The sequence below is a fragment of the Meriones unguiculatus genome, chromosome 2 (genome assembly GCF_030254825.1).
Source record: "Meriones unguiculatus strain TT.TT164.6M chromosome 2, Bangor_MerUng_6.1, whole genome shotgun sequence".
NCBI lineage: Eukaryota > Metazoa > Chordata > Mammalia > Rodentia > Muridae > Meriones > Meriones unguiculatus.
In genome coordinates, this window is record NC_083350.1 from 79024039 (window position 1) to 79096127 (window position 72089).

A 72089-nucleotide genomic window follows, 5' to 3' on the forward strand; every position below is an offset into this window, starting at 1 on the left:
CTTGGTTTGCTGCTTTTCAGCTTCTTTAGTTTTTTATATATACTTGATATGAGTCCTCTGTCAGATAAAGGGTTGGTGAAGATTCTTTCCCAATCTGTAGGCAGTCGCTTTGTTTTGATGAGGGTGTCCTTTGCTTTACAGAAGCTTTTCAGTTTCATGATTTCCCATTTATTGATTGTTGCTCTTAGAGCCTGTGCTGTTGGTGTTCTGTTCAGGAAGTTTTCCCCTGTACCAATGAGTTCTAGGATATTTCCCACTTTTTTTTCAAGCTGGTTTTATGTTGAGGTCTTTGATCCACTTGGACTTCAGTTTTGTGCAGGGTGACAAGTATGGATCTATTTTCATTTTTCTACATGTAGACATCCAGTTAGACCAGCACCATTTGTTGAAGATACTATCTTTTTTCCATTGTATGGTTTTGGCGTCTTTGTCAAAGATCAGGTGTCCATAAGTGTGTGGGTTTATTTCTGGGTCCTCTGTTCGGTTCCATTGATCCACCATTCTGTTTCTATGCCAGTACCATGCAGTTTTTAAAACTGTTGCTCTATAGTACAACTTAAGATCAGGGATGGAGATACCTCTGGAAGATCTTTTATTGTAGAGGATTGTTTTAGCAATTCTGGGATTCTTGCTATTCCTATGAAGTTGAGAATTTTTCTTTCCAGGTCTGTAAAGAATTGTGTTGGTAATTTGATGGGCATTGCATTGAATCTGTAGATTGCTTTTGGTAAGATGGCCATTTTTACTACGTTAATCTTTCCAAGCCATGAGCATGGGAGATCTTTCCATCTTCTCATATCTTCTTCTAATTCTTTCTTCAGAGATTTGAAATTTTTTTCATACAATCTTTGACTTCCTTGGTTAGGGTTACTCCGAGGTACCTTATGTCATTTGTGGCTATTGTGAAGGGTGTTGTTTCCCTAATTTCTTTCTCAGCCCTCTTGTCTTTTGTATACAGGAGGGCTACTGATTTTTTTGAGTTAATTTTGTATCTGGCCACTTTGCTGAAGGTGTTTATCAGCCGTAGGAGTTCCCTGGTAGAGTTTTTCGGGTCACTCACATATACTATCATATCATCTGCAAATAGTGATAATTTGCCTTCTTCCTTTCCAATCTGTATCCCCTTGATCTCCTTCAACTGTCTTATTGCTCTAGCAAGGACTTCCAGCACTATGTTGAAGAGATATGGGGAGAGTGGGCAGCCTTGTCTTGTCCCTGATTTCAGTGGGATTGCTTTAAGTTTTTCTCAGTTCAGTTTGATGTTGGCTATAGGCGTGCTGTATATCACCTTTACTATGTTTAGATATGTGCCTTGTATCCCTGATTTCTCCAAGACTTTAAACATGAATGGATGTTGGATTTTGTCAAATGCTTTTTCAGCATCTAGGGAGATTATCATCTGTTTTTTTTTTTTTTTTTTTTTTTCAGGTTGTTAATATGGTGGATCACATTGATGGATTTCTGTATATTGAACCACCACTACATACCTGGGATGAAGCCTACTTGGTCATAGTGGATATCTTTGATGTGTTCTTGTATTCGGTTTGTAAGTATTTTGTTGAGTATTTTTGCATCAATGTTCATAAGGGAGATTGGCCTGAAATTTGCTTTCTTTGTTGGGTCTTTGTGAGGTTTAGGTACCAACGTGACTGTGGCTTCATAGAATGAGTTTGGTAATGTTCCTTCCGTTTCTATTTTGTGGAATAGTTTGAAGGGAACTGGAGTTAGCTCTTCTTTGAAGGTCTGGTAGAATTCTGTGCTCAAGCCATCTGGTCCTGGGCTTTTTTGGATGGGAGACTTTCAATGACCACTTCTATTTCCTTGGGGGATATAGGACAATTTAATTGATCTACCTGGTCTTGATTCGGCTTTGGTAAGTTGAATCTATCAAGAAAATTGTCCATTTCATTTAGATTTTCAACTTTTCTGGCATATAGACTTTTGAAATAAGTCCTAATGATTGTTTGGATTTCCTCAGTGTCTGTAGTTATGTCCCCCTTTTCATTTTTGATTTTGTTGATTACGATGGTATCTCTCTGCCTTTTAGTTAGCTTGGCTAAGGGTTTGCTTATCTTGTTGATTTTTTCAAAGAACCAGCTCTTGGTTTCATTGATTCTTTGAATTATTTTATTTGTTTCTAGTTGATTTATTTTAGCCCTGAGTTTGATTATTTCCAGCCATATACTCCGTTTTGGTGTGTCTGCTTCTTTTTTCTAGGGTTTTTAAGTGAGCCAGTAAGTTGCTGGAATGAGTTGTCTCAAATTTCTTCTTGTAGGCCCTTAGTGCTATGAACTATCCTCTTAGCATTGCTTTCATTGTGTCTCACAAGTTTGGGTATGTTGTGTTTTCATTTTCATTGAGTTCTAGGAAGACTTTAATTTCTTTCTTTATTTCTTCCCTGACCCAGCTGTCATTTAGTGGCAAGTTGTTCAGTTTCCATGTTTGTGTAAGCTTTTTGCTATTTCTGTTGTTGTTGAGGTCCAGCTTTATTCCATGGTGATCAGACAGGATACAAGGGATTATTTCAATCTTCTTGTATCTGTTGAGGCTTGCTTTGTGACCAACTATATGGTCTATTTTGAAGAAGGTTCCATGAGGTGCTGAGAAGAAGGTAAATTCTTTTGTGTTTGGGTGTAAGGTTCTGTAAATGTCTGTTAGGTCCATTTGATTCATGACCTCTGTTAAAGACATTGTTTCTTTGTTTAATTTCTGTTTTGCTGACCCACCCTTTGTTGAGAGTGGGGTGTTGAAATCTCCCACTATTAATGTGTGGGGATCTATGTGTGATTTACATTTTATCAATGTTTCTTTTACAAATGTGGGTGCTCTTGTATTTGGGGCACAGATGTTCAGGATTGTGATGTCTTCCTGGTGGAATTTTCCCTTGATGAGTATGAAGTGTCCTTCCCCATCTCTTTTTATTAATTTTGATTGAAAGTCTATTTTATCAGATATTAGAATGGCTACTTCTGCTTGCTTCTTGGGTCCATTTGCTTGGAAAGCTGTCTTCCAACCCTTTACCCTCAGGTAATGCCTTTGTTTGTGACTTAGGTGTGTTTCTTGTATGCAACAGATTGTTGGGTTCTGTTTATGCATCCATTCTGTTAGTCTGTGTCTTTTTATTGGGGAATTGAGTCCATTGATGTTGAAAGGGAAAAGTGGAGACCTCATTTTTTATGCTATTAAATTCATTGCTCTCACACACATATACACATACACACAAACACACAGTGTGCTTAAACAATAGGTTAATTATTTAAAAATATTTATTATGTTGTATTCACTTTGTAGTACCCTCCCTTGTCCTTTCCCAGTCCCACTGTCCCTCTGTCTTCTCCTCCCATGCCCCTTCTCCAGTCCACTGATAGGCGAGGTACTCCTCCCCTTCCATCTGACCATAGCTTATCAGGTCTCATCAGGACTGTTGGCATTGTCTTTCTCTGTGTCCTGGTAAGGGTACCACTCACTCAGGGGGAGGTGATCAAAGAGCCAGTCACTGAGTTCATGTCAGAGACAGCCCTTGTTCCCCTTACTAGGGTACCTTCTTGGAGACTAAGTTATCATGGGCTACATCTGTGCAGGGATCCTAGGTTATCTCCATGCATGTTCCTTGGTTGGAGTATCTGTCTCAGAAAAGACTCCTGTGCCAAGATATTTTAGTTCTGATGCTCTCCTGGAGTTTTTGTCCCCTCCAGGTCTTTCTATGTTCCCCTTCTTTCATAAGATTCCTTGCATTCTGCCCAAAGTTTGGCTATGAGTCTCAGCATCTGCTTTAATAGTCTGCTGGTTGCTTTTACATAGAATGAAATAGGTTGAAAACTTATAGAATCTCCCTTAAAATCTCTTTTGGCAATCTACTGAGTGTGTATATTTTATAGGAATATTAAATGTAAAGTATCCTGAAACAAAAATTAAATTATGTAAAATTTAAACTCTGAAGTTATAATTTAAATTTAAATTTGTAGTATATGTAATCAAACAAATGTAAAATAAATGTAACAAATATGGGGAAAATGTTAAGAATTTCTGATTCATAGTGAGTAACTTATTCTTTTGATTTCAAATGTGAGAAAAAAATAGGGTAAAGTGCTTGGCAGAATTTAAGTTTTGACCTCACCATTCTCTGTCTTGTGAACTGAAATATAGTGCCGTCATTCACTTAATTGTGGTTGATAAGACACAGGAACAGTTCTAACTCCACAGTGAAGTCAGTAATTTGTTTAATGTGCTTTTCCTCTGGTTGACTGCGTGGATTTGAGGAATAAATGATGATGCATATTCAACATTGTTTTAAAAATATACATCATGACATTAAAAAGGAAAATAAATAGTGCTTGCTGACGTTTCAGAAATGCATAAAACAGCCAAGGAATAACTCGAACTATGATCTTCTTGATTAATGATTATAACACTTTTATTTCCCCAAACACTTTGAACTCAGCTGCAATTTTCAGTAGCAAAAATATTGGAGAGAGTGCAGTTTATTAATTATCATATGTAACTAATAGAAAACAATAATTTATGTATTTATTACAAAGAAGGATCAAATAACTTCATAGATTTCACACAACAAAAAGACAACTGAAATTGAAACTGAAATTAAATGCCAAATGACTTTTTGATAAATAAATTCACTTATAAGATATATGAATAACTTCACTTTTTCATTTCTTTGTGTCATAAAAATTAGGATAAATATTTATATTATGATAATCAGGCAGCCTTAATTTCATTTATGTTAAAACAAAAACATTGTATTTGGTATTAGATAGACATCATGTTCAGAAAATACACGTTCAAAATCAAAAGAATAACTTTACCTATTTAGGTAAATGATGCTGCTTATTTATTAATTTCTATTATAATACTGGTATATATAACAAGATAATATTTTAATTGACAAATTGTGCAAATATAGCATATATCACAAATTCGGCAAGGTACACTCATTGTCTAACGTAACCTAATTTTCTTCACTGGCATTATTCACACATTTAAAAGAAATATTTTGTGCTGAATATATTTAAAACATGCTCTGCTAACTTTAAAAGATTTTATTAAGCATAGTCTCTATGTTGTATGATTTCACCTTTGAACTCATTCTTATACTCTAATTTTGTTTGTGTCATTTCACTAACATCTCCCTATTTCCCACCTACCTACTGTAATCACTATTTTACTCTGAATTTCTCCCGTGTTCACTTTATTTATATCCCACAAGTGAAGTTATATGGTATGTGTGTTCTGTGTTTTATTTATGTCACTGAACTTGTTGTCCACATGTAACAATGATCTTTGTAAATGATAGGATTACCTTAAAAAGATAAAGAGTTATTTATGGATATGTGTACATTGATCATATTTTTTAACAATGTATCCATTACTAGGATTAGGTTGATTATCTTTTCTACTGTAATGATACTGTAGTGGACATGGGCATGTACTTTGATTTTCTGATTTTTTTTTATTTTGGAAACTTAATCCAAGTTGAGTCGTGTACTTACTCTGTTTTTAACTTTGTGGACTACGTTATTTCATAAAACAGCTGTGGTATTTTACATTCATTCCAGCAGCACTCACATGTTTTCTTTTCTTCCCATTCTCATTAGCCCTTATTCTAGCTTAACTCTTTGGCTATAGCCATTATAAAATATTTTTAGAAGATTTATTTTTATTTATGTGTACGGGAGTATTTATCTTCATGTATGCGTGAGGGTCACACACATTCAGTACCCATAGCAGAAAGTTGATACGAGAGACCATAGGGGTGCTGAAAACTGAAGAGAGCTATCTCTCCAGCCCTAGAAGATTTTTTTCTGATTGACTATGATCATCTATGTCACCACAAAAGACAAACTTTTATTTTTGTGGATAAGTAACATTATTGTGTTTAGTTAGTGTTTAATTGCCATTACCTGACAGGAATAAGAACTTTTAATTATATTTATCAAAAATGTATTTTATTGACATATATTCTAATGATATGTGAAAATACATGCTTCTAAATTAACTAAGTTTGAAAATGTTTCCAGTTTAATGCCATTAAGGGACATGAATTGTATACATATAAATTACTTACAACTCTCTTTAGTCTTACAAGAAAGATATCTAACCGAGCATATCACACTTAAAAATTTTATTTGGCATAATTTGTTTTCTGGAAGATGCTCATTGGGAAATGCTGAGGTAGAGCTATGTTTCTTAGAAATTTTGCATGAGATTTTAAACTATTCCTTATAACAGTAAGCAATCATAAGAGAACCACAAAGGCTATAGAAGATAAGCCTCTGAGATGACCAAATATTATAAAGCTTTTTTTTTCTCTTTCTGTTAGATTGTATTACTTACCTAATTAAGTAGTTTTCCTTCTTCTATTTTGTTCCTGTTTTTAAACATGCATGGTTTTACTACATATGGTGTGGTAACTAAAGAAAAAATGTTCACCATAATGGAAAAATTGTAAGGAAAAAGATCTTTGATTTTGTTTATGGATTCCCAAAATATTTCATCCCATTGCAGCTGGTGGCCTGGCCCATGGAACAACTCTGTATCAAAGCCTGAATGTGAGGAAACAATTTTTTTTTATCTGAATGACTTTCTTTTAATCTTTTAACTTTTATTAATTATACTTTATTCACTTTGTAACCCCCCATAAGCTCCTCCCTCCTCCCCTCATAATCCCACCTTTTCTCCCCCTTCTTCATGCATGCCCCTCCTCAAGTCCACTGATAGGGGAGGTCCCCCTCTCCTTCCTTCTGATCTTAGTCTATCAGATCCCATCAGGAGTAGCTACATTGTCATCTTCTGTAGCCTAGTAAGGCTGCTCCCCCCTCAGGGAGAGGTAATCAAAGAGCAGAACAATCAATTTTGAACACAGGGGTCTTTCCAGAGACTCATACTCCAACCTAGTACCATGCATGGAGATAACCTAGAACCCCTGCACAGATGTAGCCCATGGCAGTTCAGTGTCCAAGTGGATTCCATAGTAATGGGAAGAGGGACTGCCTTGAGGAAACAACTTTTTAAGTTCAAACAGAAGATAAAGAATTCAGGCCCACATAGCAAGCCCTTTTACCTGCTGAGTAATCTTCCTATCCTGTGATAATATTTTTAATGTTTAACGGATATTGTAAATCATCAATGGAATTTGTTTCATGTACTCAGATGAGTATATTTTTTTTCATTTTCTTAATTGCAAGTGATTTTCATATATAATTATTTTTACAGTCCAAAGGTAAATGTTGTTGATCATGGAACATGTTTTAACATACATTATTTTGCAACAATGCTGTTAATAAAACTTGCATTCTATCTTTTTGCATTGCTTCTCTCTGGCTTTATAATATGGGTTATATTAGATTATCAAATATATACTTGCAATAGCAACTCATATTTCTTTGAATTTGAGACCAATTACCAAAAATTATTTCAATGGATTTTTGAAATCCATTCACTTTGAATTTACTATGAAGCCATTAGCTCCTTAGTGTTTCTGTGTTAGACTAACTTTTTTAAATATTTATACTTATTTTATTTTATGTGTATTTATGTTTTACCTGAAGGTATGTATGTCCATAATGTGTATGCTTGGTGCCTCTGGAGGTAAGAAGAAGGTATCAGGCCTGGAATTAGAGTTAGGTATGGCCAAGGACCACTGGTGAGTGTAAGGGACAGACACTGGGTCCTATGTAAGAGTTGAAGCTATTCTTAACAATTGTTTTATCTCTCTAAGCCCTTAGAATACTTTAAAACATCAATTAAATATCTTCATTTGGCATTGTTCTGGAAAAAAAATGCCCCATTTTCTCCTGATCTGATTGTGGTTGTTAATATACTTCTAAGTATTTATATATTTCTTTGTGATTATTCAATGTGTGGCTTAATTGCTCATAGCAGTTCATTATGATGATACTTCTGATCTACTTTAGTTATATTATAAGGTATTTGCTTTCTTTTATTTTTCAATTTTACATTTGTTTGTTTGTTTGTTTATTATGTATTACAATTTATCTACTTCGTATCCTGGCTGTAGCCCCCTCCCTTATTTCGTACCAGTCCTGCCCACCCTCTCTAGTCTCTCATGATACTCTTTCCCTAGTCCACAGATAGGGGAGGTTCTCCCCTTACATCTGACCCTAGCCTATCAGGTCTCATCAGGACTGGTTGCATTTTCTTCCTCTGTGGACCTGTAAGGCTTCTCACCCCTCAGAGGGAGGTGATCAAAGAGCCAGCCACTGAGTTCATGTCAGAGACAGCTCCTGTACCCCTTACTAGAGAACCCACTTGGAAACTGAGAGGCCTATGAGCTTCATCTAAGCAGGGGATCTAGGTGCATGGTCCTTGGGTGGAGTATCAGTCTCTGCAAGGCCTCCTAGGCCTAGATATTTTGGTATTGTTTATCTCTTTGTGGAGCTCCTGTCTCTTCCAGGTCTTTATATCTCTCCCTTCTTCCATAAGATTCCCTGCACTCTGCCCAAAGTTTGGCTATGAGTCTCAGCATTTTCTTGGATACCCTGATGAGTAGAGTGTTTCAGAGACACATTGTAGAAGGCTCCTGTCCTGTCCTGTTCCCTGTTCTCATATTGTGGTGACCTCCAATCATAATATATTTGTTTCTACTTTTAACAATAATTGTGCTAATGTTATGAATCATAATGTAAATAACCATGTTTTCTAATGATTTTAGTCAATCTTTGTGAAAAGGTCATTTTACCTCCAAAGTGGTCATGACCCACAGGTTGAGAACACCAGGTTGAGATAATATGAAGCCTTCCTTGCTGTTGAAACACTTTACCATTCAGACTTATGTGGAACTTGGCTGGATTAGGTTGAAGTCTGATGTCTCCAGATAGCTATTAGTTTGTGCTTGGTCTATGATGGTTGTCTCCCTTTTCTCAGAGAGATTCAAAAAGCACCCCCGCTGATGTGGGTGACCCTGATTTTATAAGGAGTGTCACATAACCCTCAGGGCAGGTTACAGGCAGGTCTCTCCTGATAAGGAAACTGGTCCAACAAGCATCTGGCAATTCCTAGAAATGCTCAGCCCTGGTAAGGATCTTTGTCTTCAGCAGTGATCTTCAACTGTATTTGGAGATTTTTACCTCACCCCTATGATAATTAGGTACTGTGTTCTCCTTCTTGTGATAGGACCACACTACTGCATGGGAAATAAGGCATTATACTACTACATGCAAATCAAGTATCTCTTGACCCCCTGACCCCAATGAATCTAACATTTCACCCACGAAATCCCTCTCACTGCCCAAAGGTTTATAAATCCCTGATTTCAAATAAACATGCTGGGGTGCATGCATACTGCTGGCTCGTTTTGTGCTGTATGATACTGTAAGACCTGGGGGTCTCTCAGCTCAGGAGTTCAAGATCGCGCCCTTCCCAGAAACTCCCCCAGACCACGGACTCGTTGCAAAAGTAAGAGGTTTATTAACCATTGCACAATGGGGTCACCCCTGCCAGTCAGCAAAGAGTGGCACCAGGAGACAAAGGCCTTTAGATTTTTAAAAGAAAAAATTGTGGGAAATTTAAAGTTGCAGTTTTGGCAATTTAGGATTGGATGAGGAAGCTATAAAGTAAGATAATTGGTTAGTCTTAGGTGCTCAAGGTTGGCCAGTCCTGCCAAGTGTGGATGTAGCTGCAATTAAAGGTGGGGGCAGTTATCTCATCCTTGAAGCTTAGGGCTGCAGGCTCTTGGCTGGAGGTCAAAATCTACTCAGAAGAAGTCTGGGTTCTTTGCTAAGAAAAACTATCTTGAAGACAAGGGTCTTGTCGTTCTTTTTGCTGAGTGAAGGTCATTGCTTGCTTGCTTTTTTTCTGTCTGTCCTCATAGATAGGGTCACATTTCTCCATTCTCTGGAAAGGTACTAAGAGGCTTTAGCTTAACCTGAACCTAAAACTCAAAACTATAGGCTTTAGAAGACATATAGGTTACAAAGTTAGCCTAACCCTTTCATTGCCATCAGCGTTCCAACGTGACGATCTACTCCCCACTTGGCTGTGTCTCACAGGGCCTGCCCTCTGTCAAATGGGCCTGAGTCTCACCAGGCCTGGGCCTTACCAAGCCTAGGTCTGGGCTGCAAGCCCACCAGGCATGGGCTTTGGCCCACACCTCTTCCTGCTCAGCACAGCAGCTTACCAAGAGCTGTAACAGTTTGGTATCACCACAGGCTGTGGAATGCCTGAGTTTTCACTGCAGCCTGCCTTCTAATTCTGAAAGGGCTAAACTGAAACACTCTGTGAAAAACCTTTTCCACACCCCTGCCAGCATACTCATGCCTTGCCCTAAAGCACGATAGCCACGCCTGAGAGAAACAGAACCCCAGTTCTCAGTCCAGAAGCCAAGCTCAAGGCTTTTTTACCAAAATCTAGGCCCCCACAGAACAGAAAATGACAGACTTATTTCCAGTTTTTAAAGATTAAAAGGACAAAAAATTCTTTTGTCTAACTTTGATCACTGTTAATTTTGAGTTAATGCTATTTCTTGACGTATTGTTAACAGACTTTCAACCTCAGTTTTTTTTTGTTGAGGTCAAAAGTGAATCTTTCATAGAACTTCACTTGCTCTTTTTATTTATTTATTCCATATAAATTCACATATCTGGAATCAGCATGCAGATTAAGTTACAGTTAAAACGATGGTTGATAACTGAGGTCTGATTAGTGTCTTTTTATGCTCTATTATTATTTTTAAGGTTTATTTATGTTTATTTTATGGATATGATTGTTTGCCTTCACATATATATATATGTGTGTGTGTGTGTGTGTGTGTGTGTGTGTGTGTGTGCGCGCTTGATGCTCTCAGAATTCATAATTCAGATTCCCTGGGACTGAGGTTATAGTTTACTGTGAGCTGGCATTTTAATACTTGAAACTGAATATTAGTTTTTTTAATGTTTTTTAATTTTAATTTTTATTAATTACACTTTATTCACTTTGTATCCCCCCATAAACCCCACCCTCTTGCCCTCCCAATCTCACCTTCCCTCCCCCTTTTCCATGCATGCCCCTCCCCAAGTCCACTGATGGGGGAGGTCTTCCTCTCCTTCCATCTGATCCTGGTCTGTTAGGTCTCATCAGGACTGGCTGAATTGTCTTCCTCTGTGGCCTGGTTAGGCTGCTCCCCCATTAGGGGGAGGTGATCAAAGAGCAGGCCAATCAGTTCATGTCAGAGACAGTCCCTGTTCCCATTACTATGGAACCGAATTGGATACTGAACTGCCATGGGCTACGTCTATGCAGGAATTCTAAGTTATCTCCATGCATGGTACTTGGTTGGCATATGAGTCTCAGGAAAGACCCCTGTGTCTAGGTATTTTGGTTCTTTTGCTCTCCTTGTGGAGCTCCTGTCCTCTCCAGATCTTATTATTTCCCACTTCTTTCATAAGATTCCATGCACTCCGCCCAACAGTTGGCCATACGTATTTTTAATGCAGTAAAAATGTAATTATAAGATTTAAGAAAATTCATAAATCTAGTAAATGTTAGTATTTATGAAATAATGAAAATTGTAATGTATTATATATGTAATTACTTGTTTTTCAAATAACAGGGACTTTTCTAAAGCACTAAAAGAACTCAAAAATTCTGAAAGCCATGAAGACATACTAATCCTGAGTTTTTTGAAATATTTCAAATATGTTTTATAATTAAAGTGGAAAGAATATGATATAATATTTAAAATATTATAAAAATTATATTCCTATTCCTAAAGACCCATTTAAGTTTATCAAGCCTCTCGAATGAATTCAAGTAGATGATTTGGTGAATGGTCATTCAAAATAATGCAGCAAAATTTTAATGGTCTAATGAATCACTTAGATGAGGAAGGTATGAAAATAAACAGATATATTGTTTATCTAAGTCTTTTTAGATTTCTGTCCCCACATAGTCTGCTGTCTCTCCAGTCCCTTACTCTTGTATATGCAAACATAGAAACTCATCCTGTTATCTGTGTTGATTTGAGCAGTAATATGGAATTCCAGGAATGTAATGGTTTTGCATGCTGTCCATGCCATTTAGAATGCATTTCACATTCTATGCACACATTTTAAAAGCAAACTTCAAGTTCTAGAAATAATGAAAACTGAATAGAAAACTTTTGTTTGGCTTACTTTGTCCTTGTAAGATATTACAAGGCTAATACATTTTATTTTCTTTCAAAGAAACATAGTCTGGGAATAATTAAATTCAGAATTTATCATCTTTCCTTTTCTGAATATAAAATCAGAACTAGTCTTGGTAAGTAATACAAGTAGTAGAGTTAATTTTTATAGTACAGAAAATTTTCTTATTACATTTTAGTGATATTGTTTATAAAATATTAAATAATAATAATTTAACTCTTCCTCACATCTAGTGATGACATAAATTGAACATAGATTTTATAAGTTATAGAAATTAATTTTTCATGATATAGGACTTTATTTTTACTTTAGATTGGTTTACAAATTAACTTAGATATGTCTTACTCTCTTGTATATTACCTGATTTTTTTTTAGTTGACTGAATTTACAATTCAATTAGAACATTTTTCCTTCCCTTTCCTTCCTTCAAACACTACTGAATGTCCCTCTCTAATCTCCTTCAAAGTCATGGAATCTTTTTTCTTCCCCTAAGTGTTATTCCATGCATGGGTATATATGCATATACATAGATATTCCTAAATATAACATGTTGAGTTTATATGATAGCATCAGTACTTATTTTTTTCAGAAATGACAGTTTGGTGCTGCTCAACCAATTGATGTGCTCTTACCTAAGGGAGATCCCTCCACCAATTCCTGAATTCCCTCAGTTGCCTATTGTTCTTTGTGTAGAGTTGAGGCCTCCTGGACTTTTCTCCACCCAGTTCAGCAAGCTCATTGGTGTGATCGTTACTCAGCTCACAATGGGCATGCATGCTGGTGAGACTTCATGGGTATACCTTCTGATGCTCCTGGGAGACATAATCTCAAAGCAAACAATTGTAAGCAAATTAAAAATTAAGGCCATATATGTTAGTGCACTTCTTTAATCCAAGAGCCTTGGAAATAGAGACAACATGTCCAGTTCAAGGCAATATTTGTGTATATCTGAGTTTGAGGAGAGACTCCTCTACACCAGCACATGCACACACACACACACACACGACAAGGAAGGGCATATTTTTGACACTGGGTTTTGGCCTTTGAAATATTTATTTCTTGGAGTGTATATACGTATTAAACAATTGGCTCTGCCACTTGTCTAATGTTCATCTTTTCCTAATCCACCTTTACTCACTACTCTTGGCGGCATCAAGGTCTACAAGTCAATTAACTGTTCTAATTAAGCGCCTAGGTGATGATCTAGTGAAGTCAAGCAACTATAAACACTGGTTCATACTAGTCATTAAAAGACGAGACAAAGTCTTAGTTAAAATTTTTATAGCAAAAGGTCTGGTAAAAAAAAAATAAAAATAAAGACAGCAGAATAAACTTATGGGAATCAAATCCCACACACTATCCTTCCAGCCACACATATTGAAAAACTGATAAGTATCAGTTGCTGTTTTGCTGGTATATTTAAGTGACTATGTCACCTTCAGATATTTGGATTCATGTGTTGAAATCTCACTACTCAGGAAGTAGGGATTTGGCAGATAATTACAATTATAGGATGAAAGAAACCCTTAATGGTATTTAGGTCCTTCCTAAAGAGACCCAGCTAATGTAACTATTCCTTCACTGGATGAGGATATATTCCTTAGGAACCTGGAATTCATTCTAAACAACCAGAACTGTGAAATATAATTTATGATGGTTTTAATCCACCAAAATTGCAATAATTTGTTATATTGATGCTAAGATACTAACCTATTTGAGTTATACTTACACATTGAATACAAGAATGCTAAGAAGTTTTGAATACAGGAACATAAAGGAAAATATGTGACCCACTCAATTAATTAACTTCCTGTCTTCAGTGTTCAGAGTATAACAAGATAAAACTTGAGTTAAAAAGCACTGCTTACTTCTTTTGCCATATAAGGACATCTTGATGCCTTCCTTGTTCTCAAAGAGCTAGGCTTGGAAAGGAAGAGGAATTTCTTGACATATGAATGCAGAAAACATAATTTCTGGGGTGCAAACTTTATTTTAGATTCATATTTAACTTATTTTAGAATTTCAGAGCACAACAAAATATCAGCTTGATCTTATAATATTTTTATGCAATATTCAAATAAGTACCAATTTCACTGGAAGAACATCCTGGTTTCTTAATATAGTTACATGGCATTTTGCATAGGTATCTTGCCATATGCTTATGAGTTTACATTTTAATTAATGACTATTATTAACAAACAAACTTACAAATTTGAAAGTTATCAAAGATTTGTATGAGATGCTGTAAGTCTGAAATCCGTTTTGTAATGTTCTGTATTTCATGCTGAGGGCATTTATGGATGATATATTTCTCTAATAAGTTTATTTCCCTAGTATATGGGGTATTGTCATTTTTATTCTAATAACTAAATTTTTATGTATACTCATGTAAAGCAATGATAAGGAGAGATTCCAATATAAAGCATTCAGTTTCAAGAGAAAGGGATACCCCAGGCTATGTGTAGATGAGCCTTTAAATGTGGCTTATCTCTTCTAGTAAGGGTCTCTAGAGAATGCTTCAGATAAAGAATGATAGATACCCAAGTGTCTAATTATGCACAAGGCAATGAAAATGACTCTACAGGCTAGGGTAGTTATTTTCTGTCTTGCCTTATTAAAATAGATTGTTTTTTTTATCTATTCGATTCATAAAGCAACGCTTTGCACATACTAGCTGTGTGCTTTATAAGGATAAAACAAGATATTGTGAACAGTTTATACATAGTTATATAAGAAGTTCATAAGAATACTAATTAGTAATTTAAAATATATAATTTTAAATTTAACATTAACTATATTATAGAAATTTAAAAGTATTTTATGTTTTGTTCAGACTGAAAGAAATTGAATGAAATCTATTCATCATTCAATTTTGGCACTGGTAAGTAAGATTCTACATAATTTTACCATGTAATCTGATTTTAAATGGTGATTTTATTGTTATGTTGTTCAAAATAAATATACAGTTATAACTGGAATGTTATTAGTGATACAAAGAAACAATTAGTGTTTACAAGAAAGTTAAACTGAAACAAGCCTGATTTGATATTTGTCACTATTAATATTAAACTGACTGAAAAGTTTTTATTTAATAGTGTTTCATTAAAAAACATTTATTCAATAGGAAAGCCAATAACTGACATTTAAGAAAAGAAAACTGTTGTTTTCTCAGTCACTGTTTCCTGCTCTTGAGGTGATAGAACCTGGGAGAATTGAGCCCACAATGAGGTGGATTAAAATCTCATTCAACAGGCAGCTTCTTTCAGCTCCTCAAAGATGTATTCTCTGAAGCCACGGTTCTCCACCCTCCTAATGCTGTGGCCCTTTCACACAGTTCCCCGTGTTGTGCTGACCCCCCAACCATAAAATCATTTTTGTGGCTATGTCATGACTGTAATTTTGCTACTGTAATGAATCATAATGCAAACGTCTGATATTCGGATATTAGGCAATATCTGTGAAAGGATCAGTGGGTGTCACCCACAAGTTGAGAACCACTACTCTTGTGTTTACTCAAGAGTAAAGAACAGACTTCCCTCAACAAGGCTTCCTTCTTAATTCTTATAATCTTTTCAATTAGTGTCATATCCTGATATCTAAACATTCAAATACATAAATCTATTGGAAACATTTTTATTTAAAATACCACAGTTGAATACTTAAATAAATATATCTGTATAATATCTTGATCCAAGCAAAATATTGTCCCTACTGATGACTATACTGAATTAAAGACGGCCTTATTGAACAAGAGTACTTTATTGAACTTTTTAATCCCTCTCTCTGATCTTTTTTCCCTTTCCTTTTGCTTTTTTGAAAATATATCATGCAAACAAACTTACAAAAAGAAGACAAACTTTTTATTTTTCTTTTCCTAATTTTTTAAATCATTTGTCAATTTTCAATTATTTACAAATACTGCATACACTAAATTTAAAAATGACACGTAAAAATTTTTAAAACCCCTATATTTCTATATGGAAATATATTCTGAGAATAATCTTCATCAATTGAAGTCTAAATATTTCCCCAAACTATTATTATTTTCTTGCTATTTTTTATAATTCATTTTTAATTAATTTATTCTTTATTTACATGGATATTTTGCTTGCATGTGTGTCTATGTGCGAGTGTCATATCTTGAAGTGACAGGCAGCTGTATCTGCCATGTGGGTGCTGGGAATTGAACCCCAGGTGCCTCAGGAAGAGTGTCAGTGCTCTTAACCGCTGAGCCATCTCTCCAGCCCCATTTTCTTACTATTTTACTCATCAATTATTCCATGTTCTCATTGTTTTCTCTACTTCCTACATGTCATCTATTATCTAACATATTTTGTACCCTTCCTTTTTCCTTCATTCTGCACAGTTGCAGTCCATATGAAGTTGTCAGCTCTAAATATCTTAAATGAGTTCTAACTGCTCCCAACCCCCAACCCTTTCTTACCTCGCATTGTTCCTGTAAAATTTCATCTCCCATACACGATGCTTTCATAAGTTCCCGCTTTTCATTTTGTTTTCTGAGCCAACGTTGAAACAGGACCACCCATATAACTTTGGGTATGGAAATATCCCATTGGAGCCTGGTGGGCTCATTAGTAGATACCCAACTGAAGACAGAACTCCACTTCTGCTAAAACCCATCAATAATTAATAGTTCTTCAAGAGAGACAGGGCCTATGAGCTCCTCTATTCATAACAGCGTATGGAAAGGCTCTGTGACATCAACTGAAACTTTTGTGAGCTCAGTGTCGCATATGCCATCATTAGGGGAAAGCATTTCACAGTCCATATCCTATCATTTCTCTCATATTCTTTTTACTACCTTTTTTCCTCAGGGTTGTCTGAGCCTTCAAATGGAGGTATTACTGGCCTCCTTAGAACTGAATATTGAACACTTTTTCGATGCATCCTAAGCAACCCTGAATACTTAAAAAAGAGGTATTCCACTGATCAAGGTTGACAGTAAAAATGGTTTTCAGACATAAGAAAAAAATTAGAAAGAAGTTTAATGTCATGTCAATTTATCAAAACAAAACAAATTAACAATGTTAACAATCTCCTTAATGATGGGATTTTGGACAGATTTATTGTACCAAGCAAGGAAATACTTTTGTGGAAGAAGCCTCTAATAGCATTAGAGAACTACTGCCCAGGCAAGCCATGATTACTCTCAAAAACATATCTTGTCTGGCAGATTTCTACTGTAGCTTGTATGGTTTGTAGTTCACCAGACTGTAGATGACTTTTTCTGCCCCAACAACCTACAAAGCACCTTTTTCACTATATATGCTGACCAGCAGGGATGGGGCTTCCATTTCAGTTCCAGCTTGATTTCTTTATCCTGAAACCAGGATATGTATTGTCTTCATCATAGAATCCTATAAATTATTTTATGCGCATGTGTGCTTTTCAGACTTTATATATGTGTACCATGTGTTTTCTGGTATCTGAGTAAGCCATGATTTTAAATCATGGAGCTACATTTACAGGTAGTTGTGGAGAATCCTGCTGTATGTATGGTAATTAAATTTGGGTCCACTGCTGGAGTATCCTGTTGTCTTAATTGGTGAGACATCTCTTCAGATAAATTATACCAGTGTGGTCACTCTGTGTGGGTATGCATGCCCTTTATGCTCACAAAGGGCAGAAGAGAGTGTTACATCTCTTAGGGATCAAGTAACTGGCAGTTGTTAAATCAGGGGCTGGGAACAGAGTTTGAATCTTTTGCAAGAACTGTATGAGCCATCTCTTTAGATTTATTAGTAGGCTCTTATCATCTCCTTCTGGAAAACGAGAGAAGTGGTGATAGCTTATGTTGTCTCAGAGTATTTGCAGCCCTGGTGAGCAACAGCTTAGAGGAGGTATTTCACATCTAGCATTAGGACTTTCATTGGATCACCCCTGACTTCTGCTATTGATACATCCTGCTCATGTAAGGAATCTCCATGGAAACTCTCTTTTAAACACATATGCACACTCACACACACACAAATTAGCATACAGAGTAGTAAATTACCATTTTTTTTCTTTTTCTGTTCTTCGTTTTGGGTAAATGTGTTAGGGATACACACTCTTGTCTTTTATTATTGCATTGTTTGGTAAGTACCGGAACTGTTGAGTAAGCTTCAGTAATGGAATATATGATTAAAATTTTTTTCTCATTGCCTGATGGGTATAAGTTCTGAGTATCATGCATGGTAGAAGACAGACACACTTTGATCCATTTGGTCACAGTAGTTCAGGTTTACATACATCAAAGCATGTTTTTTTCTTGTGTATTCACCACCTGAGACATAAACCTTTCCATTTGATTCTGTATTATGCCCTTTCTTCTCAATATTTGTTCCAGCTTTCAGTTAGTGTGCTTTTTTTCCCTATTGCCTTTCACAGTCATGACAAATTAGTCAATTTAAATGTAATTTGAATCTATCTCAGCTAATTGTCTAGTTCTTTCATTTTACTGGATCATTTACGTGTGTAGATTGCATGCTTTATCTATCATTCTCTTTTGCTTATACCTTCTTACTCTTCTTTAGCCATATTATTCAAATATTAATCCATTTGTTTACAAAACCAATTTACTAACAGTACTAAGTTTTTACTTGTTCAAGTGGTAGAGTATATTTGTTTAGATTCTTTGTGCAATCAATGAATTGCACAAATCTCCTTAAAACATTTTTATTAATTTTTTATGAGTGTTTGTTGAGAATATTGTATCATTCAACCAAAGTTTTATGTAATATACATATATAATCCAGTAATATACAAAATTACAAATATATTTTATTATAGGTCCAGAAATATTGTAATACAAATTAAGCACATATAATAATAATTTTCAATAAAATAACTTAAAGAGTTTGTAATGAAGCATAATGCAGAAAAAATACCCTGCTCTGCGTTTAGGAGATATCTTTGGCTGAAGGAAGCATAGGTAAACACTATGGGAGTGAAAAAAAAATGAAAATACAGAAGGCCAAAACTTCCTGATAAAAAGGCTTTAGTGCTTCTGATAAAAAGAGCTCTGCTTGGCTAGGGCTTGGATTTCAGTAAGGGCCTGGAAACAGGGGTCTGGATGGAAAACGGGGATTCCATTTCTCTAAGGCACAGCTAGAGTGCTTTAGGGAGAGGCCAGGGTCCTAGGCTGGGGTATGGAAAAGTTTTCCTCAGAGTGTTACAGCTTAGCACTTTTAGAATGAGATTGGCAGTGGAAACTCCGATGTTCCAAAGCCTATGGTAGTGAGCATGGTAGCGGTGCAGTTGAAAGCCCATGCCTGGTAGGCTTGCAGCTGAAATACAGGTGTTGAGGCCCTGGCCTGGCAAGGCTCAGGTTCAGTGGACCAGAGGCCAGGCCGAGTGAGACAAGGCCCCGGGGATAAATGAGGAATCTCAGGCAGCCGTGGTAAAAGGATGATGGTATTGCGTAGCAGGAAACTAGCCAGGTAGCAAGGTTATTTGAAATCAGGGGTTTATAAACCTTGGGCAGTGGGAGGGATATAGAAGGTGAATGTTTGATTTGATGGGGTGAGAGGGTCAGGCATACCTGATTTTCATGTAGTGGTACAGTGCCTCATCTTCCATGCAGTAACATGGTTCTACCATTAAAAAAGAGCATATAGTACTGAATTATCCCTTGGGTGCGATATCTCCAAGTACAATTGAAGGTTGCTGTTGAAAACTAAGATCCTTAGCAGGATGGGGCACTTCTAGGAATTCCCAGAAGCTTGCCAGTTTTCTTATCAGAAAAGGGTCCGGCCAGTAATCTGCCCTAGGGCTATGTGATAATCCTTACAAAATCTGGGCTCACCCAGATTGGGAGCGGGGACATGGGGTCGGGGGGGACTTTTAAAACTCTACCGAGAAATGGTAGTCCACCAAAACAGACTAAGAGCGAACAAACAGCTATTTTTGAGATGTCAGACTTCAACCGAATCCAGCAAAGCTCTACACTTCAGTGCTGTTTTTTGTTTTTGTTTTGTATTAAAAATGTAGTGATATTATATCATAAAACATACCATCATAACCACTTTTAAGTGTAAAGTTTGTGGTGTTAATTTTATTTGCATACAATCCTGAAAATTTTTACTTTACAAAACTGAAGTTTGCTACTCATTGCACCATTCCCTATAGGGCATACATTCCTCCAGTATGAAAAGTTTAATGAAAAATACTTAATAAAATATGAAAAAAACTTTAAAATTCTCTACACCCTCCATGTGTACTGACTACTACTTTTGTGATTATTTCCCAATAAAATGTAATCATTATTTCCTGAGAATTTACTTTGTATTAGAGAGTATAAGTAGCTTCAAACTATTTCCCAGTAGATGAGATTGTATATACATGGTCAGTAACACTGTCTATATTACAGGGTCTGAAGAGACTGACAAGAAAAACTTCTGTACACATCTCTAAAGCATCATCTAGACGAAATGAACAGAACTGAATGTGTGCTATGGTTTAGGAGTACATACGAATTAAAAACAAGCTAAACGCATGCATCCATTAACTCCCCATTGTGTCCTGGCTATAGATGTGTTGTGACCAAATGCATCAAGATCCTTTCACTGGGTGAGTTCCTCACCTCGGTGACCTGAACCCCCAAGCATTAGCAAAGATGTTTTGAAGTGACTTTTGTCAAACCAATGAAATAATTCATACAATTAATTATTAAAAAAAGAAAAAGAAGTTAAGAATCATAAATATGGGTATCTATGGAAGAGTTTAAACAAAAATATAAAATGACTCCATACATATTTATTTATTAATTAAGGAATGGTATTTTCTTAGTCAGTAGTCTATTGCTGTCATGACCCACCATGAGCACAACTCTTATACAAGAAATGAGTCTTGCTAACAGTGTAACAGGTTGTGTTCATTATCAGAATGACATAAAGCTGGTAGCATGTTGGCAGACGTGGTGCTAAACCAGGAGCCAAAAATTTCTACATCTGAATCCACAGGCTGCAAGCAGAGAGAGAGAGAGAGAAACTGGGCCTGGTTTAGGATTTTACCAATGACACACTTCTTCCAATAAGCTCGCCTACTCCAGCAAGTCCACACTTCCTAATCATTCTCAAGTGAAGCCCCTCCCAATAACCAAGTAGTCAAAGTATGAGCCTATGAGGACCATTCTTATTCAAATGACCACATTCCAATCCCTGCCCCCCCCACAAGCTGCAGCCGTATTGTAATTCAAAAATGCATTCAGTCTAACTCTAAAAGTCCCAAGTCCATAAAAGTCTCAATGAGGTTTAAAAGTCCAAAGTTCAAAAACTTTGATATTCATAACAATACTTTAAATGTAACCATCTATAAAATAAAAATCAAGCAGCAGATAACATTTTCTCAGCACACATTACCATTTCAAAAAGAAATAAAAGAATCATAGTAAGGAAATACTGGACCAAACCATAACCAAACATCAGCAGGGCAAATGTCAACTTCTGCATCACCATATATGATGTCAAATTGCTCTTTATAGCTCAAACTTCTTTTAACTTTGTTGACTGTAACCCCTGTTAATCCCACCAGGCAAGAATAAAACCACTATTTTAAAACAAGCTTAATTATGTGTTGACCAGGATGATGAACATTGGCCAGGTTCATTCCAGGGTTTCCGTGCAATAATAAGGAGTCACATTTGTACAGGTTTATAAAGGCATAGCCATTGGGGCAACATATTCCCCATCTATTCCAATCAGGAGTAAGTATATATTGTGCCAAACTTCTTGCCTATATATTTCCTACCTGTTAGCATATAGGCAGCCTGCCTCTAGGTTGCTTAGCAACCTGGGACAGCTGTCCCCTGTCAGGGGCCCTGGATAAAAGACCCTCACCTCTTCTTCTTTGTCTCCTCTCTTTCACTTTCTGTTTTGGTTTTCTCTCCCCATTTCTGAGGTGCCACACCCCATCTTCCCTTTTTATTCTATGTTCTCCTACTGACTCTTTCTATCTCCTTGTCTCTCTGTTTCTTTCTCTATCTACCCTCATGGCCCACTCAGGCCCTAATTCCTCTCACCATTCCTCCCCCTCCACAAAAAACAAAACAAAACAAAACAAAACACAAAACTCTTTTCATATCCAGATCAGTTTATTGCCTGGAATCTTTTTTAAAAATATATATATCCTAACATTGGTTCATTGGAAGGGAGTAGGTCCTTGCAGCATCCACAAGGTACCTCCTGCTTCTGGTGCCACACTGCCTATGCTGCTGGAATTCTATTCCATGGATACACCTGCCAAGATAGATTTCCTTTCAACCCTCTGGCACCTTGGCTGCTTGGCCAAGAATGTAGCCTACCATCCCTGCAGCTGATCACTGCTCCTTTTGAATAGTTTTGGGCCACACCAGTGGTATCACCATGATTGCACACAACACTTGGCAGTCCAAGGTGCTTGTTGAGCCAAAAAAGTACAGGCCAAGTTTATACAGGCACCTCTCTGCTCCAACACTGGCTGGAAGGTATAGCCTGCTTTGGAACTCACACTGAAACCCAACCAACACCTCTTTGTTGTTCTGAGGTATGCTGAGACTACCTGTCTGTTAATTCCCTTCCATATCTCTGTTAATTTGGTTCCACTTGTCACATCTCTGATTATATTGATGGCTAATACCAGGCCCTAATCCTCACTCCTGGAGATGTTACCGTCATATATAGACACAGTATACTTTGTTACCAAACTCAAAAACAAACAAACAAACAAACAAAAAACAGGGCTCAGATGTCATCTTTTACCATTCCTTTAGATAAAGGACAATGAATGCTCACAGAAGTCTCACCTGTGTCACATGGTACATAATTAGATACGAAGATCTAAGGATACAAAAGTTTAAATTATGAAGATCTAAAAAAGTATTTGAGTGTTTCTTTCTGTTGCTCTGTTTCTAGTGTATTAACTGTCCAAAGCCTTGATATTTATCACTATAGTTCTGACTATTTATCTAATTCTGATAAAAACATTACCGTATATGAACCACTATCATCATACCAAGCATAAGATTTTAAATCTCCTTTGGTTTGTCTTTTAAGTATAGACTAAAGGTTGTTTCTCACTGTGCTAGATTTATATACATCCAGTCTTCTGGGTAGAGAGAAGAAGCCTGTCTTCCATGATACTAAAAGCCAAGATTAAGTAAGCTTTTGCCCCTTTTACTTCACAGAAGGCTTCTGCCTCTCCAGAGTTCATCTTAAAGAGTGTTTATGCTGTTTAAAAAAGGTGGATGTCTACTGTCCTTTTCTATAATATATATTTCATTGCACATTACAATGCTGATGCTAACATCTTGAAAGTGTATCTCCTTTGTAAACTTTAAAAGGATTCTTATAAGCTACAGGAAATCCACCCAGATCCACCTTTCAGGTCAATTGGGTGCTAAGTAAGTACTGCACCTACTGCCTATTTCAGAGGGTGGGATTCATTCCCCCTTTCCCTGGGTTTGGGACTCTTGTTTTCTGGCTACCTGATCACTTCATTCCTGCACCCAACAATGGCTGATTGGTGACTCTTCTGTTCTGGTTGGAGTAAATGCTTCCTACTGTTCTCATCAACCTACATCCAACCCTTTCATCTAGAACCTTCTCCTTTGGGTGAGATTTTCTCCCTACCAGCATAATTTCTCTCCCTCTCACATATCTATGAAATTCTAGCCCTAGGTGAACTGTGTCTACTGTGGGCAACTGTGTCCTTGGTCTCTGACCACTGCTGATAAGCTGTTGGAAGAAAATGCACCAATCTACTGAGTCAAACCTTGTGCTTGGGATGCCTTGACAGGTCACTGAATCCTACCTGCCCAATAGGAACAGTCCATTCTTCAGTTCTTCCCAGCTCCCCACTGGGTTGTCTTCTGGAGAATTTTAGAACACCTTCATTAAGAGCTACATGCCTCTGCAAACAAACTTGGCCTCAATATCCCTTAGATGACAAATCCAAAACAAAACCCTTTAATTACTGCCAGCAATCCAGTAAATGGAGGTTCCCTATGTTCTAGTTTTTTCTCTTTGCTCCAAACCTTTTGTCTCTGTTAGCTCTCCCAAAAGTTTCAAATGCACACCTAAAAGAAATTAGCCTTCTGCCCATAGATATAGATTCTAGTATCCTACCAGGCGTTTCCTACATCTAGGACAGTGCCGAAGCAGTTACAACAGGTTCTCCAGTTTAACATTGCAGACATTGTCAAACCAGACCAGCACCCTCCCTCCCAGCCAAAGATGTTCTCAGATCTTGAAGCAAATATAACAGTTTGCTTTTTCTTAGACTTGGCCAGCATTTCAGCCTTTTGGCCTTTTGATTGTCCCAGTGTCAGCAAGAAGTAACCAAAGATGATTTTTTTTTTTGCTTGTTATCCATTTATAACCAACAAAATATGGGAATGATGTGCTTCAGGCTGGGACAAAGAGCTCCAGGTTCTCCCACATTCCTCTGTCCCCATGTGCTGCTGGACATGGTTGGCAAACCCACTCTCTACCTTGAACTTTGCAGCGCAGGGGTTTCCCCTCCTCTTCACCATGTAATCTGGGCATTTTGGTGTTTTACTTTTTTTTCTCTCTCCTACCTCTTTGCGTGGTGACCCAGAGCCACTTTCAATGAATGTACGTTTATATACATTCACTTGCTTTGCATAAGAAGCAGTCCCATGTTCCCATTCCCACCTCACCCTTCCACCCTTGTGTCTCATTTTTTCAATTATAGAAGAGGGAGGAATGTTTGCATATAGGCAGCTTGCTTCTGGGTTGCTTAGCAACCTGTGACACCATCAGCTATCCCCTACTAGGGGCCAAGGATAAAAGACCCTCATCTCTTCTTCTCTCCCTCCTCTCTTGCATTCTCTGATTTGGTTTTCTCTCCTCTTCTCTGAGGTACCTCACCCCATTCCCTTTTCTCTTTTCTCCTATGCTCTTCCATTCCCTCTGTCTGTCTCTGTCATTTCTCTTTCTACCTTCATGGCCCACTCCAGTCTTAACTCCTCTCCCATTTCCTTCCCCTAAAATAAATCTCTTCATATTCAGATACATTCAGTGCAGGGCATCTTTTTAAAATATATCCTAACACTACCACACCCAATCAGGGGCAAGCATACATCTGAAATATTTCCTGACTACTTACCTCCTACCTACATGTGATTGAGAGACCAAAGAATTAAATATTAGGATGTGGGGAGTATTGGTTTAAAGTTTAAAGCATAAACCTGAACAAAGGCCAGCCAAATGGAGACATGTCCAGCCACCTGGGGAAAGGAACTGGTTTTACTGCATTCTTTTCCTGCCCACTAGAGATACAGTTACTAGGAAAATGACCCAGATGGCCAGGCCAGAACCATTTATGGTCTTGACGCCTATAGCAAACCAATCATTTCAAAAGTCAGTAACGCTAAGGCATGTAACTCCCTGCTTGCTGTTTTTTACCTTTTGAAAACCTTGTTCCCCTAGACTATGGGCCACATTCCTTTCCTGAGTCTATAGGAAGTTTTGTGACCCAGGCTTCAGCATTTATCCAGTAAACCCTCATGTATTTGCAGTGGAATTGATTCCTGGTGGTCTTTGGGGGTTCTCACGACCTGGGCATAATAAGATCAAAAACATCTGGTGTTGTTGGTTCAAACTTCTTTAGGAGAATAAAAACGTGTTGCTTCTTATCTTCTATAAACAATAGCCTCCAGTATTTTAGGGAGTGTCTGTCCTTGAGCAAGGGGTTAGAGGTTAGAGGCATTTTTCTTCCAAGGATCACTTAAAATGGGTACCAGTTTATATTGAGATCTAATAGCAATCAGTTTAATTGTACCCTGACAAGAATTTTATTATCTAGTTAAGGCATTAACAATTCAAGGTCAACAGTAATTAGCAGAAACAGAAGGGTCAAAGGTTACTCTCTAGGAAGAGACTGGAAATAAGAATGCCAACTAGTCATTTATTTCATCTCAGTCCCATGCCCCCACCTCCTTTGTTTTGCAATGTTGTTTTTTTGTTTTTGTTTTTTTTTTTTTTTTTTTTTTTTTTTTTAATACAGCCAGATTACTTCTAATGATTCCTGACTGGTTTGTATAGAAACAATAATTTTCTCATGGAGCCACACATTAACTCTTTGTTCTGCGTAAAACAGGTCAAATGCCCGATCATATTGTAGAACTATTTCAGGTAATGAGTTGACCTGTTCATAGATCTGGGCCTATTTTTAACTGGTATCTTTCCTGGTATGCCAATAAGCACTATTTTTTCCCTATGCAAGGAAGTTTTCTTTTAATTTAACTTTCCAGCCTGTTGGGGACAAGGGACAATGAACTTTCCTTTGTAATTACTTCCTACTGAAACTAAGACAACTTTATCAGGGCCTAAAAAGTCTGGAAGGCCGGGTGGGGTGGGGTTAGCACAAGTGGTTCAGAAACGTATAGTTCACAGATCCAGGCCTGAGAGATTTTCCTGTACAGGAGGAATATGGGGACTGACCTCACTCTGTTTAGGAAAGTGGGTTAATCAATAATTCAGGGGCCTGCTTGCCCACCGTTTGTGCAAGATCCTGGTAGCAGGCAAGACATTTGGGAAAGTATGACCAGTTGTTAGTTCTACTACAATATAGGCTGAGTTGCTGCCCTGCATCATCTTCTTTGGAGAGCTTAACATCAGTGATATGTGCTGGGGTCTGTCATAGTAAGTTTTTATCCATTAAACTTTTTCTTTCTATTTAATTCAGTATATCTGGTTTTATGTTGAGGTCTTTGATTCACTTGTACTTGAGTTTTGTTCAGGGTGATAACTGTGGATCTATTTGCATTTCTACATGTAGACATCTTTGAAAAACCAGCACTATTTGTTTAAAATTTTTTTTTTCTATTGTATGATTTTGGCTTCTTTGTCAAAAATCAAGTGTCCATACATACGTGGGTTTATTTCTTGTTCTTTGATTCAATTTGATTGGTCAACCTGTCTGTTTCTTAGTCAGTACTATGCACTTTTTATTACTATTGCTTTGTAGTTTAGCTTGAAATCAGGGATGGTGATACTTCTAGAAGTTCTTTTATTCTACAGGATTATTTAAGCTATGCTGGTTTTTTGTTTTCCCGTATGAAGTTGAGAATTGTATTGGTATTTTGATGAAAACTGAATCTGTAGATTGCTTTTGGTAAGAAGGCCATTTTTTACTTTTTTAATCCTATTGAGCTATATACGAGCATGGGAGATCTTTCCATCATCTGATATCTTTGTCAGCTTCTTTCTTCAGAGACTTGAAGCCATAGAAGTCTTTCACTTGCTTGGTTGAGTTACACCAATATGTTTATATTTATATTATTTGTGGCTATTGTGAAAGTTGTTGTTTTTCTCATTTCTCTCTCAGCCCATTTATCTATCTATCTATCTATCTATCTATCTATCTATCTATCTATCTATCTATCTATCTATCTATCTATACAGAAGGGATACTAATTTTTTTGAGTTAATTTTGTATTCAGCCACTTTTCTGAAGGTGTTTATTACCTGTAGGGGCTCTCTGGTAGAATTTGGGGGTCACTTATATATACTATGATAACATGGGCTAATAGTGATACTTTGTATTCTTTCATACTGGTTTGTATCCCCCTGATTTCTTTTAGTGTCTTTTTGCTCTTGCTAGAACTTCAAGTACTATATTCAAGAGATATGGAGAGAATGTAAAGCTTTGTTTTGCCCCTGATTTTATTGGAACTGCTTTAAGTTTTCATCCATTTAATTTAATGTTGACTATAGGTTTGCTATATATTCCCTTTAGTATTTTTAGGTATGCTCCTTATATCCCTGATCTCTCCAAGATTCTTAACATGAAGGGGTGTTGGATCTTGTCAAAAGCATTTTCAGCATCTATTGAGATGATCATGTGTTTTTTTTTTCTTCCTTTAGTTTGTTTATATAATAGATTACAAGGATGGATTTTTATATATTGAACCACACTTGCATTCCTTGGATGAAGTTTACTCTATCATTGTGGATGATGTTTTGATTTTTCTTGGATTCAGTTTGTGAGTATTTTACTGAGTGTTATTGCATCAATGTTCATAAGTAAAAATTGGTCTGAAGTTCTTTTTCTTTGTTGAGCCCTTGTATGGGTAGGTGTAGGGTGACTGTGGACTCAGAGTGATTTGGTAATATTTCTTCTGTTTGTATTTTGTAGAGTACATTCTTTTGAAATAGGACATGATGATTCTTTGAATTTCCTTAGTATATGTTATAATGTTCCCTGTTTCACTTCTGATTTTACATGTCATTCATCAGATATGTGACAATTTGAGGATCATTATCTATTATGTATATCTGAGTTAAGCAAAGTTTGTTTGTTTTTAGTTATTTACTTTAGGCTTATTCTTGAAAACATATACAGGAGGCTGAATAAAGCTTTTTCCTTTAATTAATTACATTAGCACTTAGCATGAGTACAAGTATAGTTCTGAACACATTAAAGAATTTGATCCTCGATGAGGTGAGTAGCTATTAGCTTGCTTGTCTTAATAGTCTTTAACAGTTTACAATAGGTTGATAACTTTTATAAGGTTAGGATTTTTATAACTTTATCCCTGTTAAGTTTAACCTTAAATAATAACAATTTATAAATTAAAACTTTTTTAGTATCAAAGTAAAACTTGTATAAATAGAGTCCATAGAGAGACTAGAAGCTTAACTTTCTTAGGCCTTTCATAGTTCAACAATACAGAATATAACAGTTTCTTGTATGACTCAGTTTATCAAAAATAGCTAAAGTTTAACCATGTTAGCAAAAACAAGGAGGCTAAGGAACAATCTTAAGCCTGAAAAGAATTTAGGTAAGGAGAGACCTTCTGTAAGTCAGTAGTTCTCAACCTTCCTCAACATAGTTGCAATATGACCCTTCAGTACAGTTGCCATGTTGTGGTGACCCTCAGTCATAAAATCATTCTTGTTGCTATTTCACAACTGCAATTTTGCCAATGTCATTAATCACAGTGACAACATCCAACAAGCAGGTGGTACTAGGCTACCCCTTTGAAAAAGGCTTTTCGCCCCCTAAATGGTTGTAGCCCAGAGATTGAGAAAAAATGTTCTTAGGTCTTTGCCATACTGCTTAGGTTATTGTCTTGTTGCATCATAAGATAGGGATAACCATCTCTAGTATTTAGTGTTTGTTGCTCATAATGGTGACTCTAATTGTTGGGACATTTATTCTTTAACTTCTTTCTTCAGACTTGAAGTTATTTTTTTTTTATTCATATGGTCTTTCACTTGCTTGGTTAGAGTCACAACAATACTTTATGTTATTTGTGGCTATTGGGGAGGGTGTTGTTTCCCTCATTTTTTTCTCAGCCCTTTTAATTTTTGTATACAAAAAGGCTACTGACTTTTTTAGTTAATATATCCAGCCACTTTGCTGAAGGCATTTATCTGCTGTAGGAGTTCTCTGGTAGAATTTTTGGGGTCATTCATGTATACCATTATATCATCTGTGAATAGTGATACTTTGACTTCTTCCTTTCCAGTTTGTATTCCCTTGAGCTCCTGTACATGTCTTATTGATCTAGCTAAGACCTCAAGTACTATGTTGAAGAGATATGGAGAGAGTGGACACCTTGTTTTGTCCCTGATTTCAGTGGGACTGATTTAAGTTTCCCTCCCATTAGTTTGATGTTGGCTATAGGCTTGCTGTAGATTGTCTTTACTATGTTTAGGTATGTGCCTTGTATCCCTGATCTCTCTAAAATTTTAAAGATGAATGGGTATTGGATTTTGTCAAATGCTTTTTCGGCATCTAAGGAGATGATCATGTTTTGTTTTGTTTTCTTTTAGCTTGTTTATATAGTGGATTGCATTGATAGATTTTTTGTATGTTGAACCACCCTTGCATGCCTGGGATGACACTTACTTAGTCATGGTGGATGATATCTTTTATGTGTTCTTCGATTCAGTTTGTGAGTAGTTTATTGAGTATTTTTTGTGTCAAAGTTCATAAGCAAGATTGGTCTTAAGTTCTCTTTCTTTGTAGAGACTTTGTGTGGTTTAGGTATCAAGGTGACTGTGGCCTCATAGACTGAGTTTGGTTATGTTTCTTCTGTTTCTATTTTGTGGAATAGTTTAGAGAGTATTTGTGTCAGCTCTTCTTTTGAAGGTCTGGTCGAATCCTGTGCCTGTGGCCCTGGGCTTTTTTTTTTTTTTTGGATGGGAGACTTTTGATGACAGCTTCTATTTCCTTAAGGGATATAAGACTATTTAATTTATTTACCTGGTCTTGATTTAGCTTTGCTAAATTGAATCTGTCAAGAAAATTGTCCCTTTCACTTAGATTTCCAAATTTTGTTGCACATAGGCTTTTGAAGTAGGACCTAATGATTGTTTGGATTTCCTCAGTGTCTGTTGTTATGTCCCCTTTTTCATTTTGATTTTGTTGATTGGACAGTGTTCCTCTGCCTTTTAGTTAATTTGGTTAAGGATGTGTCTATTTTGTTGATTTTCTCTAAGAACCAGCTCCTGGTTTCCTTGATTCTTGGAGTGGTTCTCTTTGTTTCTAATATATTTCAGCCCTGAGTTTGATTATTTCCAGCCATCTACTTCTCTTGTGTGTGTGTATGTGTTTCTTTTTATTCCAGGGTTTTCTGATATGCCATTAAGTTACTTGTATGAGATACCTCAAATTTCTCTATGAAGGCACTTAGTGATATAAACTTTCCTCTTAGCGCTTCTTTAATTGTATCTCATAAGTTAGGGTAAGTTGTACCTTCATTTTCATTAAGTTCTAGGAAGTCTTTAATTTATTTCTTTTTTTCCTTACTGACCCAGTTGTCATTGAGTAGAGAGTTGATCCATTTCCATGTATATGTAGGCTTTTTGTTATTTCTGTTATTGTTGAGGTCTAGTTTCAGACCATGGTGGTCTGATATGATACAAGGGATTATTTCAATCTTCTTGTAGCTTGCTTTGTGCCTGACTATATGGTCAGTTTTGGAGAAGGTTACATGAGGTGCTGAGAAAAAGGTGTGTTCTTTTGTGTTTGGGTGAAAAGTTCTGTTGACATCTATTAGGTCCATTTGTTTTAAGACCTCTGTGTCATTATTTCTCTGTTAAGCTTCTATTGCAACAATCTGTCCTTTGGCAAGAATGGGGGTTGAAGTCTCCCACTTTTTTAAGGATTATTAGGATCAGTGTGTTATTTTAGCTTTAATAATGTTTCTTTGACAAATGCAGATGCCCTTGTGTTTGTCGCATAGATGTTCAGGATTCTGATGTCATTCTGGTGAATTTTTTCCTTTGATGAGAATGAAGTGTCCCTCTCCATCTCATGTGACTCATTTTGGTTAAAAGTCTATTTTATTTGATATTAGGATGGGTACTCCAGCTTGCTTTTGGGATCTGTTTGCTCAGAAAACCTTTTTCCAGCCCTTTACTCTGAGGTAGTTTTTATCTTCGTTGCAGAGGTGCTTTCTTGGATATAGCAGAATGTTGGATCCTGTTTCTGCAACCAATCTGTGTCTTTATTGGAGAGTTGAGATCATTGATATTAATAGCTATTAGTGACCAATGACTGTTAGTTCCTTTTATTTTAAACTTGGTGGTGATTGTGTTTGTTTTATTTTGCCTTTTTGATGTGATAGCATTTTTATCCTGCGTTTTCTTGGGTGTAGTTGATCTCGTTGGGTGGAAGTTTTTCTTCTAGTGTCTTCTGTAGGGCTGGATTGGTGTGTATATACTGTTTAAATTTAGTTATGTCATGGAATATTTTCTTTTCTCCATCTAGGTTGATTGAAATTGTTGCTGGATATAGTATTTTTTGTTGACATCTGTGATCTCTAAGAGCCTGCATGATATCCATGCAGGACCTTCTGGCTATAATAGTCTTTGTTGAGAAGTCTGGTGTGATTCTAATAGGTCTGCCTTTGTATGTCACTTGGCCCTTTTACCTTGCCATTTTTAATAATTTTTCTTTGTTCTTTAGCTTTAGTGTTTTGATTATTATATGGCGGGAGAAGTTTGTTTTTTGGTCTAGTCTATTTGGTGTTCTGGATGCCTCTTGTATGTTGATGGACATCTCCTCCTTAAGGTTGGGGAAATACTATTCTATGGTTTTCTTGAAAATGTTTTTGGACCTTGGAGCCTGGGATCTTCTTTTTCATCTATTCCTTTTATTCTTAGTTTTCATCTTTTCATGATGTTCTTGATTTCTTGAATGTTTCCTGTTTGTAACTTTTCCAATTTTAAATTTTCTTTGAAAGATGTATCAATTTCTGCAATTCTATCTTCAGTGCCTGAGATTCTCTCTTCCATCTCTTGTATTCTGTTGGTGATGCTTTTTTTGTGTGGTTACTGATCTCCTCTATAAATTCTCCATTTCCAGGATTTTCTTTGTTTGTGTTTTCTTTATTGATTCTAATTCTGTTTTCATAGCTTGAATGATTTTATTCATTTCCTTCATCTGTTTGAATGTGGATTCCTGTCTTTCCATGATGGCCTCTATTTTTTGTTCATTTTCTCTTTATGTTCCCAGAATAATTGCATAATTATAGATTTACGATCATTTTCCTGTGTTTCAGCTGCAATAGAATATCCACTGATTTTTGTGGATTCTGCGTGTGGACTAGGTTGCTGGCAAAAAGAAAGATCTCTGAGTCTAGAGCTGGTCCAGCGCCCCTTTCCTCCTTGAATAAGAGGACAATGGAACTTGGGTCAGGTGCCTAACTCAGCTCCACTGGGTTCTCTGTCCATGCTGGGCTCGCTGTTTCTGGCCTATATGAGTCAGGCTATTGGGGCAATGGTGGATAGATCTCTTTGCCTAGAGCTGCTCCAGTGTCCCACAGATTTCCCTTAGATGGTAGGGAATCAAACCTGGGTCCCAAGCCAAGCTCAGCTCTGCTGTGTTCACTGTTTGTATTGTGCTGGCTGATTCTGACATGGTTGAGCTGGGCAGGTGGGGAGTAGACAGAATGGAGCCTTGCCTCCCCCACAGTACCAGAATATATCCCCTCCACTGAGTGGTGAGAGTGAGCACCACTAGCCCCTGCAACCAGGAAGGTGTCCACATGTTGTTGAGTTTGGTCTCCTGGGTTTGGTGACAGGATCCTCTAGTGCCCAAATGGTGGGTACCCATGAGTGTGGGCACGTAGGTTTGGATTCTCACCCTCAGTACAGGAGGATATTCACTCCACAGGCAGTGAGAGTGAGCACCCAAGGTCAGAGATGCCAGGCTCTGGTCCCAGGAAGATAGCCACTGAAAGTGGGCTTTGGCAGTGGGTAGCCTAAGGTGTGGGGTCATAACTGCTCATGCCCTGCAGCTGCCTTTCCTGGAAGGTATCCACAGTTGGTTGGTTTGGGAGGGTGGGTGGCCTAAGGCCCTGTGTGTGCTCTGCCAGGCCCGGGAAGATTTCCACAGATGGTGACTTTTTCTGGTGGCCTAGGGCTGCAGCAGTGCTGGATGGGAGCCCAGGAATTTTTCCCAGTGTTATCAGGGAGGGCTGAAGATGGACCTTTGAGTATCCCTGTGTTCTCCTCTCACCTGAGAAATACAGATTTTGGAGTTTTAGGGTCCACAATATAGTCTACTGGTCACTGCTTAGGTGCTGTCCAGATACTCTGTATGGTCTGCGCCTCCATCTTGGCTCTTTGGAATAAAATGTAATAAATAATAATATTAAATTAATTAAAAAAGAAGGAACCTTGAAAAAATAAAACACCTTTTCTTTAAATAAAATAGTAGCTGGGTTTGATGTTGTGCATGGTGGCACACACCTCTACTCCTATACAGGAAGGCAGAGGAGAGTGATCTCTGGGACTTAAGTTCAGCCCGGTCCACATAGTGAGGTCAGAACAGACAAGACTACATAGAGATATCCTGACTTTAACAAACAAACAAAACAACAGATTGATATTTATAGTTTTTGAGTTGAAGCTCCATCATTAAGAAAGCTGTTTGCTTTTGATTTGATATGAAACATGGAAACAACACATATTAGCAGGTATTATTATCAAATTTCTACAAATAAAACTAATATGTTTTAGTATATATTTATCATATACTAAAGTAGCTAAGGTTAATAAATAAAATATTTTTTCAAATCACCACCACATTTACCTAGGAGAAAGAGCTTTTTGGGTGAATCGCTTGCTGCACAGTCACGAGATCCTTAGCTCAGACATAAGACACCCTAATAAATTTGGGCATATCTGTGTATGCTTATATTTCCAGCACTCTAGTTGGAGACAAGCTGATAGCAGGGATTCTCTAGGTACATAGTCTAGATGAATCAGTGAACTTCATACTCAGTAAGAGACTCTTGACTTTCAAAATAAGATGTATATCATTGCAGAAGATACCAGTATTTACATGTGGCATCTACATGTTTGTGTATGGAAAAATAAACTTGGATATACATGTCTGTACATGTATATCCAATTATTATGGATAAATAATTTACCAATTTAAAATTGTCAGTTTTAAACATTGCATCACTAAAGAACATATGATTTTAGAGGATTGTCAACAAATACCTACATTGTTGAGAACACTGATATTGAAAATGAATTTCACGTATGTATTAATTTTAACTGTTTTTACAAAGTATTTTTTTCAGTTGTAAGGTTCAATTTCCTAAGATATAGTGAGACAAAGAGGATATGTGTAATTTTCTCTTATAGAAAAATGTCAATGAAGAGATTTTCTTACCTAATATACGGACATTTATTTCTGAGTTAATTAGCAAACAGAAATAACAGCAGTTTGAGGGTTTTTTTTAATAATAAACTGAATCAGAACGGTTTTGATTATGATACTGAAAATGAGGATATTGAAGAACATTGATAATAGTAAATAGTAAACAGTCTTTAATAACAAGTATCAAATACCTGTCTTTTAAAATAGGTTGTTTGAAAGATATGTGATAATCTATAGCAAAAATAGAGATGGGAATTTTTATCTGAGAAGTTAATTTTTTTCAGTTTAAAAAGGAAAAAAATAAAACATGTTTTCTTATGAAAATGATAAAAAGTAAAATCTTCATCTTCCCACATATACATCAAGGAGCCCTTTTTGAATGTAGCCAGGATTTGATATCATGTACTATTTCCAATTTTCCAATTTTGCTAAAAATTAAAAATTGAAGTAAACTAGCTTTTTATGAAGATATTTTTTTAAATTTTTGTATCTGAATGCCCAAATGAATATACATGCATCACACACACACACACACACACACACACACACACACATATATATATATATATATATATGCCTGGTCTTAAGAAGGCAGAAAAGAGAATCAGTTTCCCTTCAACTGAGTTAAAATATGGCTGTGAGCTGTTGTGAAAATGTTAAATGACACTGGGTCCTTTTCAAAAGCAGTAAGTCCCTTTAACCACTGAACAGCTCAAGACCCCAAACTTGCTTTACTACTCAATATACTATGACAGATATTTTCCCTCACTTTCTTTGTGGAGAACCGAATGGTATTTTAATGACTATATATTTACATAGTTCTTTCTGCCACAAATTACATTCAATCATTAACTGCTATAATTCAATTCAATGAAAAGTTAACACACACATCTGATTTTGTGTGTATGTAGTGGATTGCCTCTTGACTATGGCATTTTTAAAAAAATATATAGTCTTTTTTCCAATGGTATTTGTAACTTACCTTCCAAAATATAAGAGCTGTTTTTATGCCCATGAGAGTATAAGGGAAATTTTTCTGATGTGATGGTTGTGTTTCTTTCATCACTTGGGACCACAGAGCAACTTGAGGTTGCACATCAATGATTCTAAGCCATAAGTTAGAATGACCTTGGGTGAAACAACCAGGTCATGAAAATATATTGTAAAAGAAGCATCAGTTGATATGGAAACAACCCAAAAATATAGATCCATAGAAAAACGTCTAACAAAAATGGGAATTTTTGAACATCAAACATCATTAACCCTCCAAGATGAACATGATGCCTTTTTTTTTTGCTTTGTTTTGTTTTTCTTTTTTTCTTTTCTTTCTTTTTTTGTGCATTTCCTCTATGAAATTGCTAATCAACTTGGGAGAGCATTAGTTACAGAAGTGAAGTTATGATGAATTCTACCTAGAATTATTTTCTCTGCAACCATTTTAAATTTCCTACATGTGAACTCTGCTTTGAGTTTTGGAGAAATAAAAAAATAATAATAACTTAAGTTACTAAGAAAAGAATGTGAAATTTTATTTTGCTGACATTTTTGTGTTTGTATTCTCAATGTAAATGGCGAGTTTTGTGTTCTATACTTTGGGTGATTATTTAACAATCTTGAAGTCTAGAAACTAATGGATTATATAGTTACATGCATGTATATGAATGTAATATTTTAGAATCTGATTTTTATCTAATATTTTAGAATCTAATTTTCAGAACTCTGTATCTGTTTATGATACAGATAATTTGGGAAACACCAAATTGAAATATTATAGGTTCTTCTTACTCACTATGTCTTCGGTCATTCCTACTAGATGCTCTTCATTCTTTGTGACTCTTAGGGGACCTGCAAAACCTCTCTCTCCAAGAGAATCTGCAGCCTCAACTCTTGGCTATAATACAGTAGGCCTTTTCTTGGTTTGTATCCTCCATTATGGTTCCTCCAGAGTACACTTACACCTCTTGCTTCCTGGCCACTGCAGTAATTCATCCTAGACTACTTCTATTCACTTCAGATGTGCTAGAATTTGTGGACACAGACAGTGTATGTCTAATTCTTCCTCTTTTATCTGGAGCAGACTCCAGTTCCTGGTTAAGAGAAATCTACATCAGTGTTCATATCATTTCTGCTAGTGAAAGATATGCATAATAAAAGTTTTAAGACATTAAAGAAATAAATTGAAAAACATCAGAAAATGAAAATATTTCTCATGCTCATGGACCAGTAGCATTAATATTGTAACAATGATCATACAACCAAAATGAATATACAGATTTAATGCAAGCCCCATCAAAATTCCAAAGCAATTCTTAAGAGAATTTGACACTCATCCTGTTTCCTCTCTTCTACTGCTTCTGTTGTCTATCTTGCTTGAAATTGTGAATGAGATTTAAGCATCCTCCCTAGAGTCCTTCTTAGTGTTTAGCTTCTTTAGGTCTGTAGATGGCTATCCTATATTGTACAGCTAATATCTGCTTATAAATGATTGTATACCATGTCTGTCTTTCTGCTTCTGGGATACCTCACTCAGGGTAATCTTTTCTAGCTCCCACTATTTGCTTGCAAATTTCCTGATTTTCTTGTTTTTAATAGCTGAGTAGTATTCCCTTGTCTAGATGTGCCACAATTTATGTATTTATTCCTTTGTTGCGGGCCATCTAGGTGGTTTCCAGATTTTGGCTATTACAAATAAAGCTGTTATGAACATAATTGAGCAAATGTTTTTGAGCATCTTTTGAGTCTATGCCAAGGAGTTGTACAGCTGGATCTTGAGGTAGTGCTATTCCCAATTTTCTGAGAAAGCACCAGATTCATTTCCAAAGTGGTTGTACAAGTTTACACTCACACCAGCAATGGAAGAGGGTTCCCCTTTCTCCACAACCTCTCCAGCATGTATTGCCACTTGAGTTTTTGATCTTTGCTATTCTGAAAGGTGCAGGGGATTGAAGCAGATGCTGAGACTCACTGACTAACTTTGGACAGGGCACAGGGAGTCTTATGGAAGAAGAGAAGGGTGGGCGTGGAGGGACATGATGGGGATAGGATCCCCACAAAAAGACCAACAAATCCAAAAGGTCTGAGGCCAGGGGGTCCTGCAGAGACTGATGCACCAATGAAGGACCATGCATGGAGAGGACCTAGACCCCCTGCTCAGATGTAGCCTATTGGCAGCTCAGAATCCATGTGGATCTGTGAGTGAGGGAAGCAGGGCCTGCCTCTATCATGAACTCAGGTGACTGTTTTTGATCACTTGTCCCTGATGATGTGATCTTAGCAGGCCAGGGAGGAAGAGAATCCCAGCAGTCCTGATTAGATTTAACAAGCTATGGGCAGATGGCAATAGTAGAGAATTCCCCATTTCAGTGGGCTAGTGGAAGGGGATGGGGCAAAGAGGGAGAGAAGGTGAGACTGGGGGTGTTGAGGATGGCCCTTCAATTGGAATATATAATGAATAAATTGTGAAGAAAAAAGAAAAATTAAAAAAAGAGAATTTAAAGAATATGTCATATGGAAACAGTCACCCACAGAAACCTTAGAGAGCCAAAATGATCCAGAATAACAAGAGGACTTCTAAATATCACCATTAGATTTCAAGTTGTATTAAGAGATATAGTAACATCATATTTTTAGCATAGAAACAGACATTTTGATCAGTAGAATAAATCTCCATATCTGGCATTTATAAAAGAAACCAAAAGTATACCCCAGAGAATAGACACCAGATTTAGAAAGGGTGTTGGTCAAACCAGGTGGCTACTTGTAGAGTAATAAAAATAAATTGATCATTGTGTACAAAAATCAGCTCCAAGTGAGTGAAAAATCACAACAGAAGACCAGATAACTATATCTACCTAATACCTGTGTCTCATAGAAGAAAAAGTGAGGCTTCAACTCATTGGCACAGAAAAGTACTTTGTAATTGAAACCCAATAGCTAGAGCATTAAGAAAAAACACTCAGTTACTGGGATCTCATGAAGCTAAAAAGCTTCTTTACAAAAAGTGTTTTATCATTAGAACAAAGAGACAGCCTACCAATTGGAATTTTGTTAAACCAGTTGGCTAGTATCTCTACAAACACAAAACAAAACACCATCAACAAAATGACATCAAGAAAACATATTATCAAATTTAAAAATGTGGTACACAACTAAACAGAGAGTTCTCTCAAATACAAATAGCTGAGAAACACTTAAAATATGCAACATCCTTAAAAACTGTGAAACTCAAAATAAAAATCACTTTGAGATTTAATTTTATTCTAGTCAGAATGGACAACAGTCATAAAAAAAAGAGAGAAACAAAAACAACATATACTGGTAATGCATGGGAAAAGGAACACTTATTTATTTGTTATGAATACAGATTGATACAGCACTATGGAACTCTGTGTGGGTGTCCCATATAAAGCTGAAAATACATCTATCATAAGATTAATATACTATTCTTGAAAATATACTCAGTCTTCATCTTATCATCTTATCATGCTCCTTGCTGCTTTGTTATGCTGAAAATGGAAATAGCAAATATGCCCATTAGTAGATAACTTGATAACAAAAAGGCAGTATATTTATACAATGGAATATTATTAAGTTCTTAAGAAAATTAAAGAAAAAAATACGGAGGAAATCATAGAGAGGAAGAATTTAGGGAAGAAAACAGGAACTACAGAGGTAAGCATAACCAATGGACTACAAGAGATGGAAGAAAGAATCTCAGGTGTGGAAGATACAATTGAAGAAAAAGATGTATCTGTCAAAGAAAATGTTAAATCCAAAATCTCCTAACACAGATCATCCAAGAAATCCAAGACAATATGAAAAGACAAAACCTAAGAATAATAGGAATAGAGGAAAAAGAAGATTCCCTGCTCCAAGGCCCAGAAAATATCAACAAAATCATAGAAGAAAATTTCCCCAACTTAAAGGAGAGGCTTATAAAATTACAAGAGGCCTACAGAACACCTAATAAATTAGACCAGAAAAGAAAATTCTCCTACCACATAATAATCAAAACAGTAAGTATACATAACAAAGAAAAAATACTAAAAGATGCAAGGGAAAAAGGCCAACTAACATATAATGGCAAACCCATCAGAATCACACCTGACTTTTCAACAGAGACTCCTGAAAACCAGAAGGGCGTGGACGGATATAATGCAGACCCTAAGAGAACACAAATGTCAGCCCAGGCTAATATATCCAGCAAAACTCTCAGTCATCATAGATGGAGAAACAAGATATTTAATGACAAAAACAAATTCAAACAATTATCTACCCACAAATCCAGCATTACAGAAGATACTAGAAGGAAAAATAAAACCCAGGAAAACTAACTACATTCAAGAAAACACAGGAAACAAATAACCTCTCTACAGCAAAACCAAAAATAGCCAAGCACACAAACACACTACCATAGCCAACAGCAAAATCAAAGCATGTAATGGCCACTGGTCATTAATCTCCCTTAACATCAAAATTCTCAACTCTCCAATAAAAAAAAGACACAGACTAACAGAATGGATGCATAAACAAGACCCAACAGTCTGTTGCATAAAGGAAACATACCTAACTCACAAAGATAGACATTACCTGAGAATCAAGGACTAGAAGACATTTTTCTAAGCAAATGGACCCAAGAAGCAAGCAAGATTAGCCATTTTAATATCTAATAAAATAGACTGTCAAACAAAATTAATCAAAAAAGAAATGGAAGTTCATTTCATACTCATCAAAGGAAAACTCCACCAAGAAGACGTCACAATTCTGAAGATCTATGCCTCAAATACAAGAGCAACCCATTTGTAAAAGAAACATGAATAAAACTGAAAAAACACATAGATCCCCACACATTACTAGTGGGAGACTTCAACACCCTACACTCAATGAAGGACAAAACAGAAATTAAACAAAGAAACAATGACTCTCACAGAGGTCATGAATCAGATGGACCTAACAGACATCTACAGAACCTTTTGCCCAAACAAAAGAGACTTTACCTTCTCAGCACCTTATGGAACGTTCTCCAAAATAGACCATATAGTTGATCACAAAGCAAGCCTCAACAGATACAAGAAGATTGAATTAATCCTTTGTATCCAGTCTGACCACCATGGACTTAAGCTGGACTTCAACAACAACAGAAAAAACAAAAAGCCTACAAACACATGGAAACTGAACAACTCCCTAATCAATGACCACATGGCTCAGGGATGAAATAAAGAAAGAAATTAAAGTTTTCCTGGAATTCAATGAAAATGAAAGCACAACGTACCCAAACTTATGGGACACAATGAAAGCAGTGCTAAGAGCAAAGTTCATAGCACTAAATGAATTAGAAAAGACATTCAAAACATCTAATTCAAGTAACTTAATGGATCACCTAAAAGCCATAGGTGGGGTTGTGGGGGGGAAGAAGCAGACACACCCAAGAGTAGTAGATGGCTGGAAATAATCAAGCTCAGAGCTGAAATCAATAAATTAGAAACAAATAAAACAATTCAAAGAATCAAGGAAACCAAGAGCTGGTTCTTTGAGAAAATCAACAAGATAGACAAACCCTTAGCCAAACTAAATAAAAGGCAGAGAGACACTATCCAAATCAACAAAATCAGAAATGAAAAGGGGGACATAACTACAGACACTGAGGAAATCCAAACAATCATTAGGTCTTATTTTAAAAGTCTATATGCCACAAAATTTGGAAATCTAAATGAAATGGACAATTCTCTTGATGGATTCAACTTACCAAAGCTGAATCAAGACTAGGTAGATCAATTAAATAGTCCTATATTCCCTAAGGAAATAGATGTGGTCACCAAGTCTCCCATGCAAAAAAAAAAAAAAAAAAAAAAAAAAAAAAAAAAAAAAAAACCCAGAGCCAGATGGTTTCAGCTCAGAATTCTAGAAGAATTTCAAAGAAGAGCCAACACCAATATTCTTCAAATTATTCTACAAAATAGAAACAGAAGGAACACTACCAAACTCATTCTTTGAAGCCTTGGTACCTAAACTTCAAAAAGACCCAACAAAGAAAGAGAATTTCAGGCCAGTCTCCCTTATGAACACTGATGCAAAAATACTCAACTAAATGCTTGCAAAGCAAATCCAAGAACACATCAAAGATGTCATCCACTATAACCAAGTAGGCTTCATAGCAGGTATGTAGGGGTGGTTCAATATATGGAAATCCATCAATGTGATCCACCATATAAACAAACTGAAACAACAACAACAAAAAACCCACATGATCATCTCCTTAGATCCTGAAAAAGCACTTGACAAAATCCAACATCCATTTATGTTTAAAGTCTTGGAGAGATCAGGGAAAGAAGGCACATACCTGAAAATAATAAAGGCAATATATAGCAAGCCTGTAGCCAACATCAAACTAAACGGAGAGAAGCTTAAGCAATCCCACTGAAATCAGGGACAAGGCAAGGCTGGCCACCCCCTTCATATCTCTTTAACATACTTCTTGAATTCCTAGCTAGAGCAATAAGACAACTAAAGGAGATCAAGGGAATACACATTGGAAAGGAAGAATTCAAAGTATCACTATTTGCAGATGATATGATAGTATACTGAGTGACCCCAAAAATTCTACCAGAGAGCTCCTACAGCTGATAAACACCTTCAGCAAAGTGGCTGGATACAAAATTAACTCAAAAAAATCAGTAGCCTTCCTGTAAACAAAAGACAAAAGGGCTGAGAAAGAAATTAGAGAAACAACACCTTCACAATAGCCACAAAGGACATAAAGTACCTTGGTGTGACCCTAACTAAGAACGTCAAAGACTTTTATGATAAAAAATTTTAAGTCTCTGAAGAAAGAATTAGAAGAAGATATCAGAATATGAAAAGATCTCCTGTGCTCATGGATTGGTAGGATTAACATAGTAAAAATGGCCATCTTACCAAAAGCAATCTATAGATTCAATGCAATTCCCATCAAATTATTAACACTATTCTCTACAGAGCTTGAAAGAAAAATTCTCAACCTCATATGGAATAAGAAGAAACCCACAATTGCTAAAATAATCCTCTACAATAAAAGATCTTTTGGAGGTATCTCCATCCCTAATCTCCAGCTGTACTATAGACCAACAATAATATAAACTGCATGATACTGTCATAGAAACCTACTGGTGGATCAATGGAATCGAATAGAAGACCATGAAATAAACCCACAGCTTTATGGACACCTGATTTTTGACAAAGATGCCAAATCTATTCAATGGAAAAAAAGATAGCATCTTCAACAAATGGTGCTTGTCTAACTGGACGTCTACATGTAGAAAAATGCAAACAGATCCATACTTATCACCCTGCACAAAACTAAAGTCCAAGTGGATCAAAGATCTCAATATAAAACCAAACCCATTAAACCTGTTAGATGAAGGAGTGGGGAAAAGCCTTGAACTCATTGGCAGAGGTGATAACTTCCTGAACAGAACACCAACAGCACAGTCTTTAAGATCAACAATCACTAAATGGGACCTCATGAAACTGAAAAGCTTCTGTAATGCAAAGGACACTGTTGTCAGAACAAAATGACTGCCTATAGATTGGGAGTCTATATCACCAACCCTATATCTGACAGAGGGTAATATCCAGAATATATGAAGAACTCAAGAAGTTAAACAGCAACAAATAAAGTAATTCAATTTAAAAATGGGGAACAGAGCTAAACAGAGAATTCTCAATAGAGGAATATGGAATGGCTTAAGAACAATTAAAGAAATGTTCAACGTCCTTAATCCTCAGGTACATGCCAATCAAAACGATCCTGAGATTTCACCTTATACCCATGAGAATGGCTAAGATCAAAAACTCAAGTGACAACACATGTTAGAGAGGATGTGGAGAAAGGAGAACCCTCCTCCACTGCTGGTGAGAATGTAAATTTGTACAACCATTCTGGAAATCAATCTGGCACTTTCTCAGATAATTAGGAATAGTACTAGCTCAAGATCCAGCTATAGCACTCCTAGGCATGTATTCAAAAGATGTTGAAGTACACAACAAGGACCTTTGCTTAACCATATTTGTAGTAGCTTTATTTGTAATAGCTAGAAGCTGGAAACAACACAGATGTCCTCAAGGGAGGAATGGATACAGAAATTGTGGTACATCTACACAATGGAATATTACTTAGCAGTAAAAAAACCAAATGGTTTGAACTGTAAAAGATCATCCTGAGTGAGGTATCCCAGAAGCAGAAAGACACACAGGTATTGTACTCACTCATAAGTGGATATTAGAAATATAATGTAGGATAAACTTACTAAAATCTGTACACCTAAATAAACTAATTAAGAAGGAGGACTCTGGCTAAAATGTTCAATCCCCATTCAGAAAGGCAAAGAGGATGGACATGAGAAGAAGAGGGAGAAAACAGGGAATAGGACAGGAGCCTGCCACAGAAGGCTTCTGAAATACTTTACCCTGCAGGGTATCAAAGCAGATGCTGAGACTTATGGCCAACCTTTGGGCAGAGTGCAGGGAATCTAATGAAAGAAGTGGGAAATAGGAAGACCTGGGAGGACAGGTGCTCCACAAGGAGAACAACAGAACCAAAAAATCTGGGCACAGGGGTCTTTTCTGATACTGATACTCCAACCAAGGACCATTCATGGAGATAACCTAGAACCCCTGCACACATGTAGCCCATGACAGTTCAGGATCCAGGTGAGTTCCATAGTAATGAGAACAGGGACTGTCTCTGACATGACTGATTGGTCTGCTCTTTGATCACCTCCTTCCAATGGGGAAGCAGCCTTACCAGGCCACAGAGGAAGAAAATGCAACCAGTCCTAATGAGACTTGATAGACTAGGATCAGAGGGAAGGGGAGGAGGAACTCCCTTATCAGTGGACTGATAGAGGGGCATTGGTAGGGAAGAGGGAGGGTGGGAATGGGAGGGGAGGAGGGAGGGACCTACAGGGGGGATACAAAGTGAATAAGTTGTAATTAATAAAAATTAAAATATAAAAAAGAAAAAAGAAAGGGTTGCTATGGTATCAACCCTTTAATCCCAGCACTCAAGAGGCAGAGGTAGATGGATCTCTATGGCCTCAAAGCAAGTCTGGTGAATTTCAGGACAGCCAGGGCTATACAGAGAAACCCTGTATCAAAAACCCAATACCCCTCCCCCGACAAAAAAGAAGTCTGTTACTAAATGGAGGGATATACATAAAAAATTATTCATGAAGTAACTCAGATCCCAAAAGACAGAAATTGAATGATTTCTCTCATATTTAGATGCTTGAGTTCAGATGTGCATGTTTCTTTTTTTCTGTTTTTAATTTTTTATACATTATTGGATTTTTCACAATTTATTCATTATATACCCTGATTAAAGCCCCCTTCCACAACTCCTCCCAGTCTAACCCTCCCTCCCTCTTCCCCTCTATCCACTTCCTGTAGTGCACTGAAAGGGGAGTTCTCCTCCTCTCTCATCAGCCCATACCTTATAAGTCTCATCAGGATTTCCTGGATCCTCTTCCTCTGCAGCCTGGCAAGACCCCATCACCAGGAGCAAGTGATCAAAGAGTTCATGACAAAGGAGGCCCTGTTCCCCTTACTCAGAAACCCACATGGTGACTGAGCTGCCAATCCACTACATTTGAGCTGGGGGTTTATTTCTTCTCCATGCATGGTCTTTTTTAATGCATCAGTCTCTGCAGGGCCCCTTGGGCTCAGATATTTTTAGCATTCTTGGTCTCCTTGTGTAGCTACTATCCCCTCAATGTCCTCCTATGCCCCACCCCCTTCTTCCATAAGAATCCCTGTGCTCTGCTCAAATTTTGGCTATGAGTCTCAGCATCTGCTTCAATACACTTTTGGGTGGAGCCTTTCAGATGACCCTCTATAGCAGGTTGCCATCCTGTTTCCTCTCTTCCACCACTTCTGGTGTCTATTCTGTTTGCCATTCTGAATTCGATTTAAGCATCTTCCCTAGAGTCCTCCTTAGTGTTTAGCTTTTTTAGGTCTGTAGATTTTAGTATGGCTATCGTGTATTATATAGCTAATATCTGCTTATAAGTGAGTATATACTATGCCTGTCTTTCTGTTTCTGGGTTACCTCACTCAGGATGATCTTTTCTACTTCCATCCATTTGCTTACAAAGTTCATGATTTCTTTGTTTTTAATAGCTGGGTAGTATTCCATTGTGTAAATGTGCCACAATTTCTGTATCCATTCCTTTGTTGGGGAACATCTCATTTATTTCCAGATTCTGGCCATTACGAATAAAGCTGCTATGAACATAGTTGAGTAAATATCCTTAATGAATGATGGGGCATTTTTTTTTGGGTATATGCCCATGAGTGGTATAGCTGGATCTTAAGGTAGTACTATTCCTAGTTTTCTAAGAAAGTGTCAGATTAATTTCCAAAGTGGTTGCACCAGTTAACATTCCCACCAGCAATGGAGGAGTGTCCCCCTTTCGCCACATCCTCTCTAGCATATGTTGTCATTTGAGTTTTTGATCTTAGCAGTTCTGATGGGTATAAAGTAGAATCTCAGTGTTGTTTTGTTTTGCATTTCTCTGATGAGTATGGATGTTGAGCATTTCTTTACATGTTTCTCTGTTGAGATTTCTCTATTTAGCTCTGTACCCCATTTTTAAATTGGATTACTTGTCTCTATAGTGATATATATGCTAGGGTGTAATCAATCATTTTTTAATCAGATTTACAGGCGACCCCATGAGATGGAATCCATCTGACACTGCTAAAAAGGCCCATAACCTGAGGCTAAATAGGTCACAAACCCCACAGTCAAACCTACTGCTATTACTCTTATAAATGAAAATAGCAAAATAATGTTCCCTAATGACATATAGCTATGTCCATAGATCAGTTCATTGAACAAAACTCGTAAGAGAAGCCTCTCCTTACAGTAGTTGATAATTAATGCAGAGACTCAAAAATGGAACATTTATCCATAAATGGGATGCCTTTATTACATCCCCATGCCTGCAAGACTTGGCTCTCTATGCAGAGCAGGAGGTGGGAGGATTTAAAGAAAAAGAAATGGTTGATGATTTCAAGGAGACAGTCTCTTCCAGACGTGACTGGGCTTTCTTAGGGTTTATATTGTGACGAAACACCATGACCAAAAAGCAAGTTTATTCAGCTTACAGTTTCACATTTGCTGTCCATCACTGAAGAAAGTCAGGACTCTAACATGGCAGGATCCTGGAGGCAGGAGCTAATACAGTCACCATGGAGGAGTGCTATTTACTGGCTTTCTTCCCCTGGTTTACCTACTCTGCTTTCTTTTCTTTTTTTTTTTTCTTTTATTTTATTTTTATCAGTTACATTTTATTAACTCTGTATCCCAGCCGTGTCCCGATCCCTCAGTCCCTCCCAGTCCCTCCCTCCCTCCCTCCCTCATCTCCACCGTGCCCCTTTCCAAGTCCACTGATAGGGGGGACCTCCTCCCCATTCATCTGATCCTGTTTTATCAGGTATCTTCAGGACTGGCTGCAAAGCCCTCCTTTGTGGCCTAACAGGACTGCTCCTCCCTTCGGGGGTGGGGAGACCAAAGAGCCAGTCATTGAGTTCCTGCTAGAAATAGTCCCTGTTCCCCTCACTTTGGGAAACCAATTGGTTACTGAGCTACCACAGGCTACATCTGAGTGGAGGTTCTAGGTTATATCCATACATGGTCCTTGGTTGAATGTCAGTCTCAGAAAAGACCCTGTGCCCAGATATATTTGGTCCTTGTGGAGCTAATATCCAGTATATACAAAGAACTAAAGAAGCTGAAAAGCAGCAAACCAAGTAATCCAATTAAAAAATGGGGAACAGAGCTAAACAGAGAATTCTCGACAGAGGAATATCGAATGGCAGAAAAACACTTAAAGAAATGCTCATCCTCATTAGCCATCAGGGAAATGCAAATCAAAACGACCCTGAGATATCACCTTACACCCATCAGAATGGCCAAGATGAAAAACTCAAGCGATAACACATGCTGGAGAGGTTGTGGAGAAAGGGGAACCCTACTCTGCTTTCTATTGGAACCCAAGACCACCAGCACAGGCTGGCCATGCCCCTACTAATCACTAATTGCAAAATTGCCTTATAGCTGGATCTCATCAGTTGAGGCTCTGTCCTCTCTGGTGACTCTAGCCTGTGACAAGTTGAAACAAAACCAGCATAGCTACACTCAAAGAGACTGGAACAGCATACACAAGACTTGTGTATGCTTCAAACCAGACAAAAATCCCAGACCTGAGAAGGGGAAGTAGACACAAAGACACCCTTAACTTAGAATCTGTTTGTTAATGACATAATTGCTGGGAAAGGAAAATCAGTTTTCTTCAATGTAGTAACACTAGGAATCTTAACCAAAAAATGCAATCCTTATGCCCACGATTACTTGATTAATACAAATAGGCTCTGCAGTTTTTGTTTGCTTTCTACGTTTTTTTTTTCCAGTTGCCTTTGTCTGTTTTTTTTTTTATTTGTTTCAGAGAGAGAGAAAAAGAATGTGAAGTTTTGTTGGTTGAGAGCAGGAGATCATCAGGAAGAAATTGGGGAAGGAAAATAATATGATAAAATATACTGTATGTGTGTTGGCCCAGGCCTGTAATTCCAGCAACCAGGGAGGCAGATGCAGGCATACCGCTGTGAATTCAAGGCCAGCCTGCTATACAAAGTGAGTACAGCCAAAGCTACACAGAGAAAGCCTGTCTCAAAAAATATAAATTGTGTAAAAAATTATTTGATAATCTAGTAAATAAGACATTTAAGTTTAATGCTATAAAATTAAAAACATAGCAATGTTCTACAAAAATTTTGCAATGAACAATTTAGAATTATAGAATCAAAATCTAATATGTAATAAAATGTATTATATTGTAATATATTAATAGCTTTAACTTTAAAAGACTTATGCTCATAATTGTATTACTTATAAAAGGAAACATGATTCCTATACATTATCCATGAGTAATTAATTAAAACTTCTGTCTCTTGCACTCTCTTTTTTCTCCCTTCCCCCAACTCCTAAAATTTGGAGTGAGAGCTTTCAAGGATACAAAGTTTTAGAATACTATAATAAAGGAGATAGGTAGTTAAAGATAAAAACCTGAATTACATTTTTTTTTAATAAATCATTCTCTCAATCTCTTTTATCCTGAGAAAGGTTTGTGATTTTATTAATAGCCTAATGCCTTGGAATGTTGTACAAGATTATTTTTGAAATTTCCCTTTTCTAGCTGCCCGATGAGGTGTTAAGATCGTTATTCTGCGATTGATGTTAGGTTCAGTGCTTGAAGAAGTCGTTGAGATGTTAGTCTCTGGTTATATATTACCCTGGTAGTGCCTTCACTTTATCTGCACTTTTATTCGGTATATTAAATGTCTGTAGTAGTTCTACTTCAGTTACTGAAAAATGACCAAGTTTCTCAAAAGATATTTTATGGTCTTCAAAATCCTAAAAAAGATAATTCTTTCTCATTCTCTGATGAAGATAATACAGTTAAGTAGAGGAGCTTTAACAGATAGAGATACTTGCAACAAATGCCTTTTAAAAGTGTCATTTTTCTTACACCAATGTCAGATAATGGAAATAAAATGAAAAATTAAAAGTTCAAAGTTTTAGAATCTAAGAACTTAGATTTATTGTACTATAAAGGTCATTAATAGTAGCCATAATTGAAGAATATAAATACTCAGGAAAGATACAGAATATAACTTTAAGACATGACACAATAAAAGTTGATAACCGTATAGCTAAGGTCACTACACTAAGAAGAGAAGACATCAAAATGATGCCATGATTTTTTAGAAATATCCTTTGCTGAATAAATCACATAGCCTAACTCATTTTCATTAGAAGAAATGATGTTGATTTAAGCTATGTATACTTTTTAGTTAATTAGTCCTAAAGTGCTAAAATTTATGTATGACTATTAAAACCATTTTCCTGTATATTTATAGACAATGTTACTATTTTAAAAATAATTCAAACTTTTCTTTTTTATTTTTTATATATTTTTATTTTTTAATATTAATCACAGGTTATTTACTTTGTATCCCAGCCATAGCCCCCTTCCTCATTCGCTCCCAATCCCAACCAACCTCCCTTATCTCCTCCCTGTCCCCTTCCAAGTCCACTGCTAGGGGAGGTCCTCCTCCTTTTCCATCTGACCCTATCTTATCAGGTATCTTCAGGACTGGCTGCAATGCCCTCCTCTGTGGCCTAGCAAGGCTGTTCCTCCCTGGGGGTTGGGGGGGAGGAGTATAAAGGAGCCAGTCATTGAGTTCATGTCAGAAATAGTTCCTGTTCCCCTTACTAGGAAAACCCAGTTGGATACTGAGCTACCATGGGCTACATCTGAGCAGGGGTTCTAGGTTATATCCATACATGGACCTTGGTTGGAGAAACAGTCTCACAGAGGACCCCAGTGCCCTGATATATTTTGTCCTGGTGGAGCTCCTGTCCTCTCCCGGTCAAATTTTTCTATGTTCATAGATGTAGCTAATATTCTTTTCATTACAGAGCTGTCCAAAATTCAATGGTCTCAAAGCATATTTTAATATTAAATTTAAAATAACTTGTAGAAAGTAAAATAACAGCACATTATTTGTCTGGAGAAACTAGGTATAAATTTTTAAGTTAACAAATCCACTGAGAATGATATTCAGTAGCTATTAAAATAGATTTCACAGTATTAAGAAACATAGGAAGACCAAATAAGAACTCTCTACAACAAATGTATGGAATAAAGTATTTATAAAACAAAACAAAACAAAACAAAACAACATGTTTCCAATGAGTGGGTGAAAGGCCTTTGAAATATCAGGCTTTTCATTTAAGTAAAATACTTAAGTTTATATCTAAGTAAGCTGCTGCACTAAAGAGGAAATTATGGGAATTTTATGTTTGCCCTTATCTAATGGCTCTCATGAAATTCATCCACACAATACTGACTCTAATTATAAAATGGTAGTTGTTTTCATGTAATTGATAATCTTCAAAGTATAACTGACATATGCTTTTCAAGAGGAGTATGCAGCTTGTGATTTACAGTAAATTTGTTAGCATAACAACTCTTTCATGGCTGAGAATTTATTTATTGTATTGCTTTTTTAAATGTTACTGATCATCAGAAATCCTAACTAGACATACCCCAAACAGTGTTCTTTTTAGTAATCACATTTGAAAGCATGACTTCTATGGATTTATTTTTTTAAGTTATTTTTATTTTTATTATTAGTTACATTTTATTAACTTTATATCCCAGCTGTATCCTGCTCCCTCATTTCCTCCCAATCCCACCCTCCCTCATCTCTTCCCTGCCCCTTTCCAAGTCCACTGATTGGGGAGGACCTTCTCCCCTTTCATCTGACCCTGTTTTATCAGGTATCTTCAGGACTGGCTGCAAAGCCCTCCTTTGTGGCCTAACAGGACTGCTCCTCCTTTGGTGGGTGGGGAGGTCAAAGAGCCTGCCATTGAGTTCCTGTCAGAAAAAGTCCCTGTTCCCCTTGCTATGGGAAACCAATTGGTTACTGAGCTACCACTGGCTACATCTGAGCAGAGATTCTAGGTTATATCCATACATGGTCCTTGGTGGAGTGTCAGTCTCAGAAAAGACCCCTGTGCCCAGACATATTTGGTCCTTGTGGAGCTCCTATCCTTTCCACATCATACTAAGTCCTCTTTGTTCATATGATTCTCTGCACTCTGCTGAAGGTTTGGTTATGAGTCTTAGTATCTGCTTTGATACACTGCTAGCTAGAGTCTTTCAGACACCCTTTGCTGTAGGCTCCTGTCCTAAGTCCAATGCACATCCCATTTGTCTTTCTAAGTGAGGATTGATCATCTTGCCCCGGGTCCTCTTTCTTGTTTATCTTCTTTAGGTGTATAGATTTCATTATGTTTATCATATCTTATAAGTTTATATAAGTGAGTATATACCATGTTTGTCTTTCTCCTTCTGGGATACTTCACTCAGAATGATCTTTTCTAGATCCTACCATTTGCCTGCAAATTTCATGATTTCCTCCTTTTTGATTGCTGAGTAGTATTCCATTGTGTAAAAATACCACAATTTGTGTTTCCATTCCTCTGTTGATGGACATCTCGGTTGTTTCCAGTTCTTATTCACTCAGGGTCAGCCGCTTTGGACCCAGAGAAGAGCATGTCTGATTGCATGCGGGTTGATGCCCCAGGTCCCGCCTCTGAGAAAAAGGTATCCTTCGGGTCTGATGCTCTTTGGGTGGATGACACCTAAATGAACATCGGTACAAAGTCCCAATTTATTTCTAATATCAGAGATCAGACCTCTACTCTTGCCTGATGCGTCTAAAACAAAAAGGGGGAACTGTAGAGAGCTGAGGAATGCTGTGCCTTAAAGATGGAGCTGGTTTCCGCCTTCCACCTTCCCGATGGTGAGTGCTCTCTGTCACAAACAATTCCACATTTGGCTAAGGCTGAGGATCTGGCTTGCTTCCATGTATGTGGACCTATCTGCATTGCCCACGTGGCACTCTGGGTTTGGCTACCCAGAGGCTATTTAAGCTGTGGGCTGGTTTTCACCAGGGTCAGATGATTGTTCAAGGTTCCTGAATAAACTGCATTGAAAAAAAAAAAAAAAAAAAGAAGCCAAAAACAAACAAACAAACAAACAAAAATATCAGGAACTATATTGTGATCAAGTTAGGTCAGTATTATTGTACAAAATATCAAAGGAAACAAGAACTGTCTCCGACCTGAAATCAGTTTGACTGCCTCCCCTGGATGGGGGAGCAGTCTTGCCAAGCCACAGAGGAAGAAAATGCAGCCAGTTTGGGTGAGAATGGATAAGCTAGGGTCAGATGGAGGGGAAGAGGACCTCCCTCCCCTATCCATACACTTGGAGAGGGCCATAGGAGGAGATGAGGAAGAGTGGGATTGGGAGAGAATGAGGGATGGGGCTAAAGCTGGGATACAAAGTGAATAAACTAATTAATATAAAAAATAAAAATTTAATAAAAAATCTTTTCCATAGCTGGAGAATTTTGCACATTATATATGTCCATTTTCTGTATTCACTCATTAGTTGATGGACACTGAAATTATTTTATAACCCTTAGATATTGTGAGTGGTGAAGAACACACATTGATCTTCCTGAGGACCTGAGTTCAATTCCAGGCACCCACATCTGACTGCTTACAATTTTCTGTAACCCCAGCTCCAGGGGAATCTGACACTCTGCCCTCTGTAGGCACTTGCATTTATGTGCATATGTCTGTGTGCCACCCACATACATGTAATTGAAATAATAACAATAAATCTTAAAATCAAAACAAAAAATAATAGACCCCTGAGAATATTTTTGTTTCTACCAATTGATAATGTGTTATTTCCAACAACATTTTTTCAAAACTTTAGGTCCAAAAAGATAATAAAGTACTAATCATGTATTACAAATGACTAGGGAGGAATATAAAGACTGAAGTACTGGGCTTTCATCCAAGACATTTTTCTTCAACTCTGTGATTGCCAAGTTATAAATTTTAACTTTTATCAAAAAATATTTTTTTCATACAATATATTCAGATCACAGTTTTCCTTTCCCCATCTCCTCCCACACTCTCCCTGTTTTTCCACCCATCCAACTCCATTCCTTCTCCTTTTAAATTTCTTTAGAAAATAGTCAAATTAAAAAGGAAAGAAAAAAACCCATAAGAAACACAACCCATAAAAATAGAAAATAAGAAGCCAAACTAAGCTCATGCCTTAGTTGTACATAAAGGAATTAATGCTCAACTAAAAGGAAGCTTGATGGTGTTCAATCAGAGGATTGACCTCGTGCAGGAGCAAATTGATACCCTATGGCAAATCACTCAACTTGGCTGTCAATGAAAATATGCTGGACTTTGAGTCACTAGCATATAACATGAGAATTTTTCCTGTGCTACAAATCTGTCTAAACAATTGTCTAGCTATATTTTAGGTAATTGGACTGGAGAATTCGATACTACGATGGAGCAGCTGAGAGTGGCCATTGTCACAGTAAATTCTACCAGAGTGGACGCAGGACTAGCCACAGGATTATCAACATGGATTGCTGCAGCCATGAATCATCTGAAGGAATGGGCGGGCATGGGAGTGTTAGCAGGCCTTCTGGTGTTGGTCTCCTTGGTTTGCCTGTGGTATATATGCAAGATTAGAGTCTCAAAACAGTGTGATGCAACCATGATCATTCAGGCCTTTACAGCCATTGAAGCAGGACATTCTCCCCAAGCATGGTTGGATACCATAAAAAGCTAAAATGTTACGCTCAGGATGCAAGGCTAAGCACTGCACTCAGGGTCAGCCGCTTTGGACCCAGAGAAGAGCATGTCTAATTGCATGCGGGTTGATGCCCCAGGTCCCGCCTCCGAGAAAAAGGTATCAGACAGGTCTGATGCTCTTTGGGTGGATGACACCTAAATGAACATCGGTACAAAGTCCCAATTTATTTCTAATATCAGAGATCAGACCTCTACTCTTGCCTGATGCATCTAAAACAAAAAGGGGGAACTGTAGAGAGCTGCGGAATGCTATGCCTTAAAGATGGAGCTGGTGTCCGCCTTCCACCTTCCGATGGTGAGTGCTCTCTGTCACGAACAATTCCACATTTGGGTAAGGCTGAGGATCTGGCTTGCTTCCATGTATGTGGACCTATCTGCATTGCCCCCGTGGCACGCCTGGGTTGGCTACCCAGAGGCTATTTAAGCTGTGGGCTGGCTTTCCCCAGGGTCCGAGGATTGTTCAAGGTTCCTGAATAAACTGCATTGAAAAAAAAAAAAAAAAGAAGCCAAACTATATAAGCAAAAGACCAATAAAATAAAAACCAGGCCCAAACAGAGCAATATGAGACATTCTGTGTTGCTAGGCCTGGGGCCTACTCTTAAGTGTGCTTTATTTGACCAGTGAATCTCCACTGGAGAAAACTTTTTTTTTTAATTTTCCAAGCAATTCTTAGTTGGAAGTAACTTCCTGGTTAGAGATGGGAGTTCATGTCCACTTCCTTCTCTCAGGCCTGGGACCACATCTGGCTTGGTCCTGTGCAGTCCTGTGCCTGCTGCCACAGTCTCTATCAGTTCAGATGTGTCCAGTTCAGTCTTAGTGTATCTGTTTCTTTGGTTTCATATAGTCCCCCCTAGCTCTTACACCCTTTCTTCTTCCTAAGGGGATGAATTTGATGAGGACTTACTTAAGAGTAAGTGTTCTAGGGTCTCCCATTCTCTACAGTGTCTTTAGTGATCTCTTGATTAGTTCTCATCTACTGAAAAATAAAGCTTCCCTAATAACAGATGAGTAAGGTACTGATCTATGTGTGTAGGAAAATATCATTAAGAATCATTTTATTTGCTTCTGGGACAACTCACTCAGGATGATCCTTTCCAGATCCCACCATTTACCTGCAAATTTCATGATTTCCTTATTTTTCATTGCTGAGTAATATTCCATTGTGTAGATGTACCACAATTTCTGCATCCATTCTTCAGTTGAGGGGCATCTGGGTTGTTTCCAGCTTCTGGCTATTACAAATAAAGCTGCTACAAACATGGTTGAGCAAATGTCCTTATTGTGTACTTGAGCCTCTTTTGGATATATGCCCAGGAGTGGTATGGCTGGATCTTGAGGAAGCGCTATTCCTAGTTGTCTGAGAAAGTGCCAGTACAATTTCCAGAGTGGTTGTACAAGTTTACATTCCCACCAGCAGTGGAGAAGGGTTCCCCTTTCTCCACAATCTCTCCAGCATGTGTTGTCACTTGAGTTGAATGCTGTGCCTTAAAGATGGAGCTGGTTTCCGCCTTCCACCTTCCCGATGGTGAGTGCTCTCTGTCACGAACAATTCCACATTTGGCTAAGGCTGAGGATCTGGCTTGCTTCCATGTATGTGGACCTATCTGCATTGCCCATATGGCATGCCTGGGTTGGCTACCCAGAGGCTATTTAAGCTGTGGGCTGGTTTTCCCCAGGGTCAGATGATTGTTCAAGGTTCCTGAATAAACTGCATTAAAAAAAAAAAAGAATTAAAAAATAAACTAAACTTTTATACTGTAAAAAAAAAAAGAAAAATAAATAAAAAAAAGAATCATTTTATTAACATCTTCAGCAAAGTGGCAGGATACAAAATCAACTCAAAAAAATCAGAAGCCCTCCTGTATACCAAAGACAAAAGGGCAGAGAAAGAAATTAGGGAAACAGCACCCTTCACAATAACCACTAATAACATAAAGTACCTTGGGGTGACACTAACCAAGCAAGTGAAAGACCTGTTTGAGAAAAACTTCAAGTCTCTGAAGAAAGAAATTGAAGAAGATCTCAGAAGATGGAAAGATCTCCCGTGCTTATGGATTGGTAGGATTAATATTGTGAAAATGGCCATCCTGCCAAAAGCAATCTATAGATTCAATGCAATTCCCATGAAAACACCAACTCAATTCTTTACAGACCTTGAAAAAAAGATTTTCAGCTTTATATGGAGAAACAAAAAACCCAGAATCTCCAAAACAATCCTGTACAACAACAGATCATCTGGAGGTATCTCCATCCCCGATCTCAAGTTGTACTACAGAGCAATAGTAATAAAAACTGCATGGTATTGGTATAAAAACAGAAAGGAGGATCAATGGAACCGCATAGAAGACCCAGAAATAAACCCATACACCTATGAATACTCGATTTTTGACAAAGAAGCCAAAACCATTCAATGGAAAAAAGACAGCATCTTCAACAAATGATGCTGGTCCAACTGGATGTCCACATGCAGAAAAATGAAAATAGATCTATACCTATCACCCTGCACAAAACTAAAGTCCAAATGGATCAAAGACCTCAGCATAAAACCAGATACTCTAAATCTGTTAGAAGAAAAAGTGGGGAACAGCCTAGAACTCATTGGCAGAGGAGACAACTTCCTGAACAGAACATCAACAGCACAGTCTCTAATAGCAACAATCAATAAATGGGACCTCATGAAACTGAAAAGCTTCTGTAAAGCAAAGGACACTGTCATCAAAACAAAACGACTGCCTACAGATTGGGAAAGAATCTTCACCAACCCTTTATCTGACAGAGGACTAATATCCACTATATACAAAGAACTAAAAAAGCCGAAAAGCAACAAACCAAGTAATCCAATTAAAAAATGGGGAACAGAGCTAAACAGAAAATTCTCTGTAGAGGAATATAGAATGTCAGAGAAACACTTGAAGAAATGCTCAACATCCTTAGTCATCAGGGAGATGCAAATCAAAACGACCCTGAGATATCACCTTACACCCATCAGAATGGCCAAGATGAAAAACTCAAGTGACAACACATGCTGGAGAGGTTGGGGAGAAAGGGGAACCCTCCTCCACTGCTGGTGGGAATGTAAACTGGTACAACCACTCTGGAAATCTATCTGGCGCTTTCTAAGACAATTAGGAATAGTGCTTCCTCAAGACCCAGCTATACCACTGCTAGATATATACCCAAAGTTTGCTCAAGTACACAAAAGGGATACTTGCTCAACCATGTTTATAGCAGCTTTATTTATAATAGCCAGAACCTGGAAACAACCCAGATGTCCATCAACGGAGGAATGGGTACAGAAATTGTGGTATTTTTACACAATGGAATACTACTCAGCAATCAAAAAGGAGGAAATCATGAAATTTGCAGGTAAATGGTGGGATCTAGAAAAGATCATTCTGGGGGAGGGGCAAGATGGCGGAGCCGGGAGGACTCTCATTCTGAGCAGCAGCACAGCAGGATCAGCACAGTGAACAGCAATCAGAACTCTCGGCCATAAAACACAGTCATTGTGTTTCCCAGGTGAGAGGATACCCCACGGTGGGGGATTCAATCAGCTTTTAACTCACCCGGCTAAACCGCGGAAGAGATCCCGGTTCCGCCAGAGGCTTGGCTGCCGGCCGCCAGCCCCAGCCCCAGCCCAGAGCCACAAGCCAGTGTCTCTGGTCACGGTCCCAGACTGAACCTTGGGCACCACACTATCAGAGACTGGAATTTTCAGTCGAGAAATAACCCCAGGGTACAGGAAACGATTGGGACCGGCCTTAGGTCACCCAGACATCCCCTGGAAAAGTCTCGGGCGGGTTCCACGGGCACCCCAGGAGCCAGCCCGGAGCCAGAGCCGGGGACCCAGGTTCCGGCACAGAGCCCTGCCTGCCTGCGCGCCTGATTCGCCGCCAGAGATAGAAACGGCGGGTCTGATCTCAGAGCACTCAGCTCACCCCCAACCTGAAAAGGTCCCCGGAAAATTGCCCACCTTAGGGAGCCACTCAGACTCCCAAAAGCCACAAAGGCAGACACAGGCAGTTTCTGCGCACCAGACAGCTGACAGAGACTGAGCCGCCATCACACAGCTGTGCTCCAGGCACAGGCAAATTTCTGTGGCCAGCCAGCTGGCGGACACTGAGCAGTGTGCGCCAGGGCAAAAAAAAGACACTAGGAGTCCGTGTCTCCAGAGAATCCACGGGGAAGGAAGGAAACTGTACTGATCTAAATCACCCAATCCTTCCCTAGAAAAAGTTTAGCAGTCTAGTGGGGCCGAGGCGCCAGCACTCAGCTGTGCTCCAGACACAAACACAAACAGTTGAGGCACGCCTGATGTCCAACTGGGTCACAGTAGCTGATCATTAAATTTGCAACAAGAAACCCAGAAACAGGGCAGCTGCCCTCAGGACTTCCCTGGGTGAGAGGAGAACCCTCTCGACTAACAAAGACCACAGTTACCACTCAGGTCTATATCCCTGAGGTGAGTAACTCCTGAAAAAACACCAGCCATCCAGGGACTATACCCAAAAAGCTGAGAAGACATCCTTCAGGAAAATCCAGCTTTCTGCAAAGGGGATTCTCTCCCCCACAGGATCCCCAGGAACCACCAGAAAATAACCCCAAACTCCTAAGATAACACAATGGGTAGAGGCCAGCGTAAAAGCTCAAGCAACAAAAGACAGAGCAATATGGCATCTCCAGAACCCAGTTACCCAGGGGCAAGTAGCCCTGGACACCCCACCATAACTGAAATCCAAGAAGATGACCTAACAAGTATGCTCATGAAGATGATAACAGAGGAAACAAATAAGATTCGTAAAGACATAGAGGAAGATAAACTCAAACAGAATATTGCCATCCGTAAAGAAATAGAGGAAGCTGCAGCCAAACAGTTTATGGCCTTTAGAAAGGAAATGCTTAAAACACTGAATGAAATGAAAGAAACAGAGTTGAAGGAACTAAAAGAAAAACAGGAAAGTACAATCAGACAGGTGAAGGAAGTAAACAAAACAACTCAAGACCTGAAGATAGAATTGGAAAAATTAAAGAAAACACAAATGGAAGAAATAATGGAAAGGAAGAATCTAGGGAAGAAAACAGGAACTACAGAGGTAAGCATAACCAACAGACTACAAGAGATGGAAGAAAGAATCTCAGGTGTAGAAGATACAATGGAAGAAATCGATGTATCTGTCAAAGAAAATGTTAAATCTGAAAAATTCCTGACACAGACCGTCCAAGAAATGCAAGACAATATGAAAAGACAAAACCTAAGAATAATAGGTATAGAGGAAAAAGAAGACTCTCTTCTCCAAGGCCCAGAAAATATTTTCAACAAAATCATTGAAGAAAATTTCCCCAAGCTAAAGGAGAGGCCAATTAGAATACATGAGGCCTACAGAACACCCAGCAAATTTGACCAGAAAAGAAAATCCTCCCGCCACATAATAATCAAAACAGTAAGTATACAGAACAAAGAAAAAATACTAAAAGCTGCAAGGGAAAAAGGCCAAGTAACATATAATGGCAAACCCATTAGAATCACACCTGACTTTTCAACAGAGACTATGAAAGCCAGAAGGGCCTGGACAGATATCATGCAGACCCTAAGAGAACACAGATGTCAGCCCAGGCTACTATACCCAGCAAAACTCTCAGTCCTCATAGATGGAGAAAACAAGATATTCAATGACAAAAACAAATTTCAACAATACCTACAAACAAATCCAGCATTACAGAAGACACTGGAAGGGAAAATACAACCCAAGAAAGGTAGCTACATTCAAGAAAACACAGGAAATAAATAACCTCACTTCAGTAAAACAAAAAGCAACCAAACACACAACCTGATGACCACAGCCAACATCAAAATCAAGAGATCTAACAGCCACTGGTCATTAATCTCTCTCAACATCAATGGACTCAACTCTCCAATAAAAAGACAAAGATTAACAGAATGGATACGTAAACAAAACCCAGCAATCTGTTGCATACAAGAAACACACCTAAGACACAAAGATAGACATTACCTGAGGGTAAAGGGTTGGAAGACGACTTTCCAAGCAAACGGACCCAAGAAGCAAGCAGGAGTAGCCATTCTAATATCTGATAAAATAGACTTTCAACCAAAATTAATCAAAAGAGATGGGGAAGGACACTTCATACTCATCAAGGGAAAATTCCACCAGGAAGACATCACAATCCTGAACATATATGCCCCAAATACAAGGGCACCCACATTTGTGAAAGAAACATTGATAAAATTTAAAGCACATATAGATCCACACACATTAATAGTGGGAGACTTCAACACCCCACTCTCAACAAAGGACAGGTCAACCAATCAGAAATTAAACAAAGAAACAATGTCTCTGACAGAGGTCATGAATCAAATGGACCTAACAGACATTTACAGAACTTTACACCCAAACAAAAAAGAATTTACCTTCTTCTCAGCACCTCATGGAACCTTCTCCAAAATAGACCATATAGTGGGTCACAAAGCAAGCCTCAACAAATACAAGAAGATTGAAATAATCCCATGTATCTTGTCTGATCACCATGGAATAAAGCTGGACCTCAACAATAACAGAAATAACAAAAAGCCTACACACACATGGAAACTGAACAACTTGTTACTAAATGACAGCTGGGTCAGGGAAGAAATAAAGAAAGAAATTAAAGTCTTTCTAGAAATCAATGAAAATGAAGACACAACATACCCGAACTTATGGGACACAATGAAAGCAGTGCTAAGAGGAAAGTTCATAGCACTAAGTGCCTTCAAAAAGAAATTCGAGACAGCTCATTCAAGCACCCTAATGGCTCACTTAAAAACCCTAGAAAAAGAAGAAGCAGACACACCAAGAAGGAGTAGACGGCTGGAAATAATCAAACTCAGGGCTGAAATCAATCAATTGGAAACAAATAAAACAATTCAAAGAATCAATGAAACCAAGAGCTGGTTCTTTGAGAAAATCAACAAGATCGACAAACCCTTAGCCAGGCTAACTAAAAGGCAGAGAGACACCACCCAAATCAACAAAATCAGAAATGAAAAGGGGGATATAACTACAGACACTGAGGAAATCCAAACAATCATTAGGACTTACTTCAAAAGTCTATATGCCACAAAATTTGAAAATCTAAATGAAATGGACAATTTTCTTGATCGATTTGACTTACCAAAGCTGAACCAGGACCAGGTAAATCAACTAAATAGACCTATATCCCCCAAAGAAATAGAGGCGGTCATCAAAAGTCTCCCATCCAAAAAAAGCCCAGGACCAGATGGCTTCAGCGCAGAATTCTACCAGACCTTCAAAGAAGAGCTAACACCAATTCTCTTCAAACTATTCCACAAAATAGAAACAGAAGGAATATTACCAAATTCATTCTATGAAGCCACAGTCACCTTGGTACCTAAACCTCACAAAGACTCAACAAAGAAAGAGAATTTCCGGCCAATCTCCCTTATGAACATTGATGCAAAAATACTTAATAAAATACTTGCAAACCGAATCCAAGAACACATCAAAGATATTATCCACTATGACCAAGTAGGCTTCATCCCAGGTATGCAGGGGTGGTTCAATATACGGAAATCCATCAATGTGATCCACCATATTAACAAACTGAAAGAAAAAAACCACATGATAATCTCCCTAGATGCTGAAAAAGCCTTTGACAAAATCCAACATCCATTCATGTTCAAAGTATTGGAGAGATCAGGGATACAAGGCACATATCTTAACATAGTAAAGGCGATATACAGCAAGCCTATAGCCAACATCAAACTGAATGGAGAGAAACTTAAAGCAATCCCACTGAAATCAGGGACAAGACAAGGCTGCCCACTCTCTCCATATCTCTTCAACATAGTGTTGGAAGTCCTTGCTAGAGCAATAAGACAGTTGAAGGAGATCAAGGGGATACAAATTGGAAAGGAAGAAGTCAAATTATCACTATTTGCAGATGATATGATAGTATACATGAGTGACCCCAAAAACTCTACCAGGGAACTCCTACAGCTGATAAACACCTTCAGCAAAGTGGCAGGATACAAAATTAACTCAAAAAAATCAGTAGCCCTCCTGTATACAAAAGACAAAAGGGCTGAGAAAGAAATTAAGGAAACAACACCCTTCACAATAGCCACAAATGACATAAGGTACCTCGGAGTAACCCTAACCAAGGAAGTCAAAGACTTGTATGAAAAAAATTTCAAATCTCTGAAGAAAGAATTAGAAGAAGATATGAGAAGATGGAAAGATCTCCCATGCTCATGGCTTGGTAGGATTAACATAGTAAAAATGGCCATCTTACCAAAAGCAATCTACAGATTCAATGCAATGCCCATCAAATTACCAACACAATTCTTTACAGACCTGGAAAGGAAAATTCTCAACTTCATATGGAATAACAAGAAACCCAGAATTGCTAAAACAATCCTCTACAATAAAAGATCTTCTGGAGGTATCTCCATCCCTGATCTTAAGTTGTACTATAGAGCAACAGTTTTAAAAACTGCATGGTACTGGCATAGAAACAGAATGGTGGATCAATGGAACCGAACAGAGGACCCAGAAATAAACCCACACACTTATGGACACCTGATCTTTGACAAAGACGCCAAAACCATACAATGGAAAAAAGATAGCATCTTCAACAAATGGTGCTGGTCTAACTGGATGTCTACATGTAGAAAAATGAAAATAGATCCATACTTGTCACCCTGCACAAAACTGAAGTCCAAGTGGATCAAAGACCTCAACATAAAACCAGACACATTAAATCGGCTTGAAAAAAAAGTGGGAAATACCCTAGAACTCATTGGTACAGGGGGAAACTTCCTGAACAGAACACCAACAGCACAGACTCTAAGAGCAACAACCAATAAATGGGACCTCATGAAACTGAAAAGCTTCTGTAAAGCAAAGGACACCGTCATCAAAACAAAGCGACCACCTACAGATTGGGAAAGAATCTTCACCAACCCTTTATCTGACAGAGGACTCATATCCAGTATATATAAAGAACTAAAGAAGCTGAAAAGCAGCAAACCAAGTAATCCACTTAAAAAATGGGGAACAGAGCTAAACAGAGAATTCTCTGTAGAGGAATACCGAATGGCAGAGAAGCACTTAAAGAAATGCTCAACCTCATTAGCCATTAGGGAAATGCAAATCAAAACAACCCTGAGATTTCACCTTACACCCATGAGAATGGCCAAGATCAAAAACTCAAGTGACAACACATGCTGGAGAGGTTGTGGAGAAAGGGGAACCCTTCTCCACTGCTGGTGGGAATGTAAACTTGTACAACCACTCTGGAATTCAATCTGGCGCTTTCTCAGACAACTAGGAATAGCGCTTCCTCAAGATCCAGCCATACCACTACTGGGCATATATCCAAAAGAGGCTCAAGTACACAAAAAGGACATTTGCTCAACCATGTTTGTAGCAGCTTTATTTGTAATAGCCAGAAGCTGGAAACAACCCAGATGCCCCTCAACTGAAGAATGGATGCAGAAATTGTGGTACATCTACACAATGGAATATTACTCAGCAATGAAAAATAAGGAAATCATGAAATTTGCAGGTAAATGTGGGATCTGGAAAGGATCATCCTGAGTGAGTTGTCTCAGAAGCAAAAAGACACACATGGTATATACTCACTCATATAGACATACAACATAGGACAAACCCACTAAAACCTGTGCATCTAAAGAAACTAAGCAAGAGAGAGGACCCTAACTAAAACGTCCAATCCCCATCCAGAAAGGCAAAGAGGATGGACATCAGAAGAAGAAGAAAACAGGAAACAACCTAGGAACCTACCACAGAGGGCCTCTGAAAGCCTCTGCCCTTCAGACTATCAAAGCAGATGCTGAGCCTGATGGGCAACTGTTGGGCAGAGTGAACGGAATTTTAGGTAAGAACTGGGAAATAGTAAGAGCTGGAGAGGACAGGGTCTCCACAAGGAGAGCAACAGAACAAGAAAATTTGAACATAGGGAACTTCCCAGTGACTCATACTCCAACCAAGGACTATTCATGGAGATAACCTAGAACCCCTGCACAGATGTAGCCCAGGGCAGTTCAGAGTCCAATTGGGTTACATAGTAATGTGAAGAGGGACTGCCTCTGACATAATCTGATTGGCCTGCTCTTTGATCACCTCCCTCTGGGGGGGGGGGGTGCAGCCTTACCAGGCCATAGTAGAGGACAATACAGCCACTTTTGATGTGAACTGACAGACTAAGATCAGAAAGGAGAGGAGAACCTCCCCTATTAGTGGACTTGGGGAGTGGCATGCAAGCAGAGGGAGGAGGGAGGGTAGGATTGGGATGGGAGGAGGGAGGGGCTTATAGGGGGATGCAGAATGAATAAAGTGTAATTGATGAAAAATTTAAGAAAAAAAGGGAAAAAAATAATTTAAGAACCTTAAATGACTTTCAAAATTGGAGGAAAACATGGAGTTAGTCAATTGGCATGGAGCATGTCTCGCCCCTGGGGGCAATGGTCTCCTGAACCTACTCAGACCTCGGACACTACCACTGCTAGTTCTAGAACTGACACAGGATGTTCCAGGGGTTAAGGCTTCTCATAACATTTCCTATAAGCCCACACCTGTTTGTCTATATCCCCCATTTTTATTCATTATTAGCCAGATAGAGCCAAGTAATTGTGGTAATGATACTCGCTTTTTTTTAAACCCCAATGCTAGTAAAGTTAGGTATGCCCTGGTTACTCGCATGCCTCACTGGGTGCCTATGCCCATTGATGCCCCTCACGCTATGACTCTCTTCAGACAGAAAAGGGATCTTGGAACTACAGCCACCATTGTTACTACCATCTCATTGACGGCTGTTGGAGCTACCACCAGGGCATTAGTCATGAGTCATACTGGGCAGACTGCTCAGACCCTGAATAATCATTTAGCCAATGTAGCTCATGCCTTAGTTGTACATAAAGGAATTAATGCTCAATTAAAAGGAAGCTTGATGGTGTTCAATCAGAGGATTGACCTCTTGCAGGAGCAAATTGATACCCTATGGCAAATCGCTCAACCTGGCTGTCAATGAAAGTATGCTGGACTTTGTGTAACTAGCATACAACATGAGAATTTTTCCTGCGCTGCAAATCTGTCTAAACAATTGTTGAGCTATATTTTAGGTAATTGGACTGGAGAATTCGATACTACGATGGAGCAGCTGAGAGTGGCCATTGTCACAGTAAATTCTACCAGAGTGGACACAGGACTAGCCACAGGATTATCAACATGGATTGCTGCAGCCATGAATCATCTGAAGGAATGGGCGGGCATGGGAGTGTTAGCAGGCCTTCTGGTGTTGGTCTCCTTGGTTTGCCTGTGGTATATATGCAAGATTAGAGTCTCACAACAGTGTGATGCAACCATGATCATTCAGGCCTTTACAGCCATTGAAGCAAGACATTCTCCCCAAGCATGGTTGGATACCATAAAAAGCTAAAATGTTATGCTCAGGATGCGAGGCTAAGCACTGCACTCAGGGTCAGCCGCTTTGGACCCAGAGAAGAGCATGTCTGATTGCATGCGGGTTGATGCCCCAGGTCCCGCCTCTGAGAAAAAGGTATCGGACGGGACCGATGCTCTTTGGGTGGATGACACCTAAATGAACATCTGTACAAAGTCCCAATTTATTTCTAATATCAGAGATCAGACCTCTACTCTTGCCTGATGCGTCTAAAACAAAAAGGGGGAACTGTAGAGAGCTGCAGAATGCTATGCATTAAAGAGGGAGCTGGTTTCCGCCTTCTACCTTCCCGATGGTGAGTGCTCTCTGTCAGGAACAACTCCACATTTGGCTAAGGCCGAGGATCTGGCTTGCTTCCATGTATGTGGACCTATCTGCATTGCCCACGTGGCATGCCTGGGTTGGCTACCCAGAGGCTATTTAAGCTGTGGGCTGGTTTTCCCCAGGGTCAGATGATTGTTCAAGGTTCCTGAATAAACTGCATTAAAAAAAAAAGAATTAAAAAGTAAACTAAAGTTTTATACTGTAAAAAAAAAAAAAGAAAAATAAATAAAAAAAAAGAATCATTTTATTAACATTTTCAGCAAAGTGGCAGGATACAAAATCAACTCAAAAAAATCAGAAGCCCTCCTGTATACCAAAGACAAAAGGGCAGAGAAAGAAATTAGGGAAACAGCACCCTTCACAATAGCCACTAATAACATAAAGTACCTTGGGGTGACACTAACCAAGCAAGTGAAAGACCTGTTTGAGAAAAACTTCAAGTCTCTGAAGAAAGAAATTGAAGAAGATCTCAGAAGATGGAAAGATCTCCCGTGCTTATGGATTGGTAGGATTAATATTGTGAAAATGGCCATCCTGCCAAAAGCAATCTATAGATTCAATGCAATTCCCATGAAAACACCAACTCAATTCTTTACAGACCTTGAAAAAAAGATTTTCAGCTTTATATGGAGAAACAAAAAACCCAGAATCTCCAAAACAATCCTGTACAACAACAGATCATCTGGAGGTATCTCCATCCCCGATCTCAAGTTGTACTACAGAGCAATAGTAATAAAAACTGCATGATATTGGTATAAAAACAGAAAGGAGGATCAATGGAACCGCATAGAAGACCCAGAAATAAACCCATACACCTATGAATACTCGATTTTTGACAAAGAAGCCAAAACCATTCAATGGAAAAAAGACAGCATCTTCAACAAATGATGCTGGTCCAACTGGATGTCCACATGCAGAAAAATGAAAATAGATCTATACCTATCACCCTGCACAAAACTAAAGTCCAAATGGATCAAAGACCTCAGCATAAAACCAGATACTCTAAATCTGTTAGAAGAAAAAGTGGGGAACAGCCTAGAACTCATTGGCAGAGGAGACAACTTCCTGAACAGAACATCAACAGCACAGTCTCTAATAGCAACAATCAATAAATGGGACCTCATGAAACTGAAAAGCTTCTGTAAAGCAAAGGACACTGTCATCAAAACAAAACGACTGCCTACAGATTGGGAAAGAATCTTCACCAACCCTTTATCTGACAGAGGACTAATATCCACTATATACAAAGAACTAAAAAAGCCGAAAAGCAACAAACCAAGTAATCCAATTAAAAAATGGGGAACAGAGCTAAACAGAAAATTCTCTGTAGAGGAATATAGAATGTCAGAGAAACACTTGAAGAAATGCTCAACATCCTTAGTCATCAGGGAGATGCAAATCAAAACGACCCTGAGATATCACCTTACACCCATCAGAATGGCCAAGATGAAAAACTCAAGTGACAACACATGCTGGAGAGGTTGGGGAGAAAGGGGAACCCTCCTCCACTGCTGGTGGGAATGTAAACTGGTACAACCACTCTGGAAATCTATCTGGCGCTTTCTAAGACAATTAGGAATAGTGCTTCCTCAAGACCCAGCTATACCACTGCTAGATATATACCCAAAGTTTGCTCAAGTACACAAAAGGGATACTTGCTCAACCATGTTTATAGCAGCTTTATTTATAATAGCCAGAACCTGGAAACAACCCAGATGTCCATCAACGGAGGAATGGGTACAGAAATTGTGGTATTTTTACACAATGGAATACTACTCAGCAATCAAAAAGGAGGAAATCATGAAATTTGCAGGTAAATGGTGGGATCTAGAAAAGATCATTCTGAGTGAAATATCCCAGGAGGAGAAAGACAAACATGGAATATACTCACTTATATAGACCTATAAGATATGATAAACATAATGAAATCTATACACCTAAAAAAGATAATCAATTGAGCAGTCATGGGGTAAGATGATCAATCCTCGTTTAGAAAGACAGATGGGATGTGCATTGAAGGTATGACAGGAGTCTACTGAGCGCATCTGAAAGACTCTAACTAGCAGTGTTTTCAAAGCAAAGACTCATGACCAAACCTTTGGCAGAGTACAGGGAATCATAAGAAAGAAGGGGAGTTAGTCTGATGGGGAAAGGATAGGAGCTCCACAAGGACCAAATATATCTGGGCACAGGGTCTTTTCTGAGACTGACATTCAACCAAGGACCATGTATGGATATAACCTAGAACCCCCACTCAGATGTAGCCTGTGGTAGCTCAGTAACTAATTGGTTTCGCAAAGTGAGGGGAACAAGGACTATTTCTAACAGGAACTCAATGAATGGCTCTTTGGCCTCCCCACCCCCCAAGGGAGGAGCAGTCCTGTTAGGCTACAAAGGAGGGCTTTGCAGCCAGTCCTGAAGATACCTGCTAAAACAGGATCAGATGAATGGGGAGGAGGTTCCTCCCACCATCAGTGGACTTGGAAAGGGGCATGGTGGAGATGAGGGAGGGAGGGAGGGACTGGGACGGAATGAGGGAGCGGGACACGGCTGGGATACAGAGTTAATAAAATGTAACTGATAAGAATAAAATAAAATTTAAAAAAAGAATCATTTTATTACTATATTCTTTTAGCAGAACAATAGCATTTGGTACTTCCCTAAGCTAATATTGTATATAGTCTTGGGTTCTTAGCCACCTGAGCAATGTCAGGAATTGGTACCATCTCATGGAGTAGGTCTTAAGTACAATCAGATAGCCAAGGTATTTCAAATGCAATTTGAGAACTTCATACTGGGATACTTAAGACCGTATTAGCCACATCATATAAGAGATGTTAGTGTCATCCACTCAAAGAGCATCAGACCCGTCTGATACCTTTTTCTCAGAGGCGGGACCTGAGGCATCAACCCGCATGCAATCAGACATGCTCTTCTCTGGGTCGAAAGCGGCTGACCCTGAGTGCAGTGCTTAGCCTCGCATCCTGAGCATAACATTTTAGCCTTTTATGGTAGCCAACCATGCTTGGGGAGAATGTCCTGCTTCAATGGCTGTAAAGGCCTGAATGATCATGGCTGCATTATGCTGTTGTGAGACTCTAATCTTGCATATACACCACAGGCAAACCAAGGAGACCAACACCAGAGGGCCTGCTAACGCTGCCATGCCCGCCCATTCCTTCAGATGATTCATGGCTGCAGCAATCCATGGTGGTAATCCTATGGCTAGTCCTGCGTCCACTGTGGTAGAATTTACTGTGATAATGGCCACTCTCAGCTGCTCCATCGTAGTATCGAATTCTCCAGTCCAAATTACCTAAAATATAGCTCGACAATTGTTTCGACAGATTTGCAGCACAGGAAAAATTCTCATGTTGTATGCTAGTGACTCAAAGTCCAGCATACTTTCATTGACAGCCCTGTTGAACCATTTGCCATAGGGTATCAATTTGCTCCTGCACGAGGTCAATCCTCTGATTGAACACCATCAAGCCTCCTTTTAGTTGAGCATTAATTCCTTTTTGTACATCTAAGGCATGAGCTACATTGGCTAAATGATTGTTCAGGGTCTGAGCAGTCTGCCCAGTATGACTCATGGCTAATGCTCTGGTGGTAGCTCCAACAGCCGCCAATGAGATGGCAGTAACAGTGGCGGCTGTAGTTCCAAGATCCCTTTTCTGTCTGAAGAGAGTGATAGCGTGAGGGGCATCAATGGGCACAGGCACCCAGTGAGGCATGCGAGTAACCAGGGCATATCTAAATTCACTAGCATTCCAGCATTGGGCAAAAAAGCAAGTATCATCACCACAATTACTTGGCTCTATCTGGCTAATAATGAATAAAAATGGGGGATATAAACAAACAGGTGTGGGTTTATAGGAAATATTATGAGAAGCCTTAACCCCCTCGTTGGAACATCTTGCATCAGTTCTAGAACTAGCAGTGGTGGTGTCCAAGGTCTGAGTAGGTTCAGGAGACCATTGCCCCCAGGGGCGAGACATGCTCCATGTAAATGAACATCGGTACAAAGTCCCAATTTATTTCTTATATCAGAGATCAGACCTCTACTCTTGCCTGATGCGTCTAAAACAAAAAGGGGGAATTGTAGAGAGCTGCATAATGCCGCGCCTTAAAGTTGGAGCTGGTTTCTGCCTTCCACCTTCCCGATGGTGAGTGCTCTCTGTCACAAACAACTCCACATTTGGCTAAGGCTGAGGATCTGGCTTGCTTCCATGTATGTGGACCTATCTGCATTGCCCACATGGCATGCTGGGGTTGGCTACCCAGAGGCTATTTAAGCTGTGGGCTGGCTTTCCCCAGGGTCCGATGATTGTTCAAGGTTCTGAATAAACTGCATTGAAAAAAAGAAAGAGATGTTAGTAATTTTCTCAATTGTTAAGCAAAGGTTATACTCCAGTAAATATATGAGTTTAAAATATAGTCTCAGGAATTCAGTGAGTGCTGAAATCTTTACAATGAATGAAAGAGTGGAATGGCGGTGAACAGATCAGTTTAGGCATCTTCTTTTTTCAGCTTCTGTCCCACTACTGTTTAATTAAATTCAGTAAATTTTTGATGGCTGAACCACAAAGTAAATCTCAATTATGGTGTTAATTAAAATGAGTAGAAATAACAACTGAGAAATAGTGTCAATTCATGGAAAATTTATTTGTGTTGATAATTGTACCATCTGGTAAATTGGTTCTTTTTACAACATCAAATAATATTTAAAATGTGTGAGTATTTAACTGTTTTATTTTTAGAGGATATTCACCTTTCAAAAAATGTGTAAGGCAATATAAGATATTTCTAAGAGGTGGACAGTGGAATCCAATTAATTAGTTTCCATGAATTAACTACATCTTATTGAAGATAGGTATATAGTACTGAATAAATGTCTTGAAATTATCATTGGTTTCTTCAATAAATAAGTGCATCACACCAGTCTACTATTGTTATATTCACTAAGAAGTCACTGTCACAGAAGTTATTTTCAGTCAGAAAGTTATTTAGTGACAGTTTTCTTGCTGATTTCCATAGCACGACTAATACTTTTCTAGTAATTGATGTTATTCAAAATATAGCAAGATGAAATATTAAATATAAAAGCCATTAACCAAATTGAACTTATACAACATAAAAAATACTCCACAGGCCATGGAAAGTACAAAGATTAACAGCAACACCTGAAAAAAAAAAAAAAAAGAGCAGCACCTGATGTAGGCATTAATAACAGAATTATATTGTATGGTTGTGAATAGTGATATCTATGAGTTCATCTCTCAAATTAGGGAGAAGTAAATATTAACTATAAAACAAACTCTCAAGGTAGACTGTATCAGAGTACCTAAGTCCTTTCTCTTACTAGGAAAAGAAACATGAGGTAAAATCCTCCTAATATATGCTGGGAATTACAGTTCATCTAAAATACAGACACAGAAGTTTAATGATACATATTTCATGTTTGTAAGAGAACAGCCTCTTCAGTTGCATAGTTTACATGCTCAGAGTAATTACATCCACAGAACTCCAAGCCTCTTAATTGATTGTCTTTTTTGATAATGGTCTTTCTGTTATAAGTTTTCTTTTTTTTTTTTTTTTTTTTTCAATGCAGTTTATTCAGGAACCTTGAACAATCCTCGGACCCTGGGGAAAGCCAGCCCACAGCTTAAATAGCCTCTGGGTAGCCAACCCAGGCGTGCCACGTGGGCAATGCAGATAGGTCCACATACATGGAAGCAAGCCAGATCCTCAGCCTTAGCCAAATGTGGAGTTGTTTGTGACAGAGAGCACTCACCATCGGGAAGGTGGAAGGCAGAAACCGGCTCCATCTTTAAGGCGCAGCATTCCGCAGCTCTCTACAGTTCCCCCTTTTTGTTTTAGACGCATCAGGCAAGAGTAGAGGTCTGATCTCTGATATTAGAAATAAATTGGGACTTTGTACTGATGTTCATTTAGGTGTCATCCACCCAAAGAGCATCAGACCCGTCTGATACCTTTTTCTCAGAGGCGGGACCTGGGGCATCAACCCGCATGCAACCAGACATGCTCTTCTCTGGGTCCAAAGCGGCTGACCCTGAGTGCAGTGCTTAGCCTCGCATCCTGAGCGTAACATTTTAGCTTTTTATGGTAGCCAACCATGCTTGGGGAGAATGTCCTGCTTCAATGGCTGTAAAGGCCTGAATGATCATGGCTGCAT